Source organism: Pungitius pungitius, chromosome 14, assembly GCF_949316345.1.
Source record: "Pungitius pungitius chromosome 14, fPunPun2.1, whole genome shotgun sequence".
Classification (NCBI taxonomy): Eukaryota; Metazoa; Chordata; class Actinopteri; order Perciformes; family Gasterosteidae; genus Pungitius; species Pungitius pungitius.
In genome coordinates, this window is record NC_084913.1 from 14,902,624 (window position 1) to 14,973,852 (window position 71,229).

General features: G+C 44.0%; 4 protein-coding genes across 5 annotated transcripts; 2 read left to right on the forward strand and 2 right to left on the reverse strand.

Moving 5' to 3' along the window:
• Positions 1-24,489: 24,489 nt before the first annotated feature.
• On the reverse strand, positions 24,490-35,508 carry wdr43 (WD repeat domain 43). Its single transcript, XM_037486957.2, has 18 exons — positions 35,243-35,508; positions 34,379-34,513; positions 34,103-34,224; positions 32,357-32,477; positions 32,100-32,218; positions 31,890-31,992; positions 31,690-31,754; positions 31,212-31,371; positions 30,499-30,585; positions 30,288-30,413; positions 29,366-29,515; positions 29,158-29,244; positions 29,012-29,043; positions 28,816-28,879; positions 28,169-28,282; positions 26,987-27,050; positions 25,314-25,375; positions 24,490-25,227 (listed from the first exon to the last, which is right to left on the reverse strand). The coding sequence occupies exons 1-18, from the start codon at positions 35,447-35,449 to the stop codon at positions 25,099-25,101; spliced, it is 1,947 nt and encodes a 648-aa protein (XP_037342854.2). The 5' UTR covers positions 35,450-35,508; the 3' UTR covers positions 24,490-25,098.
• Positions 35,509-36,513: 1,005 nt separating this feature from the next.
• trmt61b (tRNA methyltransferase 61B) lies at positions 36,514-39,189 on the forward strand. Of its 2 annotated transcripts, XM_062557412.1 has the most exons (7): positions 36,514-37,477; positions 37,557-37,659; positions 37,746-37,936; positions 38,016-38,107; positions 38,604-38,788; positions 38,866-38,946; positions 39,026-39,189. In XM_062557412.1, the coding sequence occupies exons 1-7, from the start codon at positions 36,821-36,823 to the stop codon at positions 39,058-39,060; spliced, it is 1,344 nt and encodes a 447-aa protein (XP_062413396.1). In that variant the 5' UTR covers positions 36,514-36,820; the 3' UTR covers positions 39,061-39,189. The 2 variants fall into 2 exon arrangements, with proteins under 2 accessions (XP_062413396.1, XP_062413395.1); XM_062557411.1 differs by having other exon boundaries at positions 36,515-37,477; positions 37,746-38,107; positions 39,026-39,152.
• A 488-nt stretch (positions 39,190-39,677) lies between these two features.
• spdya (speedy/RINGO cell cycle regulator family member A) lies at positions 39,678-43,251 on the reverse strand. The gene is made up of 7 exons (XM_037487309.2): positions 42,930-43,251; positions 42,334-42,598; positions 42,180-42,238; positions 42,021-42,106; positions 41,753-41,924; positions 41,241-41,577; positions 39,678-39,804 (listed from the first exon to the last, which is right to left on the reverse strand). The coding sequence occupies exons 2-7, from the start codon at positions 42,560-42,562 to the stop codon at positions 39,743-39,745; spliced, it is 945 nt and encodes a 314-aa protein (XP_037343206.2). The 5' UTR covers positions 42,563-42,598; positions 42,930-43,251; the 3' UTR covers positions 39,678-39,742.
• A 2,629-nt stretch (positions 43,252-45,880) lies between these two features.
• Positions 45,881-50,698, forward strand: pcare1 (photoreceptor cilium actin regulator 1). The gene is made up of 2 exons (XM_037485677.2): positions 45,881-49,854; positions 50,207-50,698. The coding sequence occupies exons 1-2, from the start codon at positions 46,529-46,531 to the stop codon at positions 50,328-50,330; spliced, it is 3,450 nt and encodes a 1,149-aa protein (XP_037341574.2). The 5' UTR covers positions 45,881-46,528; the 3' UTR covers positions 50,331-50,698.
• The last annotated feature ends 20,531 nt before the right edge of the window (positions 50,699-71,229 follow it).

Consider the following 71,229-nt stretch of genomic DNA (forward strand, 5'->3'; position numbering starts at 1 on the left):
TACTTTGTTTCCCACAAGGCCCCGGAAATGACGCTGCAATCAAATAACAATAACTTTTTGGAACTTGCTAGAGGAGTCCCTTGCTAGACAGGAAATGTGCTTTCCATTGGAACTCAAGGCAAAGTGATAATTACGATGAGTCAAAGCTCGTTGGAAAAGTTGCAAATAAGGTTTAATTTCCTCTGTTGCATCTAACAGGCTGACGTTACCGCGTCTATCTAATTAGCTTCAGCACAATTAGGCCTCAACGCCAGCAAATGCTCCTCACTTCATCTTTCGGTTTCTGTAATTGCATCCTCTCTGTTGGCTCTGTTTGCCATTTATTTGCCGTATGCTCCCATCTCTGTGGCCATGGGAGACGTGTATATGAATGGAACGCGACCACGGAGTCATTGTCGGGTCGTGTTCATTAGTTCCTTAATGATTTTCCAATCATTGCCACTGTGTTGTTTTACAACACTCAAGGCCATCATGGCAGGATATTAGCATGGCTCAAATAAAGAACGAAAAAAGTTAAATCTTTCCTTTGGAGCTAAATTGCGTGGAGAGAGAGAGAGGAAGAAAAGGCCATTTGCATGTATGAAGCTCGGGGGTTTTCACCATCTTGCGTAGAGGAACGTTTGAAAAAATAAGAGCTTCTCGTACACGTACCGCCGACCTGTCGCCCCCTGGCTGGCTGTGACACGGCGTCAGGCCAAACGGCCTCATCCTTGAGACGAGTCCGTCATGCAGTACGTGAGGAGGGCGCCCAATTCCTCCGTCCTGTCGGCCTCTCCGCTTGTCCCCGTTGCCGATCCTTCAGCGAGCCTGTGCTTCCAGCTGTCGCTCTCTAAGAGCAGGAGCGGGGGAGCTAAGTTGGACCAATCAATGCAGATAATGTGCTTAAATAAGCCGGTTGGGTGTGAAAGCCGACCACTTGGGTTTCAGCTCCTCACTTCAAAGCCTCCAAATTTGCCTGACTCTCCTCATTAGCTCTGAAGTATATACTACAAACACTGCTTTCAGTGATTAATCGATCGCATAATGAAAGTCTTGATGCCGTCTCGTGCCTCGGGGCCGTCTGGAGCTGGTTTCTTGTAGGTGCAGGAAGAAAAAAAACTCTTTGTGCAAAACGCATTGATGCTTTTTCATATGATCTGGAATCAGATAGTGTTTAGCAGACTTGAAATGACTGAAAACATTTCTAGGTGTTGTAGACCACTGAGGTCTACACTATCAACCAATGAGCACCTCATGAGATTATGTATACAAGGCAAGGGACGGGAACAGACCAAAATGATCCCACAGCCAAGGTCACGTGAGAAATGTGAGGGGAAAAAGAACAAGTTTTACTTTTGAAATGCTAAGCTAAGCAGCTTCCGGCTCCAGGCGGGTATCTTCTTAGTGGAGCATAATAATATTTCCCAAATTGTTCAACTTGAACTTGAATTAACATTACGATCAATCAAATTACAACATGTACTTGTTCCTAGTGAGAGCAGTTCTTCAATGCGTCCATTTAGTTTCGCTCACAGCAGCACATGAGCATAAAATGCCATCTAATGCAGTCTGAAGGTGTCATTTCTGTCTCCTTCAAGATCCTTAACATTGTTCCTTTGACTGTGTTCTTGGCGCGAGAGAAAAATAATTACAATAAGAAGCAAAAAAGGGAAAAGTCCATTCAGCTACAAAGCTTCCTGGACACATCTGTGCATCAGCAGCTGGAGACGGGGCAGATGGCGGTTGTGGCGCACAGTTCATTTTTTGACATTTGTCAGGTTGCCACAAACACAGTTTGAGATAAATACCAATATGGTGTGCTCCAGTGCTCCAAAGACTGCAGGATATGTAAAGAGGCTGCTGCTTGCCATAAATGGGTGATAATACCTCAGTGTGTAACAGCTTGTTGTGCCAAAGAATCACTTGAGATTAGAAAACCGTTCCTTGCCCCCTAGTTGTTGCTTAAACGCCTCCCAAAACATTTGAATAACGTCGACAGAATCCTGCGTTGCCCTCTGGCTTTCTCAAGAATAACAAACAGGCTCATCATTTTTACTACTTTATTTGGTATTATTTTATCCCTATCTCAAAATAGAACCATGTACTATCTTCACAGTGCTATACAAAGAGGGAGTCTTGAGAAAAGGGCAGAATCATTCAGCTGGAACAGGAACTATGTGTAGTGGATCTAATAAAGTATGGATTAGATGAAGAGCTAATGGCCTCAGTGAGTGGTTGACGAGGACACTCAATAGCCACAAAGAGCGCCAACTGGATGTTAGACTGCGACAAATGTGGTTTGGAGGTGAAGTAGTGGCCTACTGTGTTTCGTGCTAAGGTTGATGAAAATCTCCCTTTAATAGTTGGTAAAGACATTCATCTCCGTGAGTTTGTTCCCTGAGGCCACAAAGCAACTTTGTGTGTCCATTCATGTTCTACTTTACAATGTTTTTGAAGGGACATAAGGTATTGAGTGACTTCAGTTTATTACCTCAGTGACTGTACATTTAACCTGCCGTCGCTACATTTAAACACTTTTATCATCTTACTGTGATTCACAGTTTAATGTCGCTGCCAAAGCCGAATACGGCGCCACACGTCGCACTTCCACATTCCAAATATGCTGGATGTTGTTCAAAAACACTCCCGTGTGTCTTTTTGTTGCTGTCATTTGTTGTGGATCAGTGTGACCTCGACTGAAAAATAAAGAGCAAAAAGGTGCAAACTGCTCCATTCCCTTAAGAAGATCTACAACTCTGTCTTTTTTATGTGCAGCACCAAAGGGGATTCCCTATCAGAATACTGTAACCTATTTAGTTAGCATTAAGGATGTCATTTAAAATGTAAATGGGATCACTGCTCGGATTATGCAGCTGCAGGGAATGAATTAAAGATGAGTTTTAGAGCTTGTAGAGAATGTAGTGCAGGAGGCCGTGAATTGTAATACAATAACAATTGGTTTCCTTTCCAACCCAAGTTCAGTGGAAGAGAATTTGACTGATTTGCAGTTCTGATATGTATATGAACAGCAAACAGTATGGAGCCCCTTTGCCGACCGATGTATCCTGTTTGATCGACACATGGCGGTGACTCCACGGCGACTCCACGGCCTCCACGGCCCTCCACGAGCGACCGGCGGGGGACCGAAACACTGTAGCGGAGGGAGGCGCGTCATCAGCTTTGATGTGAGCCGACCGCGGCAAACCGGTCTTTTTAAGCCGGGGCTGTCCCTTTTGAGAGGTGTGTGTGTATTGTGGGGGGGGGGGGGACACTTTGCTTTAGTTTTATTTTATGGGATAATATGGTACCCCTGTAGCTGACCGTGCGCTGTCTGAGATTCCCGCCGCCAGTTTCATTACTTAGTTTCGGCATAATGAGAAATGACCATAGAAACACACGGCCGGTCTAATGACGTCTTTCTTAACCGTCACTCTCCAAAAAACCCTTTCATAGAGACAGCACCAGGCAGCACCGAGAGGAGGACACTTGGTTTTTACCTCCGCCAGTGTCAGCATCGCCCCACGGCGCATTGGATCCTCGGCAGGGGATGGCGTTAAGTCGTCTGAAAAACGAAAAAAGGAAGAAATAACAGCAACACAGAGCGTGTTATTACATTTTTCGTTCGGGCCCGACACACAATGCTGACAGACACAGGACCGGTTTTCGCCCGGAGCCATCGGGCAGACTCATAAATAACACTCGAGTCAGGGAGCCGCTGCGTGTTCTCCGGCCCGACCAAGGCACGCGCGCGCACACACGCACACGCACACACACACACACACACACACACACACACACACACACACACACACACACACACACACACACACACACACACACACACACACACACACACACACACACACACACACACACACACACACACACACACACACACACACACACACACACACACACACCCACCCTCGGGAGAAAAAAAGAAAACTTCAAATCGTTGCAGTTAATCCTGTCAGAGCCATTTAGGATAAGCACATTATATTTCATTTCAATACGTGAAAAGCAATGTCACACTGCCGTCGCATCTCCGCATCTGCTTCAGCTCGTGTTGAATTTAAACTTTATTAATCCCTGTGGAGGAAATTGATTTAAAGGCAAGAAGACTGCCTTAGACAACACGATAAGGGACATAAAAACTGAGTCATGGTGGGAGAGGCGTAGCAAGCGCATTGTACAAAACTAACTTTGTGTGAAGACCAGGGTGAAGTCTTCATTGTGTGGGCTCCTTTTCCAAGGATGTTAAAAACCTTTTTTTGAACCTAGCAAGCAGCTTAGAGCAGTGGGTTGGAGTCACGCTGAGGCCAAAAATCCTGCTGTCAGACAAAGTAATGAGCTTCTTGATGATTTTGTATTTTCATCCCTACTCGGCACCATACCTGTTTGAAAAGATTGGATTAACACACGTGGAAATGAATCATGATGTGATTGGTCTGCTAACTACATCCTTTCCGGAGTCTCACATTTCCTGTTTCATAGCACCATACCGCCATTATTAAAACAAAGATTTTTTACGAGAGAGTGGATCAGATTGAAGAGCTTTTGTCGGAAGAAATACGTAAATATGACCACTTATACAACCCGTCGTTGGCGGACTATAAGGACGCACGGATGACCTCCAATTCATGGCGGCAGATCTCCGCAAATGTCGGTTTGCCGGTCAGCAGGAGCGATGCACGGGGCAAAAAAGTCTCTGATAAATAAACAAACAAACGACTTCCGCACACAAAGAGGTCACTCTGTAGGTCGTCTTTGACTAAAAAAACGTTACTCCACCTGGTGTTCTAGCGGTGAATTGCTTTGCAACACGTGCAAGCCTTTTAGAACCATGAATTGAAACGAGTCCGTCGACACAACTGCACCTAAAGACACAGAAGCATGCGCCAGCCTTAAGAGCTGCTTTGCTGTGAGTCTTTCCACCATTCACTAAAAAGCCAATCCACATGTCCCTCCACACATGTGGATTGGACCTAACAGAGGCAAGCGCTACATTTGCAGAGGTAAAGACAGGAGAGATAAACCAACCATAATGTAATGCATGGTTTACTAGTCCTTTATTGAACAGGTTCCAGCGTAATAGTCATTGGGGTCTTGAAGGCCAAAACAATACTAAACTTCCCCGCTATCTACTAGAAATAAACAGAACTGTATTGAACTCTCTTAACTAGCCACCAAACAGGAGAAGACAAGATGTTAAAGGAAATGGCTGAGAAGCCCTGCAGAAATAGCTCAAGTTGTATCTCAGTGTCACGCTCGGGCTGGGGCATGCTGCAGTGAGGACTCAGGCGCAGAGTTTCTAATCCAAGTGCTCTTTATTTCACAACCAAGACAAGACGTGCTCCAACGACGACTGACGTATAGACAATGACGCGACAGGGGACAACAGGCACACAGGGCTTAAATACACAAGGGAGGTGCAGGTGATTGGACACAGGTGGAGACAATCACGCAATCACAAGACAAGGCAGGAAGTGAAGTTAACCCAGGACCACAAGAGACATGAAACTTCAAACTAAAACAGGAAGCGAAGCCAAACCGTGACAGAACCCCCCCCTTAAGGACCGGATTCCAGACGGTCCTAAAGGAGGGTGGAACCTAGAAAAACAGACAAGGGAGGGAGGGCGGGGAACCCAACAACCCCCGGCCGCCCAGGGGACCCCAAGGGTCGGCGGCACGGGGTTGGGTCCCTCCGGCCGGGATGCCACGGCGCCCAGACTTCAGGGTCTCGGGGGGCCGGCCGCTACGGCGACCGGGCTTCAGGGTCTCGGGGGGCCGGCCGCTACGGCGACCGGGCTTCAGGGTCTCGGGGGGGCGGCCGCTACGGCGACCGGGCTTCAGGGTCTCGGGGGGCGCCGGGCGGTGTGGCTCCGGCGTCGTCGTGGCGGGGGGCGCCGGGCGGTGCGGCTCCGGCGTCGTCGTGGCGGGGGGCGCCGGGCGGTGCGGCTCCGGCGTCGTCGTGGCGGGGGGCGCCGGGCGGTGCGGCTCCGGCGTCGTCGTGGCGGGGGGCGCCGGGCGGTGCGGCTCCGGCGTCGTCGTGGCGGGGGGCGCCGAGCTGTGCGGCTCCGGCGTCGTCGTGGCGGGGGGCGCCGAGCTGTGCGGCTGCGGCGTCGTCGTGGCGAGGATCACCGGGCTGAGCCCTGACCCCAATCCCCCTCCAAGGACCGGATTCCAGACGGTCCCCAGAGGGTGGGAAGGGGGGGTCATGGTCAGGCGCCGCGGGGCCGGGACCGGGGGCATGGTTCTCGGGGCATGAACGGGCGCTGACGGGGTTCTCGGGGCAGGGACGGGCGCTGACGGGGTTCTCGGGGCAGGAACGGGCGCTGACGGGCGTCTCGGCGCAGGAACGGGCGCTGACGGGCGTCTCGGCGCAGGAACGGGCGCTGACGGGCGTCTCGGCGCAGGAACGGGCGCTGACGGGCGTCTCGGGGCCGGCACGGGCGCTGACGGGCGTCTGGGGGCCGGGACGGGCGGAGACGAGACTCTGGGGGCCGGGACAGGCGGAGGCGAGGCTCTGGGTTCCGGAACGGGTGGAGGCGAGACTCTGGGGGCCGGGACAGGAGCCGGGACTGGGGGGTTCGAGGTCTCCTCCCCCCCCGGGCTCCCTTTCCTCGGGTTGAGGAGGTCTCGAATCTCGAGGCACATCTCTCGGAAGCCTCTGGGCCCGAGAACAAGGTCTGTCTCGCGCCGCCAAAAAGGACTTCCCTCGTCCAAATAGTCGGGGCCCCGAACGCTCCAAAACTCTGCTGAGTCCTCCTGGGGTCGCGTCATTCTGTCACGCTCGGGCTGGGGCATGCTGCAGTGAGGACTCAGGCGCAGAGTTTCTAATCCAAGTGCTCTTTATTTCACAACCAAGACAAGACGTGCTCCAACGACGACTGACGTATAGACAATGACGCGACAGGGGACAACAGGCACACAGGGCTTAAATACACAAGGGAGGTGCAGGTGATTGGACACAGGTGGAGACAATCACGCAATCACAAGACAAGGCAGGAAGTGAAGTTAACCCAGGACCACAAGAGACATGAAACTTCAAACTAAAACAGGAAGCGAAGCCAAACCGTGACACTCAGCCACCTGAGGACACAGGGGAAAGAAGACACTTGTGAACCGCCATGGACGAGGAGGTAATATATCCTGATTGCCTGATGCACCGCAGCTTGGCTCATCAGTGACTGGAGGGGCGTGGCCTGCCTGAATTCAAATTATTATTGGGCCACGGTCTAAGTTCGTTAGAACGTTTAGAAGATAAGAATTTGCCACGACATTTTTTTGGTGGTGCACTCAGGTGATGAGAACTGAACTGAACTGAAGAAGAAGCTGTTCTCTCCTCAGCAACAGGAAATATTTCAGTCCATCTCCTCACTCCTTGGTGTAAAGACTGGAACATGCTTCGCGCGTCCTTATAGTCCACAAACTGCTGTGATTGACCCCCTGCTCAGCAACCAGAAATACATTAAACCAGAATGACATCACACTCTCAGATTATCAATCTTGTTACATCACAATTGTAAAACAGTTTATCAGGTTCTCAAACCATCCACCTGGTTACACATATCCTCTGCAATGACATTTCTTAATAATGATAGGATAGGTCAAATTGGCCAGTGATGTTTTTCTCTCGTTTCTTCAGTTCCTTATGCTGAAAGTCCCAGGTGAGTGGAAATGCCCCAGGCCAGACCTGTGAAAATAAGCTTAGTGGATGTTTGTCACCATGTCGCAGAGTCAACATTTGCATTGTACACTTTGTTTAAAACCACATTTTATCTCAAGCGGTCTAGTCCCCACGTTGCCATTGATATTCATGAGCATGCAGATGTGCTTCATTTAGGCCAAACTGGAAAATCCACATTCCACTACCGTTGAATACAATGTGATGAACAAAAGACAAAGTGAAAGATGGAAGACGTATTTTATAGAGCTTCCAAAATAATGTGTAGATTAAAGTCTTTCTAAACACGATTCAAGAAAATCAAATTGTAAACAGCTTTGGTTAAAGATGCCTGGCAAAAATCTATGTTTAATTGTGCATGTTTTCTTTCCTGACTGTAACACTGTATACTCCTCCGCACTTGATAGTTGTGACCGCCCACCAGTGTGCAGTTTTAACACACAAATTAGTTGCTTTTCTATATAGGTCACAGAGCTCCTGGGAGTCTTGCTCAACCAGCATCGTGACATTATCCTCACACACAAGAAAGCTGCAGTGATGAAAACATGTGCCAGGGATTGGACTACGAGGTAACATCAGAGTTTTCCAAAAAAGATGAATGATTCATCACAGTTTATTTCCACCATGCATCACTCATAACCACTGGGCTCCATTAGGTCCTTAGGAACATTTACATTGTGTCCATCCAAAGATTCTGATGAAACGAGTTATTTATTCCAGCCCTTGCACTTAAATTCAGTGTTTGTTAGAGGCTAATACGTTTACTGGTGGGTGGCAGTACCGCAATTCCCGTTTGCTTTCCAATTTTCATTCTTGATCCATTAAAGGAAACTAAATTTGGAGCCAGTATTGTCTGTTGTCGTTTTGTCTGTTCTTTTGTAAACGATCTGCACCATGCGGTTTTGTAACAGTGTCAAAATCTCCCCTAGAGCGATAACCACACCTAGTGGGACTTTGGGTGTAACTTAGCATTGAACGAGGGCCACAGACACCCCAGAATATTCCCTGACATGACAGAGATGACAAAAAAAAGACATTTACCCCTCCATTTTTATTTTCCGTCCCATTCGGCTTGGTGTGAGGGATAGGCAAAAGCAACGTTTTGGCATCCCACGTGATTCGGTTCGCATGAGAGGAAGTGCGTGCTAAAATGTTGCTTTAGACATTCCAGGATCTTCAACCAGAGGGGGTGTTGATTCTTCAGGGGAAGGAAAGGATAAAAATATTCCTTTCACTTCGGAAAAATTCTCCGCAACGGAGAATCAGTTGATCCCTGCGCAGCAGATGCCGAGTTTACACAGAAACCTCAACAAAGCGAGTGAGATTGGTAAATGAAATGTACAATGGCTTTCCAGTAGGCCTGTTATTGTATAATAATTATTTTGAGATAACAGTGACGTGATCATCCTCCCTGTATATACAGCGGGTGAAATAAGTATTGAACACATCACCATTTTTCTCAGTTAATATATTTGCAAAAGAGCTATTAACATGAATTTTCACCAGATGTTGGTACCAACCCAAGTAATACATACATACAAAAAAGTTCAGAAATAAAGTTGTGTAATATATGAAAGGACACAGGGAAAAAGTATTTAACACATGAAGAAAGGGGCAAAAAGGTCTGCAAAGCCAAGATAACAGCTAAAAACTATCAGTAATTAAAAAGCAATCCAGACCCTTGTCAGTGCAAATTAATATCAGCTGGTTCGGTCCCAGCTGAGAAAGATGTTGACGTATTCAATACTTATTTCACCCGCTGTATCTGAAGCACCCATTCTTGACCAACAAAAACAATAGTTCCTAGTTCCAGGTGATGATTGACATTAAGTAACACACAACTGTGGATTATACATTTCTGCTAAAACATCCTCCCTAAAACCTAGGCCTTTAAATGTATGTTCCTACAAATGGATCATTATTTTTCAACTGCAATCTGCTAATACAAAGGCTTCAAATAACACGATACTGAAGTTCATGGTGACTTTAATAACAAGTATATACAAATTGCAGACTAAGATTAGTTATGCATCTAATTCTGATACCCACTTTAATTACATTTCTATAATTAAGATAAGTGGAAATAGTTCCAAGAGGACTGTATGCTGTATATGGGAGTGGGTTTCCATGTGTAATGTTATGGCATTAAAGCAATATTAAAGTTGTATCGGACACTTGTTCCTGCTATCACTCTGTCTGATTTGTAGAAAACAAAAAGTCATCCCTGGAAAAGCAATTTTTAGCATTTCAGCACTTAGCTTTGGCTCCGGCCATTAGCTACACGGTGGGAACTATGCTCAGCACCTCTTTTATCACATTTAACTGACTAAATGGCAGCATTGCTGACCGTAGGAGTGTGTCACGGTCCTCTGTGGGACTCACTGCTCGCTCTGTGGTATTTAGCCACACTATTGTGGAGCTCTGTGACCGCTGTGCTTCCTCTGCACAGCTGCCGTCCCTCCCTTTACGTGACTTCATCAATCCTCGCAGTTACACTCCCCAAGCTGCGCGAGCCACTCTCGCGAGGGACTGGGGCAGCTGTCTCTCCGTCCGCCCAGACCTGCGATGGATGATTTGTTGATCATTACGCAGGGCAGTGGTTTAACTCAGACGGGCACTTCTGGATGTACTCAGCCAAGATGGACCGGTGGCATCGTGTTGGGGACTAAATGGGCCTTAAAACTTGAGCCTCCATGGCTCTGCTGCACTGTGACCCACTGTCCATTTCGAAGCAACAAAATTGGTCTGTTGGAGACAGTTAAACAGATGTGAAGCACACTTTCAGACTGTAAAAGCATCTTCATCCTGGGTGCTTTGGAAAATGTCAGGAACTCCTCATTAGATGCCTGAACATGCACTAAGCAGTTGGCCAACAGTTTTGAATGTTCAGAATGTTTCGTGTTTCGTTGTGGCTAATTTCCATTTTGGACAAAGTAGAAAATGAAAAAAAGTGAGCATTAGGAACACTTTCTTATTACAGGATTCTTATTTTGCAGATGTTACCACCAGTGATGCCCTACCACATCAAATGTATTTGTGATCATTTCATACTGAATTTCAGAGCCTCATGGTCAGTTAAAGCATCACCACATACAAATAACCTACCCAGTCTTCAATTTGTTATCGCAGAGTGCCGTAATTTGCTTTTGGGGCCGTGAATGCAGCTGTAACTAACTGACAGGTCACCCGGCAAGGAAGTGTTCTGCTGTTAGTTTTGGCGGATGGGACTGAATTTTACATATTCCAGCGCACCTGTTTGCATTGCAGCATTTTGCCTTGCTGAAAAAACTAAAATGCTGAGTGGAACCACCAATGTAAGTATTATGAATATATGTTTTTTTCACAAACGTATGTTTTGAACATATTCGCAGCAAAAACAATATGAATATTTATGTTCTGTTGCGTTGTGTGTGTAATGTCAAAATTAACTTTTCAAACAAAAGCCCAGAGGGAGTAAAGGTCTTTTAATCAGCTGTGAGTAATTCCTAAGCATGGTTTAGATGTGTTTCAATATATAAAGAGTTTTCCTCAGTTCGCCCAAATACGCCATTTCAACGTCTGTCAACATCCTTTTAGTAGCCCGTTTGATTGCTATAAGGAGTCCAAAAACCTACTCAGCATTTCCCCCCCTTCCAGAATATTTGTAATAGCTTCTGGTTAAGATGTCTATAATAATTTCCGATATAAACACAAACTAGAGGGATTTGTACCCCTTGATAGTGTGTTGTTCTGTGTTCAGGAATCCTCTGCAGAAGGCCTCACTTTGAAACAACAACAACTGCTCTTCAAGTTCTCCTTGTTTTAACAGGTCCTTCCCTGTCTGTCCTTGCATCCATACGCCATCAATACATTCAGCTCAGGGATTGGCTGAGACCACCACCGGAAACCACCCCCCAACTGATCTGCGATAGGGATTACCTGGTTTGGAGTTTTAGCTTCTTGTTTGCTCAACTACTGCGTGACACATATAAATAAGTGAAAGGGAGAACGATTGAATGGACACTGGAACCCTTTTACGGTCCCGTTTCTTCACAGTTGCTAATACTAGTCCGCCTTGAGCTTAGTGGTGGTGACGTTGAAAATATGAGGTGGAGTTCAGTCGAAGTGGGACGTTAGCGTTTTGCTTCCAGCTATTGCATATTTCTGTTTCAATGTTCATGGTGTAGAAGTTTATCTTTCTAGAAATGTAATTTACAAATGTTTGTTCGCCATAGCCAACACAACCCCCAGGTACGACAACAAAAAGGTGTTATTGCTGCAGAAATCGATTCACATCGTTTCTCAGGACTTTGGGGTTTCTATAACAAGTGTGTCCCTTGGACCAGATCACACTAATGGTTCAATTTAATGTGTTAAGTACCTGCATATGCTGTTTATCACACAGCACTAATTAAAGCTCCAGTCAATTTGCAGATTTAAAGCAGGCCTTCAAACGTCTGGTTTTGTGATAACAGATATACGAAGCTCACTGGAGTGTAAATCCTCAAATTATTTATTCTCCGAGCATACACAGTGTGGCTCCCCGTCACTGTCGGTTCAGCTTTAGTCTTCTGACAGAGCTGTCTGCAATGGCACAGTCCTGGGGTACACCTTCATGACGGACAAGAAAAATAAACTTTAGGGATAGTATACTGCATTTAGAATGTTTGGCTTCTATGAGGATTCTCCCCCTTCAATTAAACCTGTTTCATACCAAACTCAGCGGATGCAGCTACACTGGCGCTCAGAGCTGGTCTCCATTGCATCTCCTTCATGTTCTGCTTGCTATTGTTGTGATCCAGAAGGTTCGAGGGCAGAAAGAAGGAATGAGAGGTTTATTTCTCTGCTGATGGTGCTGCTCTACATGGGCACTTTTGAACTCAGTTTACGGTATGGCGTCTCAATTAAAGCCAATAAGATAAGATATTCCTTTATTTCCTTCACACACCGGGGGTGAATCATCCTCTGGCTGAAAGAGCTGTACAGAGCTTCCAGGGCGTCCACCATGAGGCTGGGAGGTGTTGCTCATGAAACCTCCTGTGACCCACCACCTCCACCGTGTCCAGTGGACACCCTAGCACACTGCTGGCCTTCTTGATGGGCTTTTTGAGTCTCTTCCCGTCGGACGCCGACATGTTGCTGCCCCAGCAGACCACTCCATAAAAAAATGGCAGATGCCACAACAGAGTCAATGACGGTCTTTAGGAGTGCTCCCCTGCACTCCGTATCAGGACCTCTGTCTCCTCAGCAGATAGAGTCTTCCCTGATGCTTCTTGTAGACCGCACGGATGTGATCTGTCCATTTCTTCAGGTACTTCACAATCTTAATGTCCGTTCGCTGGATGTTCACTGGTACCGGATGAGAGTGTTTACTCCGATGGAAGTCCACAACCAGATCCTTGGTTTTGCTGGAGTTTATCTGGAGGCGGTTCCGCTGTTGTTAGTTCTCTGTACTCCCCGTCATCACCGGAGGAAATGAGACAGATTTGCACGTGCTGTGGACAGCTGGTGAGATACTGCATGGATCCAGGACTGAGTTGGTGGTCCACTCCGGACTGCTCCAGCTTGTCATTCAAAAGTAGAGGCTGGATGGTGTTGGATTTGAGGAAATCCAACAGTAAACATCTTAGTAAGGTCATGGGTCACCATGAGCCTCAACTACAGCTGTAATGCCCCTTTGTTATAGACCATCCAATTGCATGGAACTTTACACACTGTCAAACACATGATTGGTTTGGGTTAAAACTATTTTCATTTGTTTCAAAGGTGTGATGCACTTTCCAAACTAGGACAAACTCTTTGTTTTCAGTATTCAAACCAAAGCATCCATCCTTCCCTTCACCACTCATCCTGGGCATTCAGTCAACATTCAATGATGTGAATGAACGAATGAATGTTTCCTTTGTGCTTTTGAGCCCATTGTGAAATAGATCATAATTATGTCAAAACCTACACAGACAGAATAGACAGAATACCCTCTTTATGCAATTCTTAAAGAAGGCATACAAGCAGAGCACGATAGCTGCGAGCGGCTCTGCTCAGAAGTAATTTAGTTTGAACTAATAAGCGCAGCGAGGGGAAGCTGGCCTCAGTCTTTGCTTTTTAACACGCCTTTGATGGACAACTCCCGCCCCAGGGGCTCGTGCTGCCATCAGCTTGATACCGGATGGAAGTGAAGCACAAAAAAGAAAGAAAAAAAGTAGTAAATTGATTTACCTCAATATTCATCTGGAGCAAATGCTTCATCCCGTAATCCCACGCGACGGTGCACAGGGCGATTAGAAAAAAGTTCATTCCCATCGGTGGCTGCACCACCATTAATGTGATATGAAAGACACGTTTCAAACACCACCTATTTGGAAAGCTAGTTTTGATCTAATTGCATTAGATTTCAGAATAATATGTACTGGGCCTGTGTGAAAGAAAGTGTTGGTGATTCATGTAATATGTTGATTGTCAGGCTCTGTTACTGTCAGCGGTGTTCCTGGGGCTGCTGTCTTCAAATGTTCATCTTGTATTAAAAATTATAATTATGCAACAGTGTAGGTTTGGTTTTTAACATTGGTGGGGACAATTTTGAGTTTGAAAATACTTATTTTCCCACATTAATTTGCATTTTTTTTGCCATCAATTGATGGAATTATTTGAATTCAATTAAAGGAAAACACAAAATGCACATACAGGATTTCCCTAATTACAACAAAGAAATCATACAAAAAGATTCCCCCTCAATCCTCATTATGACCAACTAGAAGTGTGCCAATGCACGCTGGAAGCCAAAAACACAACTGAGACACCAATGAAAGAGACTCAAAGATAAGAAAAGGAAGACAAAACAAAAGAACAAAAATCCAAACATGAAAGAAAGCGTTATGTTTCCCAAGAGACCAAAGTCAAGTGGTAATGCTTCACCTCATTCCTGCATCAATTTAGGATGTTAAATGATTTGTTTAAGGAAAGACACACATCTAAAACTCCAGAGAGAGAATTCAGAGTGTATCAATATAATGGGCCATAATGTATTAAGGCTTTACAATATTTACTCCGCCAATTTAACGTTGTCCTGAGTCACCATTGATGTGAGGTCTCTGGTTGGGGAAGAAGCGGTGCTGTCTCATCCCGTCGATGATCCATTCATTCATTCAAATTAACAGATTCCATAGCTAATGTATTCCAGCAATATTTCCCTGAATGTTGAAATAATTTCTCACAGAGATGGGTTCTCTCAGAAGTTGAGAATAAACTCAACATTTTTTGAGAAGACAAAAAGCAAAATACTAGCAAAATAAGGTTGTAATTTATTGAGTAAAATTTGCCCCTTAAGGTCTAAAATCATGGACTGTCTGTGTGGTCATAGGTGATGTCAGAGTTCATTTCATTAGCTCTGGGAGCCACAAAGTCTCACTTATTATAGATAACTTCTGCTCCAGACAAGAGTTACATATCGATTTTTATGCACAAACTTGTGCCCCCGGGGATGTACATGATGGAAAGTTCCGGGTTGTAAAGCATTTGACGTGGGCGTTTTTTCTAGTTTTGATCTGGGTCACATAAGGATATCATGGCAATGGCAAAAAGGTAAAAAAGAAAAAATGTGAGGCCAAACAAGCAGCAGATAGAAAATAGAAAAAATACAGCAAACGCTGTCATTGTTGTCTTCATTGCACGTTGCCAGCTGTTTCTTCCTCTCCGTTTTTGACTTCATGGATTCTGGATATGAAAACCTGAGGCAGGACGCCATTCGGATGCAGGCTGCTCATCGAGCCCAGTGGCAAATAAAAACGTGTGAACGTGAGCGGGAGGTGGGCGGGGCTAAGAATACGCCGCAGCAGCAGCGTTTAAACGTGTGAAGTCACACCTTGTCTTTTAAGAGCAACTGAGCCCGGTTGGAGCTTCTCACCTTCTACTTCTACCTACAGTCTAATTGCTTTCTCTGAAGCTCTTCTTCCTCCTCGCAGCTGATAAGCCTCACTTCTCTCACATGCACAAGGGATGCATAACTGAGCTGTACCTTATTTCCTTTAATATTCAGCCACTTCTTTTTACAGTATGTGAGAGGGCCGAGTTTCAAATGGAGTGATGTAAGGCCGTAAAGTTTCCATCATTCAAGTTTGGTTTGTAATGCCACCTTACTGTACAGAATATTGTTTTAGTGCAGCTTGGTGCACTAAACGCCCCTCAACCAGCTGTTATCTTGGCCTGGTTCCAGACATTGCAGCCCACATCTCAGAGATTTAACGGAAAGTAGGAAAACACAAGCTCTTAGAGAGCTCAAAAAAGCGGGGATGGATGCTGTATCCGGCAAGACTGTAAAGTGGTGGTAATATAAAAAAGTAAAAAAGGGATCTTTTTTTTAGGGGAAATTGTTGGTGGCCAAGCCAGCCAGAAGGCCCAAAGCGCCACACTGGTGCAACACAAGGGGGATACAGTCGCCTGAGGACTGCTCGTTGCTAGCGGCAACCCCCTCCCTGAGGGCCGTGAACTTTGACCGCTTGTCCAACGGGGAGGAAAGGCGCGACTGTCCACCCAGGACAGGCCAACCTCAGAGTGGTCTTTGGCAACGTCTGCAGCCCACCCAAGCTGCCATTTTTTAAAAGACAGAGCCCATTCACGTTTAACATACATATTTTACTTGTGTGTGTGTGTGTGGGTGACTTTCCTATCTACCCAACCACTTCTAATCCAAAGACCACAGCATCCTTCAGACATCTTGCATCTTTCCAGTTTAATGCGTTTCACTTTAAAATATACAATATATAGGTCCAAGGTTTCTTTTACATGCCGAGGAATGGGGAAGAACACTTAGACGCTTTCTCTGCCCAGCGAGGTTCAGCTGAACCAATTCCTGACAGCCGGCCGCGTTGCCTCATACAAATTCTTGTGCAAGTAAAAATCCAATTTTCTGTTTTCCTGAACGGCAACATCCTTTCCGTCCCCTCTGCCAAGGTGAGAACTGAAATGACATTTCTAAATGGGGTTTCTTAGCTCAAGTTCCACAAACAGAACTCCATGGTACCCCCACATATCTAAATGATCTACATCTAGATACCAGCCCGTGTGGTTTATTTACACGGCTGTCTCGTCCTCCTGTGGGAGAGCGACGGGAACGTGGAGCGGACCAGGCCGAGCTGGATGTGTGACTGTTGCTACGCCCATCAGGCCATCCCATTGTTGAATCTCACATATGCAGTTCGGCATAATTATGGTGTTGAATTTATTTGAAATTCTCAAAATAATGAGTCCTTAACTTCATTATTTCAATAAACTTAATTCATTTTAAGTAGCCGGCCTGCTTGTTATGCTAACTTTGACTCATGAGCAGAAGGAATGGAAATGAGGAAACAGCATTGTTTTGGATCGTTTGTTAAAGGAAAGTGTGTGTGGCAGCTTGACGAGACACTGAAGACTTCACCTGTTTCACATTAACATGGACACACCTGACGGGGCTTTGTCGGAGTTTCTGCCTTCTGAAAGTTTGGACTTTTGTTTTGAATTTTAGCAGCTGAAAAAAAGATTTCACTCCAACATAATCTTGTTTGTACGTCCACACAGTACAACAATACAGGAGAAAAAGATTGACAAAAACAAGGTTATAACTAGTTTGAAATAACACAAGGCTATTTCTAGTTTTATGTTGGAGCAATTCCCAACAAAGCAACGCTTTAGATTGCTACGCTATGATTGGACAACGTGTGTTCAGGGACAAATGTGTCGAATTGCACGAAACAAAAATATAACTTCTGGGACTATATATCCATTTTGGCTTAACTTCTGGCTTAACTTTGTTACCCTTCATCCATTTGTTGTCAGAATGGGATGCTGGTGCAGGCGGAAGGGAGGACTCAAACGCAGGAGTTCCAGACATGCTCTCCAAAACATAAGACTCACCAAACAGACGCTCACCAACGGCAACTGACGTAGACAATGACGCGACCAAGGACAACTGGCTTAAATACACAAGGGAGGTGCAGGTGATTGGACACAGGTGGAGACAATCAGGCAATCACAGGACAAGGCAGGAAGTGAAGTCACCCAGGAATAGAAGAGACATGAAAACTACAAAATAAGACATAGAGCAGACCCAAACCGTGACATTTGTACCTTAAATATTATTCAAATGCATTCATCCCGGAACATTTTAAAAGACACACAGTCATGGGACCAACAAGTAGAACATGTGACCTTTGTTTCACGCCATCAGGACGAGCTTCAGCTGATATCATCTTCTGCTGAGCATGATGTGGTAGATGATGGTAGCATCTAAATAAGGCGATGATGTTGCTTGTAAATTTCCAGAATCCTTCAGCAGTTTTTGCATAAACAAATGAGGTAATGGAGGGTTGCTAAAAGTCACTTCAATCAGCATTACTATAAGGCCCTGATGCTCAGAATCCAATCATTACAGCAATTTAACATAGACCTCGTCTCTGTGTTCAGTCAACACGACTGACAGAAAGCCACAGCAAGAGGTCCCAAGGTCATGGAAGCCCCCCTCTGCCCAATGTGTGAGCAAAATGTGTCTTTTCAATCAGAACACTGTTACTTGACCTGCTGCGCTGTGGCAGCTGGATCTATTCGGAGGAAAGGGCCTTGGATATTGTGGCGAATCCATCACATAATGTTGCACATAAATCAAGTGAACTGCAGTACGTTAAATATTCAAACGCTGCTTTGTTCCAATTGAGTCCAATTTCCCTCAATTTAATGAAATGTATTACAAATGTAGGTTTCCAGTTAGTATTGAATTTGCATATAGGTTTGTGTGTCATTACAAAACAAAATGATTACAGAAGCACTTTCTATTAAAACACTTTTTACTGGTGAACAGTAGGAAGTGTATAATGTAATGAACTGTATATGTCACATTTCTATAGTAGAACTTAATAGTAATTTAACTTAGTAACCTAGTAATACAAGTTATATTGATCAATATATAGTTACTCTTGATACTAGTTGCACTTAGAAACATCAGAATCAAACGTATACAACACCAACAGTAAAGCTGGTGGCTCTGAGAGGCGTTATTAAGGCACATCAATGCCCTCACTGATCAAATGCATTCTTATCATTCGTTGCAATTATAAAAAATCAACCGCACTTCATATTGGTATCCCAGAGAAATATAGAAATGGATTAGTTTGTTCTTGCACAGTGGTGTCCTCTTAAAGAAACAAAATAAAGATCATGACGACATCTTACATAAAGACAAACATCAGGAGTTGTCCATTGGTTGAACTGGCTTGTGATGGCCAACTCAACAGTGATAAGCATGAGTACACTTTGTTTTCAAGGTAGAATGTAGGGAATCATCTATTTCTAAGGGCACATTACATTATTAGTGTCAGATATAAGATGTAGTAGGTATAGCTGTTGTGGAAAGTACAATAAGCGTCACTTTCAATAAGGAATATTATCACCAGCAGCGGAAGCGTAGGAGCTGAATTCATTTGAGATAAACGCAACGCAGAGGAATCACAAGCAACCATTATGAACACCATAAAGGTACCGCTGCTGTATTAAAGGCCATTTATCAAAGAAAAAAGAAACACAGATAAACATATTAAATATTTAAAAAAAAATAAAAGTCACATGAAGCTCATCATTCACTCATATGACAACAACATGGGCCCCCCACATTTACAATGTACTTTATCCTCTACAGCACGTCTCTAGTGTACGATGAAGTCAAGTTTTGAATGGTATATGATACATTGCGTATATATATATATAAATTAACATAGTCCATATTTTAGTGTATTACCTTTTGGATCCGGCTTCCACCCAGGTGTGAAAAGCCCTCAACACCTCATACAAAAGTGAACGACTGAGGTAGTGGTCACATTAAGATTCCACACTGTACAGCACTGAGGAGCGGATCTCTGCCAACATTTATATTTCTATGTTTATTAAAGACACTTCCAAGTTCCTCCGTGATGACAAACCCTCAGTATATATACTGTGTGGGCCACAGTATCAAATCAATGTCTGCTTTCTGTCATCAACATTGTACATTTTGAATGTCAAATGCCTCAATAGTTCCCATGAAAGTGCAGTGTGTGTGTGTGTGTGTGTGTGTGGACTTATGAAAGCATTTACAGCAGGTGTAGAAAACTGGATTTGAGCGAGGTAATGGACGGTTTTGAGTGAAAGAGGGTTTATGAATTTGAAGGGACCAACGTGTTGAATTGGAGAAGAAAAAAAGCAGCTCTCTGCCGCGGCATGAAAAAAGAGCCGATGTTCAGCTCTCAGACGGATGGTAAATAACGTCAGACCTGTCCCATTTATGACTTGATGTTGGTGCTGCTCCGCATTTAAGATACTCTTGTTGAAATGTCTTCAAGCGCCCGATGAGATCCATTTTCCCAGGTAGCATCCGGCTGATCTTCCTCATGCATTATTCTGGGCAGACGGCGGAGGAAGTGAGTGTGCTGCCTCCAGCCGCTTGTCAAGAGGCTCGAGGGGCTATTTGTTATTCCTCTGTCTGTGAGAGGGACTGACATTTCCCATTGGCAGTAGCAGCACACCCGGCGCTGCCCTCTGACACCCCCCCCCCCCCCCCCCTCGTCTCCTGTGGTTTGCTCAGCTGAAGTAGGACAAAGCTCAAAGGGCTTATAGATATTCAAGAGGGAATTCCTGTGAGAGCACATCCACAGGGTTTCCTCTCTGACTGATGTTGCACCGTACGTGAACGCCTCTGGAGACGGATCATCTCATTACATACATTTACACAGGAATTGAAAGCATGATGGTAATGGCGTTTGAAGCCAGCGGGCTAGTTAAAACTTTTCAATGCTTCCTTTCAGTGGTGGAAGCCTCAGTAGCACAGGAAGGGCTTTACTAGGAGCTTTATTATGGAACAGCACCAATGCTTTCCAATCAAGTTATTTTGTTCCCATTATTAGTGCTGATATTACCCATGTTTTAAATTCAATTGATTAGTCGACATATAAAAACACACTAGTTCACTTACTGAAGACATTTTTTACCGCCCTTAATGTTGCAGTTTCACTTTGGAGAGGGAGAAGGTGATCACTTCTGGCAGGGGCGGCAAGAGGAAAATGGTCGAAGTGGGACAATCGAATCAATTTCAGCAAACATCCCACGTTGGTTTAATGCAACACAATTAAGCTACCAAAAACACATTTCATATTCATTCCAACATGAAATGAAGCAGTAGATAACTTTGACAGTCTTATTTTTGTCACCCTCATTATATCGAAGAAAGGACTGGATGTTACGTCATCTGTATACGGCCGAATGTTGATTAATCGACTTGCTGACACCAAATGGTCCCCAGCATGTACTCTATGACCCGACCAAACATTTAAACCAGCAACAAACACAATGGTCGCTTGGCAAAGGGCTATGAGCAGATCCATAACTGTGGATAGAAAATGGAAATAAATTCTTTAAATAACAGAAATGATGTAAATGTTCTCTTCAATGCTGCCAGACTCCAGTCCAAACACACCAGTCATTCTACATGGCACTTTATTTAAGCATCAATTCTTTCCACCTTCTCAATCAATCAAACCTAAATTGCTAACCCTTTAAAGCCAGGAGCTGCATGGGCTAAGTGACTGATACGCGTCTTCTTCAAATCTACCCGACTCCAGTACTTTTCCCTCGCTGATGGTTTGCAAAACACACATTTCATAGAACCAAAATGACGCTGCGTGCCCTGTGACAGCGTGAGCCCAAACAGAGCGTCAGAGAACATCTGTACAGTTAAGACTATTGTGGCTGTACCTTTGAATTATGCATGCAATTCATTATTCATGCACGCTCATGAATACAATATTCAACGAGCAAAAGACTGAAGAGTTTTTCTTTTGCACAATTATAGCTTTTTCAGGAGGACACTGACACGGTGTGAAACCTCAGTGGGTCCGGTCCTCAGTAATCATTTGTTTTTTCCCTTTCAGTTCCCTCGGATGAACTCGCCTGACCTCGAGCTCCGCTGATGATCCAACATCTCACCTCTCCATCATCTGCAGTCTCATGGGTGTGAGAGCGGGTCAACAGCGCGACAGAGAGAAGCCTCTCTTGGGGGCTTTAATCAATACGCCGGGCAGCTCGGCCTCGTCTGGGAGACCCCGAGGGGCCAATCCGAGGTCAGGGGAAGTGTTGACACCTTCCTCTAACCCATGACGACGAACAAGTCCCGCAGTAAGACGAACCCAGCGCCATCTTACACAAAGGAGGCCGACAGAGGGGTTCAAACGGACACATCGGGGCGGGAGGGGAACAAGGGACAGGTGGAGCTAGTCAGTGGGCGGGAACGTAATCACACAGGTGGGAAAACACACATGTGCGGGAAGTGAGACCAACAACGGGCAAAATTAAACAGGAAGTAAGACCTGAATGCAGTAAACAAGAAAAAATGTACAGCTAAGAATGAATGGAAATTAATGGATTTAAACCCGCAAGCTAAATCTAGCCCCCCCCCCACCTCACACGGCACCAAGTAGCAGTGTAAAGAAGTTATAAACTTTGTACTAATATGGTCACTCTAGTAATGTAATACTTACTCCAATGAAGGCTGGGAAGGTTTGGCTCAGATGTGGGTATCAGAGGGGTGCTGTGCTGCAGATGACCCAGGAAACTATAAAGTAGGGCCGGGACTCGATTAAAAATATTAATCTAATTAATTAGAGGCTTTGTAATTAATTAGTCGAAATTAATCGCATTTTAATTGCATGAATATTTGACCTGAGAACAGTGAGAAGTCATTTTTTTCACATGGATTTTTATTTTTGTTCAACCAATTCCAGCAGACAAGTGTAGAGATAGCATATTTAGAAATATAGTACTTTCAGAAGTTCAGGTAGCCTATAGGTAAGTAGACCTTCTGTAAACTAGGTTTTTTTAAGTAGACCAATACTTTCAAGTACATTCAGAACATTGGTTATTTTTTCAGACGTGGACTTAGTTACCCTGGTCCTTAAACCAGTCATCTGGTGCAGTGTGGGTTGGGTGTGGGTCCTTGTACGTCCACGCTAGCTGCTAATTGTGTTGCGTTGAGGTGATACTTGAGGCTCGATGTAGATTCCTTGTTGCACAGCTTGCACACAACCACGCTCTTATCGACGCTTCCATCCGTGTGTTTATTATTATAACATTTCCCATTCACGGGGCCACCCGACACGGTCTCGTCAGCTTCTTCGTTCATGTTCACTGTGGTTTGTTGTTGTCTGAAGTCATGAACGCTAGTTGGTGCTCCAGTATAATCGGTCCGCCGAAACTCATCCAGTGAGAAACGTTCCGCGGTGCAAAAAACAAGTGTAAAAATGGGTAAAAAAATGTTTAATGTGTTATTTGTGTAATTAATTAATCTTAATTAACGCGCTAAAGTCCCGGCCCTACTATAAAGACATAGTTTGGTGCACAAGTGAAACTATTGTTCTACATTGTGAATAATTACTTCACCCCCCCCCCCCCCCAATCGTATGATTGATGGCAGATGGGTACCCTTAAATAATGAGGCAAGTTTCCAGCTCTGAGGTCCCACAGCACTCCTCTATTTACAGCACAATTCTATTCTATTTATCTAATAATAAATAACATGATCACTTCCACCGATGACTATAATTAATATTAAATATTTTATAATCATATAGAATATAGGATTTGAGAAGTTAAACACTCAGGAGGAAACGGTCACGTAGACCAGGCTTCAGTCAGTGAGGAGAACCTTGATGGGCTGAATAGGAATGGGACAGCGTCACCGCTTTGTGACATGGTGCATTTTCCGGCTGGAGGAAGCCATTAGAAGCTGGAACACTGTGATCATGAAGGGATGGACATGGTCAGCAACAACACGCAGGTAGGCTGCAGCATTTACACCATGCTCAAAGGGGACTGAGGAGCCCACAGTGTGCCATGAAAATATCCCCCACACCAGCAGCAGCCTCAACAGGTGACACAAGGCGGGATGGATCCATACTTTCACGTTGACCCCAAATTCTTTCTACAATCTTCTATTGTCCCACTTTGGTGATCCTGTGTGAATTGTAGTCGGTTTCCTGTTCTTCGCTGCTGGAGCCCATGGTGTTTTTCTGCATTCCTTGGTTACTGTTCTAGTCTCCCAGTCCGTGTAACACCTCAACAGGGCCTTTCCGTCCACACAACTGCTGCTCACTGGAGCTTTTCTGGCCCATTCTCTGTAAATCCCAGATGATCAGCAGTTTGTGACATGCTTAGAGCAGCCCGCCTGGCGCCAACAACCAGCCACGTTTATTCTGATGCCCAGTTTGAACTTCAGCGAGTCGTCTTCACCACGCCTGAATCACTAAATGCATCGAGTTGTTGCCATGTGATTGGCTGATTTGCAATTTGAACAAGTGAGCCTAATAAATTGGCGGGTGGAGGTACACGTACCTAGTGAACCAAATACAAGTCCCAGACTTCAGCTGTTACTTACATTAGGCTCCTTAAGGCAAACTACCAGAACAATTGGTTATTTCCCATTTTGACTTTAGAAAAGAACCGAACCAACAAACTTAATATCAGATCACCTGCTGCATGTTAACCAATACATTTACGACCCCAACTTCCCTTTGGCCATAGATCTGCCTACAGGCGCAAAATGAAAAGCCCTCATGCGTGGCCCTGGCGTATCAGCTCCTTGCAAACAAAGTCGGATTGACCCCTAACCCCCAGACACAGTAAGCCATTTTGAGAACTCATTTATTCCCCTATTTGAGTAAAGTTAAATTTTATTTTCTTCCTTCAGTCATCCTTGTAGCAGGTTCACTGTAGTGTGCATATTCGGAAGCTTGATAAAAGGGAACCTGAGGCTGCAACAGAACTAGAAACTTATATAAAAAGAACAGCATTCATGAGACTTTACAGGAGTTCATTTAATCCCAAGCGTTTGAGGGAGGAGCTCATACACACACTGTACTTACAGATGTACATTGTTTGGGAACGTGTGGTTCCAGAAAGGCTTGGAGGCGGGGCTGGTGGCTGCATCACAACTCCACACGGAGCCGTTCCAGATGACCGACAGAGTCCACGGAGAACCAATCGCAGACAGATCCACCGCCTCTACCACGGTTAAGCTTAAACAATATAATCTAATACTATTTATTATAACATAAAAAATGTGGAACGCACACCGCAGCGGAGGCTAACTGGAACGCCACCAAATGATTTAGTTTTCAATGCAGACTGGTCAGGAGGGTTGGGCCGGGACGCCGTCTGAACCGACAGGGGGTTTGCTGCATCGCTGCCTCTGATTGGGGGGCGCGACGCAGCAGGAGAATGACATCACTTTGCTTGTGGTAGCCAGCCAGTTTGCCACCACGAGGCCCTTGATTTCTTTATTTTTTTTTTAGTAAAACCATAACTTTGTTCTGATGATAAAATCAAGTGGTTGAAAATAAAATGAAAGTATATATAACTCTTTCAGGTCCGTTTTACGCGCGATTGGCATCGCTCCGCACTCGACCTCACTCCTCTTCACTCTCGCTCCCGCGCTCCATGTCTTCCTCTCCATTCGCTTTGGAATCCGCTTTGCCGTCTGGATCTTCTTCCTCCTCGTCGTCATCTTCCACCATAGCCTCCTCTTCCTCCCAGTTCTGAAGGAGCAAAACCCAACAAACAGGTCAGTGTTACTGGAGTTTGAATAGACACATACTGAGTTCTGACGCGTTTCATGGCTTACATCAGAGTCGTCATGGTTGTCGGGGAGACCTTCGTCACCGGAGGCCTCGTCTTCAGATGATTCTGTAAAGGGAACAAGGAAAAAAACAAAATCACAATGCGCCATACAAAACTGTTTCCACTCCCATCAGTGGTACCAGGATGGTGAAGAATCCATGAGGGAGGAGAGAAAAGAACCCCGTTCAGGCTCACTTCACTATTACAACGCCAAGAACCTGCGTCTGAGCCGATTGAAAACGTGACACTACTCTGATGCATAACATCGCTTGTGTAGCTAGCCAGACATCTACCTTCCTTTTGTGAAGTCTGTTTCCCCTCTGTTATTCAAGTCTGCAAGTGTTTTTGCAGCACATGGCACCGTCTCCCTGATGGATGCAGGGACACAAGGTGCATCCGCAAAGAGCCCTCCTCCAGTCGGACGGCCCCCCACTAAAGTATTAAACTGAGGCGTAGCGGTGTTCCTTCGGTGTGGTTCGTCATTAAGGTGCATTGAGCTGCAGACACGTGAATCCATTTCCTTACGCAAATAACGGCAGATCGGTCGATTCTTTGTCTTACTTTACGCAGCAAAGCGTTAACTATATAGAAATAAATTCTGTCATACAGTTGAAATATGCTCTCGTCCTTAATGCAGCTCTTCTGTTGCACCTGCTGCAATCATGACGTCAATAAAGTGAGACAAACAAGGAGTCAATCTAACGTAAATGCTTTAATATCTTTAGTTCCTGCACAATGAGCATCAAAATTAAATGATTAATATTCCCCTAATACACTTCAAGCTCTTAGAGGGGAATCTAACACTGAGTATACTTTAAAAAGTTAAAAGCCATAGTTTGAGGCCAAGTGTTTCTATTTACAGTTTTGTTTACCGTTAAGAAAAGCGAGCGGTCAATGAATTAAATTAACAAAATACCGCAATATTGTCAGAATCTTAGGAAATACGGTGATGTGCAGGAAAACTATGGGGGTCACCAATTTAGAACTAGTTTTATCCAAATGACTGAATGACAAACAAAGACAGACATTTAGACGTCCTTGTGTTGAAAAAAACTAGAAAAGCGTTGGGAGTGATTCATCGGGGCCTCGTACCAACTGCTTTGACACAACTAGAACATCAGTCGATGTAGCTCATTCAAAATCCAAGGCAAAAAAAATGAATGAAAGGTTTCATCTCTTATAAATCATGTTTTCTTGCAGCTTATTTCATGAAATTCAATTTTCAATAAAGTGCCATATACAGTACGGATAATGAGAAATGAGTGAATAGAGCGGGCATTGTTGTTCCACTCAAAAAAGAAAAAGGGGTATAGAAAGGAGGGGGGCTGAACGCTGCCGGTCAGGTTGCCAGGCAACAGGAATCTGTTTGCGTGCGGTGCATCGCCAAGAGTGGCTGCACGATGGGCAGTCTGCTTCATAGACCATGGCTGATGCCGTGCCGTCTTAGCAGGGAGACCGTAGACTCGGGGCAAACGGGACGAGGCAACGAGTGCCCATCAAAAAGAATCAGAAAGCGCCGCGAAGCGAAGAAGGGGATCTGCAAGGCCGCCGCAGTGACCCGTTGTGTGCATCAGGACTGATGTATTGCAATTCTACACAAGGTCGAAGCGCCAAAGGAACAAATGCCAACAAGGGAAGGTTTTACAGAGAAACGGCATCAAACAAATGGACACTCACCTTCTTCATACACCAGCTTTGCTGTGTGATCAACATCTGTGCTGCTGCTGTCATTTGTCGCCACCTAGTGGTGAAAAAGGAGTTGGCTATTTTGAGAGATTGTCTTGTATGTAATCACAAGTCACATTCATGTTAAAAAAGTCTTCACATTAACAAGCTGCATTAAATGGCTATTTAGAGGCGGGGCAAACATTTTCTGCCCTGATGCTAAACATCTGATACAATTAGACATTCTACGTTTTCCACGAAACTGTCACTGGATCAGCGTCCGAGTTAAGGCTGGAACACACCAAGCCGACGAACTAGTGGCGACGTGAGCAGACTGCAGAATCGGCTCACGTCGGCAGCGCCTGGTTCCAAAGTTGCCCCGTCACACCAAGCCGATTCTCAACACCCGACGGCCAAGTAGCACGTCCGTTCTGCGCCTGCCGTTTTTTTTCTCCTAGTGCACTGGTTTGCTGGCTGAGCAGCCAATCAGAATGATCAGAAGGCCCGACAAGCCCCGAATCGGCCGTTACAAAGCCGCCGAGGACTGACTTCGGCCGACGGTGCGCAACACACTGAGGAGATTTAGTCTGCCGACGCAGGAAAAACTGCCCGACCGTCGGCTTGGTGTGTTCCAGGCTTTAGAATGCAGAGACCCGTTAAAAGCCAGACTCTGCCTGAGAGACGCCTGCTGTGAGAACTTTCCAGGGCAAATGGCATGCTCCTCGTCCTCACATCCCTGAGGACCCGCCTCCACAAGGTGGGAACTATCAACTTTGCATTTGCACAACTAGTAGTGGGCCGTGTCCTATCTGCAGACGTGTCTTCGATCTGAATTATTGTGTCGGGGATGGAGCCAAAACTTGCTTGGACAATTTTCTCCTTTTACATGAATAGATTGGTGTCAGAGACGACTGGGGAATGAACTTTTGACACCAGGTAACAAGTTGCTCATTTTCTGGAACGGGCAAGTGTCTAAACTCAACTCAAGGTTGGGGAAGAAAGCTCAGTAAGGAAATTCATTTACTAAATTTTGAATTTAATAATCCATGTGCAGCTAGTTGCAGAGGTTGTGTTAGTCATACATATAATGGGACTAATAACAGTCCTGCTCAATCTTTGAACTCCTCACATCTTTTCAACATTCAAGACTTCTAACCGTGTGCATTGTGCATTTCTGGACATGACGACCCATACCTGTGTCGTTAGCAGATACAGTTTCCCATTCAGCTTTGTTAGCTTGTGGAACATCTTCACTCTGCTCTCGATCATGTGATAAAGCACTCCCAGCTGGGTAACCAGGTCTGGCAGCTGTTGAGAGACACAGAGGGACCGGTTGGAGGTAAATGGAAAAACAGACTATAAGCAAGATGGCTGTGGATGATGAGCCAAAGGCTGCCATGGATTTTCTTTGTGGCCCTTGTTGACATCACATCCCACGGAGATGACATGAATTCAGTTTATTTCTAACCGTAACATTTTTGAAACAGTTGTGTATTTTATTCCCTTCTTTTATAAATATATTAAAATATTTGTCATTCAAAGTTGACAAAATAGTATGCTAATTAAAATTGATTAAAATGTATTTTACTTCAATATAGACAGAACTAAATCTTAGTGCAACTTAGAATTGATTGTGATGTTGCGATTGCAGACTGGATCTGGTTGAATTTGACTAGCCCTGAGGGCACTGTGCTCAAAGCATTTCCAGCAGCAACGGGCACGTTAAATGAATACCATTATGTAATGATCAACAATCCTAAAAAAAGGCCAACAGAGAAGGCGATAATGTAATCGTTGTGTGTGTCTTCTATATCGGCGTGAAGTTGGTAATGCCGACTCACCGATGCCAGGTATGATGTGTGGTGCATGAGCACGGCCCTGAGCCACCGCACCATTAAAGTGGCCCTGTAGGAAGGAACAAATACACATGACTGAATGCATAGAGCCCACGATGATGTTCTAATTGTAAGTTTAACAAAAGACACACAGCCGAAGCCAGTTGAAAGCTTACGGTTGTCCCGTCAAGCTTAGACTTACGATATGGGGTGCCCTTGGAGCCTCTTTGTGATCTATGGAGGAAATAAAGTACTGATTAGACAAATCAAAACCTTCCTTTAACACACGGCTGAGAAATTCACATATGGGTAGACAGCAGTTTTAGGTTCCAGAGGAAATTGACTCACCACTTCCACCAAAGGTAAAATAGCAGGGAGGGGTAAACGAGCAACAGTCTTCTTTATCACCATCTCTTTACGAGTCTGGAAAACTTTCTGTGGGAGAAACGAGTGAAAAAGTTATTAAACTAACCATTGTGAAAACTGAACAGCAAGTGAGCAGAAGTCTTTCATAGGAAAGCCACTATTTTGTGAACGACTCAGGTGGGATACTTGCATTGAGGATGTTGGCGTCGTTGCTCTCCAGGCCCTGCAGCAGCAGCACTGCAAAGTTGTCCGTCTGCAAAGTGGCCGTCCCTTTAGGTGCCCCCTTCTCGTTGGATACTGTAGACAGATCAATTTCCCCAAGCCGCTCTGCTATCGACATCTACACCAGAGCAAAGATATGTCAAGTCAAAAGGGATTGGCCCAGATGTGTTCTGCCACAATACATGGATATATTTAGGCCCCATAAGAAAACCAACAAAGCAATATGAAACTGTCCAAAAAGGTCTTCATGCGTACAATTTAAGTAATTTCCCCAAATTATTTTGGTGATAAAAAGTGCAAAGGGAAACCTCTGAACTCAGTAACAGTGTGCCGATTATCTACTGGTCAGAAAAGAAAACACTCACTCCCTGAATAGATCGCCAAATAATACACTACAATTTAGGATAGCATTGTTTACCATTACATAGAGGGGGTGGCTGCCCCCTTTTTACATTTAAAATTCTCTACTGCTACCCACACACACACACAGAGCGCGTCTGAAAATTCAATCGTTTGTCAGTCTGCACCGTTGCAACCTACAGCACATCATTTGTGACAAACACAAGCCATCCAATCATACCTTGAAATTGCGATATTTTATCAAAAACTATTCATCCTATTCCTATCACTGCCCAAAACCAGGGGAAAAAAACATTAAAGGAATGGAAATGAGGTCATAGAAAGTAAATTGTGACAATCAGCGAAAGAGCCCGGAGGCTGTTTTCAGACTTCCTGTTCCGTTTATTATTTATGTCAGTCATTATTATTGCCAATTCACATTATGAATTCATACAGAAGAAAATTATCATCTAGTGGCCCATTATGAAAGGAGTGTGTGACTAATCCAAGCATCAACTGCATTTGTGTGTATTCAGAGATGCTGGACCCACCTCTCTGGCTTCTGTGTCTTTTTTCCTCTTCTCTGATCCCTGTGCAGTTGCCTTCACGGGGGCTTGGTGGCCTGGAAGCCCCGGGACCAACAATCTGCTCTTGTCGCTGACAATAGGGGTTTTCACCTTGATAGGAAAAATAAATACAAAATGTAGGTTTTCGATCAAGTGCGGGCTAAGGTGGTCTTGACTCAAGGAAGAGAAATGTTACCTTGGAGACAGCGGTTTCCAAGGAAATTGACATGCTGGTCTGAACATCCCGGGTCAAACACACATGTCTCTCTGCTGTGTTGATCTCCTGCACATATAGAAGGGAGCATTGTAGGTAAATCAACAGTTTGATAGTCTTTGATGTCTGATTGTAACGCTATTGTTGTGAAGCGCCAATCCTGATGAAAACTTAGCAAGAGAGTCTGTTGATTTCAGGCCAAGTCTTAAAAAGTTTTATTCCGGTTGCTTGTAAAGTTCAAGAACACCCACCAGGACAGACTTGTATAAAGGAGACATGCGATGGTCTTTAACAGTTTAATGCCACCAAGTCCCTGTTTTGGTGGGCCAAAAGTAAATGAATTTAAAGAAAAGGGAAACTCAATTCACGCTACCTTACAATTAAAACATTTGAATGTGTAAATTGAAAATTTGTTCCATATTCTCCCAAAGCATAAAAGATGCAGCTTTCTCACAATTTCTTTCCTCCAGTGAAGACAAATTGTGAGTGGTTTTACTAATGAACTATAAGCTGGTGGGGAAATGGTTCAGAATTTTCCCTCCGAAATTTCATTTTCTATTGTGCAGCACCAGGATTTTTTTTTGATATTCTATTTGGGAATACTTAGACACTGGGATCTTTTTGTACCCACAGCCAGAATAAAGCTTGAAATGTTTATCCCTCGAAATCTTCACATTAGTCTCCTGTAAACTCACCAGTTTCTCCATCACAGGCTGCAGGTGGGTGCCGTAGCCAAGCAGCACTGTCCGCGTACCGGCTGCAAGGGCAGCAGCCAACATTGGAATTGGCACGGGGGAGTCCTTTGTGTCGGACATCTGCACCGTACACATGGGTGACAGCGGCTTCTTACAGGGACTGTGGAAGCAGATGGGATCAACGTTAAGAAATACTGCAGAAGAGTGAAGTGATCAGTGGCATCTGGTGGAAGTGCAATGTCCCCCGACAGCCGTTCGAGGTCAAACAGATCAAATATGAAAAGGACTGTCACCCTCCAGGCATTCTGCCTCTAAATAGAGTGGCTGGAAGACAAAAAAGCTTTGAGCAAATCTTTGGTTTTAGAATTATTATGATACCCTGAGTGGAATAAAAAAATGTAAAAAACATTCCACGAATAAGAAAATGATCGCTTTTTCCAAATGTTTCATAAAGGTACCTTACATTGCACATGCTTACCCATTTAAAAAGTGCTCGAAGAGATGCAGCTGGCCATCCTTACACACCACTGCCAGCCTCACTGCCTGTGTGGAACAAACATTTGCATATGGTAAAAAAGGTTTCAAGAAAACACAGCAACGCTCAAATCCTCATTGCTACAATGTTCACATTAAGACGTCTGTCAAATATATATGTGAGGACTGAATGACGACTCCGACCTCTTCCTTATTGTTTGACGCAACAAGGTCGATGTGCTGTGGCTCGTCCGTCAGTGTGAAGGACACCACCGAATTCTTGTCCTTTCCGTCTTCTCGTACTTGCCTGCGGGGGAGATGCCTTTGTGTCAGTTCCAGGAGAAAGAAGCAGGGCTACATTTGCATAGCAACACGGCGTCCTGGACGGCCTTCAGGTGTTAAATGAACACTCACCAGACACTGAGCAGCCGATCATGTGCTGCGCCAGACAGGAAGTAAAGGCCGTTGCTGTCGGGCGGTCGCGTAGTGGCAAAGCGCAGGGTTGTCACGGCCGTGGAGTGGCCTGTGAACTTCTGCGGGAGGGGACGAGGACAAAAGAGGAATCAGTTCAATTGGCTCTTTTACTAGCAGCGATCTGAGCTTATATGAAGCCCCAGAATAGTGCTCCCCAGTCTGATTGATGCACAAATAACAAATGAGACAGCACTCACCCTGTAAACCTCCTTGGTGTCCAAGTCCCACATCTTGATTATCTGACCAGCTGAGAGCAGCAATTTGCCGTCTGGGCTCACACACAGACTGGTCACCGCTGCACGGTCCGCCTTCCACTTACTGCAGAAACAAATACTCTTAACTGCATTGTCACAGGCCCATTTTTGGGTTAATTGACGGTGTCAAATGGCACTTCTGTTTAATTTAGTTGTGCAAAAGTTTTGTGGACAACAAAACAGGCTTTATGTGCAATTAAAAAAAAGAAAGTATAATCCTTGACGAAAGGGCAGTTCTACACTGACACAAACATGAATATGTTGCAGCGGGGCAGAGAGCACCAGAGTGATCACTACCCCCCCACACACCCAGTTAGCTTTGGCCGACTTACCACCCTCAAAGTTTTAAATCTAGGGGAAACATTGCAGCGTGTGATTGTGATCAGACCGTGCTTCCGCCAAATCACTTGTCTTTGCTAAAAAAGTGACGCTAAATGAATTACAGAAGAGCAGTTGTAGCGGCTTGTTGGCAAGTAACAGGGACATTTTTAGGTGAGCAGAAGCTTAAACAATAAGGAACTGATCTGCCATTTAAAACACTTTAGTTGTTGAGGTGCTCTTGGAGCTTACGCCACCGGGAGGGATTTAGAGGGCACCCCATGATAGTTTGACAAACGTTAACTTCAGCTCTCAGCATGTCAAAGAATGTTTGCTTTGATTAGTTTAATCCTTAAAAATTAAAAGGCATTCTGTATTTGAATAGTTTGTACTTTTTGGCATTTTTTTATCGAGACAATTAGAACATTTGTCTTCGAAGCTGTTTAAATGATTTTTGGGGCAGTGGCTTGAAAAATTAAGTCCTTTGTCTTTACCAGCTGTTAAAATTCACAAAGAGGTTGTAAGATTGTAAAGCATCCGGAGTAAGCCTTTGAGAATAGAATTACTTCAAGGCAGCTCTCGTTCTTATTTGGCTTTACCAAATGAGATTTATGATGATTCGAACACTTCTACTTTTTTTAGTTAGACCATAATTTCACAGCCTGTGTTTTTAAGTTCTTATTGATTATTCTTGTGTGCATCAGTGCATTTGATTTTATATTATAAGTCACTGGATGCAGAAATTTCCCCGGGGATCAATGAAGACACTTTGCTTTATTATGACTTTAAAAGCTGATACGCCATAAAACACTGGAACAAGACAGCGGAGGAGAGGGAAGAATGAATAAAACGTAGTCTTTTCCATTAATGTTGACACTGATTAGAAGTGATGTCAGCAGTGACGTTTTAGATTTAAAGACAGTATTGTCCAGATGCAAACAGTGTGTATACGACTGGTTTAAAAGTCCAGGGACTCTTGCATAATAGTAGCAGCACACCAGTTAGGGTTAGATGACATGATGCGGTAGGAGTTTACAGCAGTGTAGCGAAGAGACAGTGGACCTCTGCCGCACCGTTTGCCTGACTCCTACCCTCATAAGGAGAAACCCATATAAAATAAGCATATAGTGTAAGCTAAATAGTATAAAAAAGTATAAGAGAAAAATCAGGTTGTTTGGGGCATACAAGGGTTACAATGACAAATGTCATCAGTCACTGGTTGATGTTAATTCAATCTAACAGCCAAAAGGAATGTTCTGTTCATCCCGGTCTGTACTTAATTTGAAATAATGTAAAAAGTAAATTTTGAACAGGCAAATATGAGATTTGGTCCATGTTGGCCGTAATGTGAACACAAAACTAGATACTGACCTTCTCGCCTTGCCCGTCTGCAGGTCCCACTCTATGATGCATGTATCATCAGAACCGCTGTATAATAAACTGTCTTTAGGGTGCCACTGGACGCAATTAACCCCTCCGCTGTGGCCTCCATCCTGGAAGAGACAGGAAACGACTGTTGGCGGCGATCAATTACACCGGCATTCGAAATGGAACAGGAATGCAGTACCTTGGCAGAAGAAGGTGGCTTTCACATTCGCATTTGTAAGCTATAGCACGGTTAAGTCAGGATGTGAGTGCAGGACTCACCAGTGTGCAGTGCAGTACTCCCTTCACTGTACTGTAAATTAGGACACTGCCTGCGGCTGTGCCCATCGCCAACAGGTCTGCCTTCTCCTCCACCAGCACTGCCTCCGATTTCCTCTTCTTCCTCTGAGGCCCCTCCTGAAAACACAGCACATTAGAGACGACCAAAGATTTAAAAAAAAAATCTCAACACACATTGATCCACACATGCTTCCTTTAAATCGCTGCTGCTGAAAATGAGCTCTCGAGCTACTTACGAGTAGTAGACAATAAATCACCCACGACACAAGTTTACAATCAACACGGAAATTAAGAGTAGGATAAGATGTTTAGGTTTCTGTCGTAAACAGAACATACTCCAGTTGTGTGGAACGGTTTTCCAATCGACTTCAGATGGTATAACTTTTTCAACCTCTTCATTCAGAGGTGTCATGGTGGCACACGCTTATGAAGCCTTGTTGGCTATTGCTAACTTAAATAACTCTTTTTTTTAACCGTGCTAGCGTGCTAAATAAAGTCAAAGATCATCGGACGGACTCACGTACGCGCAATACGCATTCCTGATAGTTATTTGACGCCGAACTACTGCATTTAGACACTGTCCAGGTTTTCTTCACTACCATGCGGGACAAACATGTGCGTCTTGCGTAGCTGTTAGCTAGCTGCTAGCGTGGCTGCTCCAACGTTACCAGGGCAGGGTCGGACATTTGGAAACGTCTCGTAGTAACGCGCCGCTGAGGCTTCAAGCTTCCCATCGTGGGATTTCCTTTAAGAATATTGACACTTTTCTAGTGTTATTGCGCAAACTCCTGTAGGAAAAAAGTCTCAGGCAGCATTGCCCGGGCCTCGCGAACTAGCCTCACGTACCTTGACTGTCCGGCATGGTCCCCAAGCTATGCAGATACAAGTGGCACTCAAATGGGCGGAAGGCACGTATTCTTGGTGAAGTGTTTTACTATCTGTGTTCCAAATACGAAGCCTGCCGTCCTGGGCACACAATGCCAGGTACTGTCGCGATTTTGGTGAAAAAACGCAAGGTAGCTGCAGCGAGGAGCTGCTAGTATCGGCCGCCATTTCTGAGCCGCTGCTTGCGTCTGCCTGCGTGGTTTACACAGTACCAACCACGTGTGGACTTCCCCGCACATGCGCACTAGAGCGCGAGAGAAAGGACCGCCCCCTATTAGGCCAAGGAGCAGTTAGGATGCAAGTTCTCTTCATGTGTCCCCGTCACAGGTTAACGAACAGAAATAAATATTTGTTTTCCAAAACACTTTATAAATGTCTGTTTTAGAATAATTATCGCCCCCTTCCTTCTCATACTTACACATACATACACATACTAAATAACAGCAACAACTTCTTCAGCTCCCTGCTTACTTAAAATGTTCAAGAATGATATGACAGATTTCTTGTTCTCTTCTGACAAAGTATCGGACTTGTGTTCTAGTATTTACCATCAACTAAATCCTTTTTCCTTTTCCTTTTTTAACCATTTTTAAGTTCTTCCATTGCCTGCATTTTTTTTAATGTGCAATCCGCAGGCATGGTTTCAACGTGCTGATATTTTCCATAGCATTGTAGAGAAATGTTCCTAACAGCAGGGGCAAGCTGAAGTTGCCGAAAAAGTAGCAGTACATATCACGCTTTACAACCAATCAATGCATTTAGGTTGTTTTAAATAAAAAATAACTTATTATTAAAACTAACACAATGACCAAAGCCAAAGTCTAATTTGTTTAAATAGACCCTTCAAATCATACACTTAACAATAATGCATATCAGTATTTTCCTCCTTTGTCATGTTGGCATTACGAGTTCTTGAACGCATCAACTAATAAACCTCACTAAATCTATATATTCCAAATTCATCTTGTGAATTGGCATCTAAGTAAACCAAGCCACTATCGTAATCTGAGGAATTTGCATATTGCATGAAATTAAAAATCTTTTTTTTTTATTTTCTGCCTAGTTTGCTGTGGGCCTTCATCGTGAAACTGCAAATTACGGCTATCCTCTGAAAGATTCGCATTTTTGCAAATGTACGACAAATTGCTTCATGACATAAATGATGAGAGTACTTCGTCTTCAGGGACTTCACAGAGATGGGATGAATTTCACGAAGCAATACTTTAAATGTCCTAATGTTGCCATCTGCTGGTAGACATATGTTACTACTCCCGTCGCCTAGTGATGACGTGCTCCATGTGTTTTCTTTTTCCAGCATGGTGACCTCCTAGGCCGGTAAATACTGTCTGTAAGAGGTAAAAGAAGACGAGCGAATTGTAAATGCAGTGAGTGAACTTTCTGTCACATTCAGTCGATTATTACAAGTTGTTGGTACTATATACAAAAACATATATCATTTTCATCCGCATATTTAGATTCATATTTTCGCTGGATGAGTTTTTTCTTTGAGCTCCCTTTCTGTGACAATGATCTGAAATAATGGCTGCGCAGATGCCCTTAGCGCGACTGGCGCTCGTGCATAGACTGCTGAAGGTCGGCGCGTCCTGTCAAAGACGTCTCCGCTGCAAGGACACACTCGCTTTTTCAACCTGTCCCGTTAAATGTAACGAGAGCACGGGAGACAGCTCGGACTCCAAGCCCCCAAGTGCTGGGCTCGCATCCGGGCTGCTGTCCAGAGGGAGACGACCCCTGTCCCCCCTGGACAGGATCAGCAGCCTTCTGCCCCAGGACACCCTGAGCCCCGAGGTGCTCCAGCTGAGAGAGAGCGGCCAACTGGACCCGGAAGAAGACGTGAACGTCCGGCTATCGAGCACGCGAGAAGATGACCCGGAGACCCCGCGCCCCTCAGATGCGGCCGCGGTGACGAGCGTGTCGCCGCGGCCGCTCGCCCCCGGCGAGCTGCTCGTCGCCGAGCATCGCAGGAAGGAGCGCGTGGAGTTCAGCAAGATGTTTGAGCTTCAGACGGGGGCGCGCCTGGGGAGCAGCTGGGGGGTGATCTCGCACGACGACGTGGCCGGGCGGCCCGCGGGCAGCTTCGTGAGGACGAGCAGGGGCGTAAGCATCCTCGTGCGCCGGGCCAGTCTGGAGGACTACGTGCTGTACATGAGGAGGGGCCCGGCCATCGCCTACCCGAAGGTGCAGTGGGATCCCGCCTGTTGGATGGTGGAGTTCCCGTTTGCTCAAACTAACCGTTTGCCGTCCCTCCCGTTCCCAGGATGCCAGTGCCATGCTCATGATGATGGACGTCACGGAGGGGGACTGCGTGCTGGAGTCGGGATCGGGGTCCGGGGCCATGTCTCTGTTCCTGTCCAGAGCAGGTGGGCACCTGTTGGATTCTTTGTCTCACTGATCCTCATTCATCGTCACTAATGGTCCTCATTGACAACCCGTCCCCCCCTCCCAGTCGGCTGTAAAGGCAGCGTCCTGAGCGTGGAGGTCAGGGAGGACCACCACAAGAGGTCGGTGCTGAACTACAAGCGCTGGAGGGCGTCGTGGAGCGTGCGGCGAGGCGAGGAGTGGCCTGACAACGTCCGGTTCCACACTGGTGACCTCTGCAAGGCATCGCCGCTCCTCGCCGCTCATGGATTCCACGCGGTCAGTGACAATAACCTCATGTGTATGCATTTATTTCTCTACTTTTCGTTGCTACTCCTGCTCTGCTCCTTCGTCGCAGGTGGCTCTCGACCTGACGTCCCCTCAGCTGGTTCTACCCACCGTGGTCCCGCATCTGCACCCCGGGGCCGTGTGTGCCGTCTACCTCGCCAAGTGTGTACATCTCCACCTTTCCACGTCTGGACACATTGAGCCCTGGAGAGAATGCATGGCTTTGCACTGTGAAGCAGTAGTTCAGACACAGAAGAGGAAATCTGTCAGGCTGCTTTCTTGCAGAGAAGAATGAGACTACTCACACAATCTGTCCGCTCAATCTGAGACCACAGCCGGTTAGCTTAGCTTAGCATAAAGGCTGTGGAGACACAGCTAGCCAGATATGGTGAGATCTGCCCACGTGTACCTCTAAAATTGCTCACTAACCATGAAACATCTGTATTTTATTCATTAATAAGTGACCGGGGGCCCCGCCTTAAGGTTACTGCTCCTCAGTCAAGAAATAGTCTGGTATGCTCACCCTTATTGGAACATTGTTAAACAAGATACTTATTGATTTGCTGTGATAAGAAGGATGTGTCTTCAATGTGCAAAATAAACCTTTCTATTGCCACAAAGAATGATTCTAACCGCCCCCTTGACCTCTGTATCGCAGCATAACACAGGTCATCGACCTGCTGGAGGGGCTTCGGTGTTCGTCGTTGCCGCTGCTGTGCGAACGCATCGTGGAGGTTCCAATCAGGGACTGGCTGGTGGCTCCGGCCCTCCAAAAGGACGGGAAGCACTGCGTCAGGAGAGATCCCACCCTGGACCAAGACCAGAGGCAGGAGACCAACAGAGGTAATTTAAAAGCCAGCTACCAGCGCCTCGTAGCTCAAATGTTGTGGTTTTAATGAGGTTTCACCGTCACATTTCAGAGACCAGCACAGAGGAACAGCCAGCCTTCGGGAGTATTCCCTACTTAGCCAGACCTCACCCCGCACAGATGAGCCACACAGGTCAGATATTACATCTCAAAGCCTGGTCCAAAGCGGTGCCCATGTATATAAACTCATCTTCTGCCTTTCCAATTTTCAGCGTTCCTGGTGAAACTGAGGAAGTGTGTGCGGTAACCAGTCTGCCCGGAAGGAACCCCAGGACGACACAATTACTTTAAATTATTTTAAGAATAAAAAAAGAGGGAAAACGTCCATTGTGGAGCATTTTGATTCGATTGTATAAAATCCTGAGCAGGGCATTTAGTGAAGGTGGCTCTTTAAATAGGGTACGATGCACTATCCACATGTGTATATGCAGTGATTAGGTTCAGAACAAAAATGTACTTCATTACAAGTTTCATCACAGAAAAGACTCAAACAGATTTTAGCTTAAGCCTTTATTTAAAACTCAAGAGGCAGTGTTGGATCATGAAACAGGCACATGGGCAACACTAAAAACACAATCCCAGCATGTGACAGACAACGTTAACGAGAAGATTCCGTGGCTGAACTTTGATTTGTCCCGTTTGTAATTTCATTTTACATAAGTGGTGAAAAAATAAATATCCCAGAAGTGCTTCAGTACATAAATATATAAATAAATACCAATAACTATCAGTGCAGGTTAAACAATCTTGGACATGAGACGTAATGAGATGAGCTCATTCTAAACATGCTAACTTTATTCACACTAGTTCTGTTGAGTCTGACCCACGTCCTCATTTAAAAAGCGGCCAATAACAAGAAAAAAAAAAAGTAGTCAGACCTTTACTTTAGAGTAAAAGTGGCATGAAAGGAGACACAGCGGCTCGATGCTCTACTCCTCACAGATCCAGTCCATGGAGGGGTCGTACGTGGACCCGTCCGATGACTCTTCCCCTGAGGAGACCAACTGGACTTTAGAACAATTTGAAACAGGAAATTTCTTCGAGATATTTCATTCAATTAGCTGAAATCTAAAGTCTACACAGGATAATCCTGTTCTTTATTAAACGTTGACATAATGTGGACTACTATTTTTGAGTGTTGATACTGCAAAAATATTTGTTTTATTTAGTGTTAGATTAGTTGTATAAATTACCCAGTAAATGTGTTAGGACTTTAATACATGTCATATTTTCAGCTATTAGAATACTATAAATAATTGTGTGGCCCCCCCTTAATTAAAATATTAAGAACATGACTATTGTTGCTCGTTCCTGCAGGTTATTCACATTTGAAGTGGGTTGAAACTAGGGCTGCAACAAGGAAGCAATAAAAAAACAAATTATTGAACATATTGGCAACGAATTTCATTATCAATTTGTTGTGTTGCGCGATTATTATGACAATGAGTTGCGGAGATGCGCGCGGAGCAAAAATAAAAGATGAGCAGACGTAGAGGAGTTAACGCAACATGGCACGGAGCACCACGTGGTCCCGTTTTGACGTGAGGGACGCAAGGAGCCCCCAGCAGCTCTTCTGCTGCTGCTGCTGCTGTTGTTTTGTACGTGTTATCCAGCTGATCAAGGTTAGCTTGCTAATAACAACAGTAAAGCAGTTAGCAAGACTAAACGCACGTTTTTATTTCCTCGCCTTTTTTGACCATTAACTTTTCAATCTGTTGTCTTTTGTCTGTTGTTTTTGTGTGATTTGTCCAGTCTCGGTTATTGTTTACAAATATATTTGTATGTGTTGTACTTTTTAATGCAGCCATATAAGGTAGTTGATGTTATGCCTGTAAAGGGAGTCGATTGGAATGGGGACTAGCTTTGCGATTTACCCGGTATTGTTTAAGTTTAAAATTCGATTACTAGTTTCGATTCTCAGTCCGCCGGCACCGACCGGAAATAGAAACCGCTGAACACCAACGAAGAAGCGTCCACCGGAAGTGTTGGCATAACAGAGCGATCGAACATGTACAGCGTGCTTCGGCGGTCCAAAGTGTGGTTACACTTTTCGAAACAAACTTGGCAAAATGCAACATTTGCAGAAACATTGTTTCATGCATAAGAGGGTGCACGTCAAATATGATTAAGCACCTCCGAGGTCATGGAGTGGAAGTAAATGTGTGCCTAGGGTTGCCAACCGTCCGGTATTACCCGGGACATCCCGAATTATGGGCAATTTTCCCTCCAGTCCCGATTTCCAATCACAGTTTCCTAAGTCAATGACGCCCGAAAAACTTTAATCTATTAATCGCTTATCAAAATAACCGTTGGTTGCAGCCCTAGTTGAAACTACTGGTTAATTTGAAAATCTTTTGGTTCATAGTTGCTGAGATGTATTTTACAATCATCCTGGCCTTTGGGAAACCTACTGGGAAACCTTCTTACCACAACAGATGGAAGACTGCGTCTGGATTTTAGCCTCTGCTGCGCTCCTGAGACAGGCTGTAGCCCTGGGTGGAGTGAACTCCAAGCTCATTGCGAAGTTCAACGATTGGTAAAAGGCAGGGTTTGTGTTCGAAGAGCCTTCGGAGGGAGAAGCTGAAGAGCCCGGTCCCCGATCCAACGCGTCGCCACGTTTGCAGAGTGAACAAGGGACCGGGGAGGCCAAGGGCCCACGGGGTATACGGGTGTGATCCCGCTCCCCGTACTGCCGCTGGGCGCCGCTGTGGAGCTCCGACCGCTCACGCTGCCACGCTAGGTGAGACGGCACAATGGCCATCACCTGGAAGGAAAAAGATAGGGAGACCAAGAAAGTACAGCCCAATTAGGAAAAAAACAACAGAGATGCCACTCTCTTAATCTGAACCCATAAAAACTGCACTGTGCATCAAAAACAAGACCCTTGAAAAGAGTAACAACATTTGTCATTTCCCTCGGGCGATGACACTGGCGGGTACCTCTTCACAGCAGCGCCTGCTGACAGAAGCTCTGTACTCGACGCGAGCCCAAAGCAAGTCTCGCTGTTTGAGGAAGCGGGGAAACTGCTTCCTCCAGTGCTTCCCAAGCGCCCATGGAAAAATCTCATACTTGCCCTCCTCCTCGTCCTCCTCCATTGTGTTTGCAAGATACCTGGCGATGGAGCACAAATGTTATGGCTTGCCCAGCGGTGGCACATAGGGGGTCATCAGGATACTATACAGAGATGTTATTTCCTTGAAAACTTACAGTGCAATGAAAAAATGCTTCCTGGTGTATTGGGCGATAGTGAAGCGGGCCCGTTTGAAGTACACAAAGGTCATGGCCAGAAGGTACTGTTAATTTGGAAGAAAAGTTGTTTAAAAGCAGCTTTTAAGCTCCAAACGTGCCATTTATTTGACATTTTACCTTGTCAGACAATTTACAACAACAGTCCATCCACAGAAAGTCATGGATGACGTCATCATCTGGAACCAAACATAATAATAAGAACTTTTCAACTTTAAGAAAAGTAAGAGTGATCACTTGAATGCCAAGGAACATTTTACTGGCGCATTCATACCGAGAAGTCTGAAGAATGAAGTCATTTCCTGCCGCTGGATGACAATGGTTGGGGGCATGGTCTTTTGGGCCCGGTACATCTCCTCCCGACGCGGGCACCGGACGTCTTGGCCGTTGGCTCTTCTGGGCCGGAGAGCTCTCCTGGTCTGGAGGGAGTGCGAGCTGCCGGGTTTCACGCCAACAGTTACCGGGGGAGAAGCCTGGTACCGGCCGCTTGTGTGCTTCATCATGCTGAAGGTTGGCGTAGCGGGGAGTGACGGTGAGTTCTGAGAGAAAATGGATGACAATTATGAAGTGGCAGAAAATAGCGTTAAATTCCAAGCTACAACCCACCAATAAGATTCATTTATAAAATCCCTTTCTATTACGGCTTCATCATACACAAAATGCCATAAGCTAGTTTACGCTAGTTGCTGATATTAACCGAATTTATCTCAATGTCAAAGTAATTAACTGAACTAAGCTAGCACTGAGCTAGCAGAATAGCCGAGGGATTGAAGCTCGCATGGAGTTAGCGTTACGTTTTTAACAGTTCGTTGTGTGACTTAATTTTACAAACTAACGCTTTGTCTGACAAAAAGTATTTAAGTAGTCAACCTTAACGCCAACAACGTCCGTCGACCGAGTCCTTCGGTGAATGGAGACAAAATGAGCTGTGAACAAAGTTGAAAACTGATCAAAGGTCGACCGTTTTTTGCGTTACTAACCCCTGTACTAGTGACAGCAACCAATAGCTGATTGCGAGCAATGCCCTGGTGACGGATAAAATATTTTACTTTTCAAATGAAACCGTGAATAGAGCGGTCCCCGCTTAATGCGCGAGGTGACGGTGCTTTAGAGCACGCGCACCGGCAGAGCGCCAATCCCTCAACAGCTCGCCTGCACGCGGGGGACCGACAACCAATCGGGACGCTCCCTCTCAAGCAATGACGCAGCCCCTATCTGCACGCCCCCCTCTGGATCCAAGATATAGATATAGATCAAATAATACATTAATATTCTAAACATTATAAAAATGACAAAATGATAATGATCCGTTGGAGTCATTTGAGATTGACATTTTAAGTTGGACTAAACATTGTTGTGGCCCTGTACGTACATCAATTTGTATGGGCAGGGCTGGACTGGTAATCGGGCATACCGGGCAAATGCCCGGTGGGCCGACGCACTTGGGGGCCGGTCGATAGGCCTATAAAAAAATTATTAAAAAAAAAAAATGGTTTTGCTTTCGACCGGCCCATAAAGCAGGGACAGCGGCCCATTGGTTCATTTTCCATACTGACACTGGGCTGGCCCAATCATCTCTTAGCAGGCTCCACCCCTCCCTCTCCGTGTGTCAGTCAGATGCATTCAGTGACTCAGCGCTAGAAAGAAATGTGTGGATTAAGGCAGTAGGGCTGCCAACTCTCCCAACCCCAAATCAGGGACACTTTCGCGGGCTGACGGGGGGGCCGCTAGCGGTCAGCGGCCGGGCTTGCACAACCTCACATGCTCCGCTCTGGCCACCCGGCACCCGCGCGCACACACTGGTCTGATGCGCCACAACTTCACAACAACCGGGAGTTCTTTGCGCGTCATTGATTTAGCAGGCTGTGATTGGCAAATCCAAATTGCCCATAATTCGGGATGTCCCGGGTAATACGGGACGGTTGGCAAACCTAGCTCGCAGGCAGCAGAGGAGAAGGTGCAGCAGGTGTCAGTGTGACAGTGAAGTCCAGGAGGGGCAGAGTGAGCAGGAGAGTGTCATTGAAACGGTAAGCAAGCAGGTACATGAACAGGGAGGGGGTGTTAATCAGGGCGGTGCATGAGGACAGTGTGTGTGGCGGCTGGGCCACAACCAAGATGATGACGATTTAACAGTTACCTAAATTAATGAATATTATAATAAGGCAACAAACATTATCGTTGTCGGTTGTTGCTATTATAAAGTCTGAGTGTCAGGTTGTCATTTGTCAAATTGTCACTTAAAAGTTACTGTAATGGCCACTCAGCTAAAGTAAAATAACACAGCATGAGCTATTTAGCACTGTTTTTGTAGCGAGCAGAGTTGAGAGTTCACTTATTCAATTGCAACTTGGGATATTCTAATGTAACCATTTAAAAATCATAACGGTTGTCGACGGCCCTTCTTCTCTAGAAAAAAACGTAAAGGATGCCATTTGATTATTTTAATTATTACTCGCCTACAACGAGTTACACGTTAGAAGAGGTAGCTAACGTATGTTATATGGGGGTTAAAAACCATTTTGAAAGCTGTATATTCAACTAACTAGATATTTTCTAATGTTTCATCTGAATTTCCGATATCATCAATATGCAATATTACGACAAGTGAATACTCTAAATTGTATATATATATATTATCAGGACGTTTTGTGTGAGTAATTTGTTTGAGAGAAAGGTTTTTTATGGGAAGTGTCTCAACAATTAGAGGTAAATGTTGTTTGGTGTCATATTAAAGAGGGGTTTGTGCTCTTTAAAGGGATAGTTCACCCAAAAATGAAGATTGTGTCATCATTTACTCACCCCCAAGTTGTTTCAAACCTGTATGAATTTCTTTATTCTGATAAACAAAAATATATATTTTGAAGAATGTCGGTAATCAGACAGTTGATGCACCCCATTGACTTCCATAGTATTTTTTTTTTTTACTATGGAAGTCAATGGGGTCCATCAACTGTCTGATTACCAACATTACCGTCCATGGCACTTACAGTAGTCCTCAGCTTTGTATGGGTTTTTGGGAACGGAGCAATAGATATGCATATCTACAGGGTAAGCTAGGATAGTGTACTGGTTGGTGGTTGTGTCCGACCGATTGTGGGGGGCCGGTCTGAGCAAAAATGCCAGGGCCCTTTTTTTGTCCCAGTCCAGCCCTGTGTATGGGTAACACCTAGTTTGATTTAGAAGTCATTGTTTCATATTTCAGTAATTTGCAGCCTGAGGCGAGTATCGCATAGAGGAACAAGTGACGAGTCATGGAACAGTGAAACTCCTACTTTGACAGCAGAAAGCAGCTGTAATTTGGCGTGCTGGCTATTTGTATAGTTCTACAGTAAATAAATAACGTATTAGATGGTGACTTGACAGAGTTTACTGGGAAGAAAAAAAGAATAACCACATTACTTTAAATGAGTGTAAGAAGAACAGGTTAAGGGAAAAGGGTTACATGGAGTGGGGCAAAACATTACATTTGGTTTTCCTGTTGACATTCAACTCCATGTGGCAAAAAGGCAAGGGCACATCTAATAATAATAATTGTTTGTGAATGTTTTAACAATCTAATTAATTTGGATTATGTGCTTCAAACAGTGGAAAATGACAAATTATTTCTTCATTACAGCCGCTTAAGTGTTGTATTTATTCTAATCAAAACCACATGCTTAGCTTTGTAAATATATGTATATGATTGATTGTATTTGTGTTGTTTTCTTGACCGGCTTATAAATGAATGCCATGAGGAAAGCTTACTGCAGTTCTTTCAAACTTCTTTTACTTCACTCTCCTCTTATGGAATAACTTTCTGTATGAAAAGGGTATTTGTTTTGCTGTAGATATTATGTAAAATGGAAACATTAAAGCAACAGTTTTATTATTTCTATCGCTTCTTAAATCATATAGAACTATTATTATTATCTGCATAAAACTGCAACTGCATACGATGCATTTGAATAAAACAGAACACAACCACCTTCCTTCTAAATTGTGAAAATGTGTTCTGTTTTTGCAGGGAGATATTGTTTTGTTGGCTTTAAAAAGCTACCTGAGGCCAGCTCTCACAAATGAGCTTATAGTCTTAGACGTAGGTGAGTTGTATATGCCTGACACATGCGTGACATATGCTCATGCTGAGGAGTTCACTGAAAGCCTCACTAATCCTTTCAGCTGCCAGTTTTGTGTATGGTAGAGAGGGATGTGTTTCAATGCACGCTACAATGGCTTTTTTTCTAAACATGGGCATCGGTCGGTGGATTTATTTTGCCCATCTATAACAGGTGAGAGGGAATTTAAAATGGATGTATCAAGTTTTTTTTTTGGCAGCATTTGGTGGCATCCTTGTGGGGAAGGATGTCATCGGACAACCTCAGCCATCCAAAAATGACGTTGGCTAAGGACATTGGCTATTACTTGCATCATTCACACCTCTGGGTCTCAGAGTAGACAAGACATTCAGCCTTTATTTAAAAACCTCCAAAATGGGTTGCTCACCATCCAAAGGTAACCATTTTGGGACTCTGGGTACCACGGGTAAGGAGAGAATGCTTCCCCCTGCACCTCAAGGAAGCCTCAGGGATTCTCATTTTGAAGTTGTAGAGGATCATAATTTGATCAGATCAACGGAATGGGATACAAGGGAGAAAAAGGCTGCTGGACAAAGAGATGTACTTCAGAAAGAGGCTCATTCGACGCCACAGAAAAATGTAGCAGAGCTAGACCCCGAAGCAGGACTTGGGAGTCAAGGAATGGACAGCAACGCAGTTTCAAAAAGAAAAGACAAAAATTCTGACATCCAGGCAGCGACAGAAAGGAAGCCTGGCAGAAAAGCCAAACGAATTACTAGAGGTAATAAGGGGCTTAAAAAGAAAGACAAGGACAAACAGAAACCGGCAGAAGAGAAAGTGGACTTCCCTGAACCGTTGGTTAAAGCTCACCAAGCTGCTTATGTCTTTTTGAATCCTAGCATAAACAAATATGACTTTTTACTGGGACTTTTGGAACAAGCAACCGAAACACAGGTGTCTGTGCAGACCATGGTTGCTTTCATGGCTCTACGCTACGAGGAAATGATTCAGGCACTGGAGGAGATGGCAGATGAGGGAGAAAAACTTTTAAAAGAAAATGGAGAACATCTTGCTTGGCCAAGTCAATTGGAAAACCTCTCATCTTCTCCACATTTGAAGTCTGCCTCTGCTAATAGTGAGCCCCCACCAGATTTGTTGCAGCAACTGCTTCAGTACACCACACAGAGAATGCGAAATGTGAGCCAGACTGTTGCTCGAATTGGGGAGTGTGCATTGGAGGAGGCAGTGGGATACTTTTTGTCTGTCTCAGAGCTTTTAGAGGAGAAAATGAAAGTCAAACGTGCGGTGGAGACTAGGCTAATGCGACTCTTGTCTCGTATTGAAATGGCTTCTCTGCGCAAGCCCGGACCAGAGGATTCGGCTCTCTTTAGTGAGGACAGTGGAATTGGAGCTGAGAGTGAATCCCTTGCTGGGTCTGAAAGACGCCATAGACGAGAGAGTTGTGCGTCCACTGGGACAAACAGAACTACACCGGTCAGTTCCAGTAGATACACTTCCACGAACATTAGGCAAGAAGTATCAAAGCAAAAGTATACAAATCAAATAAGTTTTTCCTCCACCTCACTCAATTCATTAGGTTCCACATGTACCATATTAGACAATTACCAAAGAGACTCAGTGCTAGGATCAGTTTCCTTAGATTATGGGGAGGAAGAAGACTATGATGATGATGAGGAGGAACTGGACAGGGACATGGAAGATGTAAGGATTAGAAAGCAATCCAATTCTTCAGCTGCGGACTGTAAACAACAAAGTCCGCGCCGCTTGCCTCCAAAGCGCATGGAGAATCCTCAAAATGTAGAAATGACTCTCAAAATGAAAAATGCTATTAGTGGAAGGATACAATTTGTCCCATCACAGAATGCTGGTGCTAAAACAAAGGTAGGGGGCAGCCCAAAAGCCAGTAGACGCCAGTGGATGGAGGAGGAGGAACGCTCCCCAAGGAGACCTCAAACAACAGCACCTATTCGTAAGGCGGTGGTAAAAAAGACGGCAGTGCCTAGAGAGCGACGTTCCCAGTCAGCTGAATCCTTGCGTAGCAAAGGTGAAGATCATACTCTGCTTGAACTAGAGAGGACCCAAAAGGATTTAAACGTGAGGTTACAAAGGATGAGTAAAAGCAAGGCAGGTGGGAATATGAAGACAGCTCCATTGAAACCGAACCAAGGAACCTCACCAGCACAATCTCCAGCAATACATCGCAAGCATCCCGCACTACAGAAGAACAGCAATCCCCAACCACTCAATGACCAAGTAGGCCTTACAAGTCGCAAAAGTAAAAAACAGGAGTTAGCTAGTGATGTGGACGATGATAAACCTAAGGTAAAGAAAGCAGCCAAGGGCCCAATAAAAGCGACCCCACCTCCCAGTCCTCCTGCATCACCACGACCATCTTCAGGGCTTTGCAGAGGAAGGAACTCAGTCAAAAGACTGATCGATACATTTAGCCAAGGAATAGAGGATCTAGAAGATGTTAATATTGCGGGGCCACTAAAAGGAGTACGAAAGTGTGGCGTTCCTGTGTTACCTGGTTTAGGGAATGTGGAAGCCATCCTCAGTAGTGGTATAACCAGCTGTAGACCTGACTCTACTGTATCTGAGAAAACCAACGATTTAGATGTGGAGAGTCTTCCTCCACCTCCATTGGAAGTATTAATGGACACTTCATTCGAAAGTGCCCAAAGTCTTTTAACTTTCATAGCAGATGAAGGGGCGACAAAACCTGTAAAATCACCTTTATTCAAAAGGGCTGCAGTATCGCAACGACTGAGGGCTTCAGTTAGGTCAGTGACGGTGCTGCCAAGTAAAGGAGGCCTGCAACCAACTTCTAAAGTTATTTCCCCTTGTAGAGCAGATCAACCACATGTATCTGCTCTGTCAAAGGTCAATCAACCAGAAGTCCAGTTGGAGGCAGACCCAAGGAAGGAAAATGGTTCAGACAAAAAGATCTTATACCTAAGACAATCTTCAGTCTTACAGAGATTGTTAAAAGCTGATGTATCAACAAATCCGTCGGCCAGTCAAGAAGAATCAGCAGACATACAAAATTGTGGCGACTTTTCAGTGCCTGGATGTAACACTGTAGTGTCAACAGTGCCTCCTCATTCTGTGGTCAGGGGCCAACCATTTGCCACATCACCTGTGAATAGAGGGCGAATGTTACCCTCTACACCTGCTACGCCAAGCAATCTACATGGAAGACTTCCCAGTCCCAATAGCTTAAAAAAGCAACCTACTCCACCTCCTTCAGCTAGCCCCCCTGTTAACAGGAAACTCCCCACACCGCCAGCGGTTCAAGGGAGACTCCCCAGCCCCCCTGTCACGAAGCAGAATATTTCAAACTTGACCTCCTCCTACCCTTTCAAAGCTCCGTCTCCCCCAGCCTCGCCAAAAGTACAAAGATGGTCAAGGGAGAACAGCACTGAAGATGTATCTAGTGTTCGGAAGATCAATAACGCACGTTCAGTCTTCGGCCCTGCATCGCCATCCCTGTTTGAGGCCCATCCTCGACCCCCTCAAGCGTGGACCTCTTCTGGGGTCTCCTTTCTCTTGCGTTCTTGGGGGAGTCGTGGGAGGTTTCCTGTATCTGTTCAAGGACCTCGACCCTTCATCCGACGAAGCCATTCGGATCAGAGGCCAAGTCCGAGTCTTCCACCAAGATCGCAAACCGTCTCAGTGGCTGAGACTTGTGGGAGTGAGCCATCAATATGCTTACATGGGTGAGCATTTTATTAGTCATTTTGCATTTCATATGTACCAAAAATGTTGGAGGCATTGTTGTAGTAATTAAGCATTTGATATAAGTATTACTATGTAGATGCATGATACATATTCCCCCTTTTGGGTTACGTGTCACAAAAGTCCGCAGTGACACCCTAAATAAATTCAATGTGAAAACAGAAAATTATATTTTCATGTTAGAGCCCTTACATAATTTCTTCAAGAGTGACTGAGGCAACACACACACAGTTAACTTGCTAATTTCTGCGTCATACGCGCTCAAGGTTTCTAACAGGCACAAACCCAAATGACCTAATTGCTGTTGACAACATTCTCCGTCCATTCTCATAGGCTGGATGATGAACCAACCAGAGCCGAAGGGTTATGGGGAAGCCAATCAAACCTGAGAGGACCTCTACGCTCGGCATCCCAGCCGGACCTATGCGTTATCGGACAGGCCTTGCACAGAGACTAAAGGGGACCAATGGTGAGCCAGTGGGATTATGGATTAGTCGGCGTTAACAAGGATTAAAGAAGACAGTGTTTAACCCAACGTATGAGAGAAAGAGCAGATTGTGTCCAGCCTGCTGTGGTAATGCATCTTCACAATGTTAAGGATACAAGGGTGTGCATACTTAAGCATGTACACAATTACATTTTTACAACATAGGTCATTCATTGCACGGCTTTGTAATAAATCTGCAGATTGAGGTGTTTAATCATCACGTTTTCTTCAGTTCACTCAGTCTGGAGTATTTCTTGGGTTATTAATCCAATCGATAATGTTATTGTCAATAATGAAATATCATTGTCATTGACTATAGTTTTATTATTACAGGAAGATTCCACCTGTCTGTTTCAAACAGTTTTTTTCTTTTTTTAACCAGTTATACATTTTCTGTTTCATGATTCGTTTTTACAATGTATTAATAATAAAAAAAACATGTACTTTTGCATCTTGCAAAAATTTCATTCACATGAACTACCTTCTATATTCAGCGATTGACTAATTCAGCAATTATTTAACTGTTTGCTTTAGCAAAACCCCTTAATGGTTTAATGCAGCACCTTATTACAATTCTATTGATGATTCTTGAAAAATAACTTTCTAAATTGAGGCTGCTGAGGTGGGATTAAGTTCCTCTTAAGGATTCATGCAGGTTGAGCCAAGCTCAATACACCATGGACCCTAAAATACACACAATACAAATCCGCATTGTCTATCATTAGAGCCTAAATATCATCATCATGCATTGCAGGTATGACATTATATATACCCATTTATAATAGGACTGATCTTTATGTGTAGAAAATAAAGAAGCCAACACTTCAAGATAAAGTGCACACAAAGCCAGAACTTAGGAAATGATAATGTTATACATTGTGTGGTTGAAGCATGTTAAGTCTACGAGAAGTATTGTAGGATTTTTCAGCTCTTTCGTGGTTTAGTATATCTGACATTTCCATCCAGCAGATGCACAGCCTGAGACCATTTTTTGATTTCCTCTGGTGCTGCAACAACAATGTCATCAACCCCTTCAAACCAGCAGCAACAGAGCCATGCAAAGTGGATCTTACCACATAATTGAAAGTGGATTAATAACTTGGGGGCCTTGTTTCGCGCCAATAAAAAGGCTGAAGGGGGATTTATTTCCTGTTCAGCAGCTGTGACCCAGTGCTGAGCATATTTCCTGTTTTTGGCCTTTTGATAGAATCATGCATTGTAATGAGGGTTCTGTTTTCCTTCTAACAATTCAATTCAATAAGGAAATAACACGGTAGGACACCATTGGTAACTACAAACTCAACATGATTGGGTAAGCTTGTGGTTTGAGGATTAAAGGAAGAAGTTTATGCTTCGAGTCATCTCGTGTAGCTTGAGCATATAGCCCACCAAACAGCTTACAACCCTTCCTTTTCAATTGGATGTTTAAGTTCATTGATTTGTTACTTTTAAAAACGTATTTTCATGGGTCAATAGTATAGAATACAATCCTACTGATTAAGTTCTCATCGGGAACTAAAGCCACCAGCTGAAGAATACGGGAGGAATACACAGCTTGTGTTACCCAACAACGCCTGGTGCTCGTGCACTAATGCTCTCTCTGCCAAATGCAGTGTGGTCCATGCACAAAATGGTTAAATATTAAATTCAAATTGGCCTTTTCAGCATGAGAGTATATATTTATCTAAATCAGTATACCCGTAAACATTGTGTGTGTTTGTGTGTCTCGGTTGTCAATTGGATTTAAATGATGGCGTTTTGGTTTTGCTACTGATAGTTAGCTGTGGCTCAAAATGACTGTATATAGGCCTAGAAATACAAAACCAACCTAACTCATACAAAAAATGAAGGCGAAACAGGGTTCTAAATATTCTGATGATATTTATTAAGGGACTTTTCTGACCATTTTATGGAAATCTTTCTTAGAACTCACACACACACAAAACATTTCCCTGGTTATAGATGAGAGGCCTGATGTGTGACATATATAAGGATATATCTGCAGAAATGGAAATGGAATTTAAACTTTAACTTAATACCACGAAAGAAAAGATTTGTGACCTAGCCATTTTTTTCAGAACGAGAGAGCGAACACATTGTTACAATAACTAAACTAAACAGCCATGTCAATGTCTTTTATTTCCTTTCTACTATAAATAACTCATTCACTAAATAAATTATGACTTGCGGGGAAATGTATTTTCCTCCCTGCCTAGTAGCCTCCCCCAAAGGAGCTGGAGTGGTCAGATCGGTGGATCAGTGAACATCAGTTAACTCATTTCCAACGACAGGTTGCTTGAAGCTGCATTGCCTGCAGTGAGACCTGAACTCCAGCAGAGGAGTATCTCGCCCCAGCATCCGTCTCCCATCACCCCTCTGCAGTCGAGTGAATCCGTGTTTTGAATGCACTGCGACAGATGCAAACGGGATGCGGCGTCACCTCACTTTGTCTTGTCATCCTTTAGATGACAACACGCATTAATCGGCACTAACGTGTCAGACACTGGATGTGTAACCATGTAAGGGCGACATGGTGGCACACATCTGCTGTATCTGAATCCTCTACCGAGGGACACCAACACAAAACACGTGGATTATACCAAAGGAATTACCATGTTGATGAAAGTTGACATACAGATTTATTAATGACGCTGTTCAGCATTTCCTCAGAGACTCGGGTATAGTACTTTCAGATACACGCTGCGTTGCATTTTGATGGACATGCACTATGCTTTTATTGAATGTGACGGCTGAGGTAGTTTAGATTCAATTTCCCTCAATCAAATGTCACAAGAACCATTCCTCTTTAGGCATTAAATTCAGGTTTATATTCATAGAAATAATTCAATTGGTCAGGTTTGAATTTTTTATTGTTTTTTTAAAATACAACGGCCCATCCACAAGCCTTGTAAATAAGTAATGAATGTGCACACAAAGAACAGAATGTTCCTACAAAACATTCTCAAAAAGTGGCATTATCATTAGTATGCTTTTATTATGACTGAATAGGATGAATATGCTGGTCTTTACATATGTGGTTCCTTAACTTGAAATTGTATTTGATATAAGGCTCCTTAATCGCCTGCTTTAACAACCACACCCACTTTAAGGGCTAAGTCATTTTAGGATTTTTCTCTTGAAAAAACTGAAAACTTGTTATTTCTATGTAACCAAAAACTTCAGTGGGCAAAGGGAACATTTAAACTGGCTTTAAATTAATTAAGTTGAAATTCTGTTTTGGGAATGTGTTGTCATCATAATACAAGCCAACATTGACTTGGTAAGGACCTTTTAAAATGAGTTTGTTTGCTTCTTAGCAACCAAATGAATCCCTTGTACAAGGAAGACGGCCAGTTCAGGTACATCTGCCATTATTTTAACTCTTTAATTAAACAAACTGGAAAGAGTGAATATTGATCTCCTTTAAAATGCTGCAGGCCAGAGTCAAATTTAATTTCTATTAAAGAACCAAACCTGCTGTGAGAGCCCACTTAGTGTGGGAACTACAAACATTTGTAGCCTCCTGGGGGACGGAATATTGTCCACGCCGTCTGCATTTGAACATTCATTGGAAACCGTTCTCATCCTAATCATAGCCATCAAAGGACATTTTCTGGCTCAGCACCACTATTCCCCAGCTTTGACATTATAAGAACAAGAACCCTGTACTTTTGTACGGTTCAATAGAAAACATGGGCTTGAATGTGATGCATTGTGGACGGTAAATGACGGGTTAAAGGAGGATGTTCCTTATTTTGGTTTATTTCTCTGTTAATGAGATGACACTAAAAGGATATTGACTGAATGAGCGGCTCTCATAATTGCCTTCTCCGCGTTGCTTTTGCGTGTTTGCGCAGCCTGTCAGGAGGTGAAAACAACATTTGCCTCGCTCTCCAGCTCTTTAATGGATGTCACGGTTCCAAACATTTGCATTTTTTTTGCCCGGATCTGACTGGCACCAAAACAAACACAGTAGATGCTCAGACACGAGACACACATTAATAAACACAATATCACTTATAATCCTTGTAGAAATGAAGACGTACTTCCATCAGAGGCATTTCTCCCAGTGCCTTCCAAATACAATCCACATCTCAGTAAACAGAGAATGCCGACATTGGTGTCTGGTGTTGCCAGATCTGACGGACAGAAAATAGCCGAATAACAGCCTGATCGTCCAACTATTTTTAAAGAAAAAGTAGGGGGAAAGCGCTCAGTCTTCCAAACCTCCTTCGACAGATGTTTTGCAGGAGCAGATGGATAGGAACAGGACCTTTGCAATAGCGATTTGACTAGTTAAAAAGAAAATGCCAAGTGTTATTCTCTTCTACTTTTCCTATGTGGTGTTAATCCAGCATTTGTTAGTGGAAAGACAATCTGTGCTCACTAATCCTCAGTGCTGGAGATCTCCGACACAATACCCAAAGTATCACTATCTAAAACCTCCTCGCATCGGGCTGAACCTGCATCCCCAGGTTCCATTTATCGCGCAACCATCCGCGACCGAAGCAAACATTTAAGTCCACCGTGACTCTCTTTATCTCATTTACACAGGCCGATCCTTCCGGCTGGCCGACAGATACACTGAGCTTTATGGTCCAGCGGGGCCGCGGACACAACATGAGCCGCCAGCCGCCATGAATGCCTCTTATCGGGCCCTGTGTGTGTGTGTGTGTGTGTGTGTGCTGGTCTGAACATGGCAGCTGCTGGATAATATGATCTGATAACCGTCTGTGTCAAAGCGGCCATGACCTGAGGTTCAGCTCCAGCTGGGTCGCACTGATGCAGATTCAGAAAAACACTGTGCGGTCGGAGGGGTGAGCATAGCAGGCATTCAAATATTTTTTGAGGGGAAAAGTGAAGCCTCGCGCCAAACTGCCGGCCTCACTGATTCTCACCAGATTGAAGTATTCTGGTCCTACTCTCTGTGATGAATGCAACATTTTTCACGATTTTAAACAAATTGATTCCATTACGCATGCTGCTCCAAAAGGCTGTCAGCCCTTGAGTGCAGAAGGCCGTTTGTGCCAATTTAAAGAAATCCGCTCCATGCGTTACTGAATTATCACGGGCATTCGACAGATGCAAGGTCACAGTGACCTTTGACCTCTGTTTGTCTTTGAGTCCAGCAAGTTCTGGATTCTAACAAGCAAGGTTTTTATTTTTCTTGTTTCTTTGTGAGTAGTTTTTAAACGTGACAAGGGTCCATTCATAAATACGAGTGGAATAAATAGAAACAGAATATTGATTGTAGGGCTGCAACAACGAATCGATGAAATGAATGAAAATCGATTATTAAAAGTGTTGGCAACAAATTTCATTATCGATTTGTTGTGTCGCGCGATTATTACGTCACTCAATGAGGTGCGGAGATATGCGCAGAGCAAAAATAAAAAATGAAAGCGCCAAGCCGACGTTGAGGAAAGAGCAGCGGCGGCAGCTGTTGTGCGCCTGTGAGTGTAGAATAGAGAACAAGTTCTGACGTTAAAACAAATGCCGTTACTTTTTTTGTATTTTTCTTTATTTCTTATCAATTATTATTACGTTCAAGGAGCAACCTGTACTTTCTGAAGTAGTTTTGCGATGAGAATTTGGTGTTCTGTTTTAAAATAAAGGGTTGGAAATTAAAACTCTTTAATGCTATTTTTTAATCCGATTCATCGATTAATTGATAACCAAAATAATCGTTAGTTGCTGCCTTAATTGTTTCTATTATGTATGCTGTATGAAGAAAAAAACAGAAGCACAGGCTAAATAGGGGAAATACACATGAATTCATAATTCATACATGTCCTTCCTATTTTCTGACACAGGGCAAATTTAAACTTAAGTTCTAAAAATCAAAAAATGTGTGTTTTGTTGTATTGATATGCCTTATGTGGAAGTATTCAGAGGAGGAATCTGCATGTTACTAGTAAATACCGCTGCCTTGTATCTACTGTAAATCAGCTGCCTCTTGTGTTGCTATCTGCCTGCCCTCAGGCCCTGACTCGCTTTCATCTCTTAACAATGTAGCTCAAGCTGTGATGCTAATCTTTGCTTAATGCTCACTTTTAAACATTCAGACTGATTTGCCATGCGCGTCAGTATGCATCAAAATGACTTGCTTATTAAAATATATTAATGCAAGCAAGAAGTATGAGAGAGAAAGAGTTGTCAGGAACAATATAGAGGAACAATATACTAATGATTTATGTTGGAGTGGGAATTGAAAAGTAAATGCTATTCATTTTTTATCAACCAAGGTTTGTCATTATCAATATGTCAGTTGAGAGAAACAGAGTACACGGCGACGTTTATCAATAATAATGTTTAAATGGCATTTTTAAATCTCTGCGCATGTGTAATACATACACATACCTTAAATGTATATTGGCAGTTAAAGGTTGGCTTGAGGCCCTTTTGGTCAACGGTGATTTGCTCTTCGGGTTACAATCAGAATACATGTAAGTGACTGTTGGTGAGGCTAAATCATGAGCACGTCTTGTGAAGAGCGCCAGAGAGCCAACATATTTTAACCAAGCATACAGTGCGGGTGAGCCGTACCCAGCAGGCCGATGGGCACCGTGCCAGCTGATATTGAAGCGAGCGAAGGAGGGCTCGCTTTACCCAGCATGCTGCTCTGCAGTCTAACAGTCAATGTTGTAGCAAGCAACAAAAGGTGAGGCAGGCCGTTTAAAACGTGATGTTGCCGTTACCAACGGGGAACACGCAGTACCCAGCATGCCATTTAGTGGTGTAATGGCTAATATGGTATTTAGCGACTGATGGTGAGGTGTAACCTGCATGATGTTCAACAGTTATTAATATCCCTGAGACACCGCCTCACCCACAGTCATTTCTCTACAGGCCCCAAATCATGCGAAAAAAATGTTAATGTCAATGTAAAAAGGTATTTCTTTAAACTAGAAGAGGGGTGGTAGAACATTAAAAGCTGATTTTAATGCCAAGACCATTGAGTGTATGTCTAAAACACATTTTCACTCATCAGCGAGGCCGCACATACATTACGCATTCAAAGCTGAAATATGAAGTTGAAATTTTAGTTGGATTTCTTTGTAAATGTTAGTCATCTACTTGTGGTGGGAGAGCCAAGAATCTGGTGGGGGATTTGCATGGTGAACTGTATATGCACGTGGATTGTATTGGGAAACATAAAGCTAGAGAACAAAAGGCTAGGCTAAGAAACCTGTAAACACACACACACACACACACACACAGTGAATGGATTGTGGCTGAATATTTTCATTACAGTTTGCTGCAAATTATAAATATGATCCCCAGGATCTGCTTAATAACTTTTTTATTTACAATTAATTCTTAGTTATGAAATTGAGTTAAACAGGCTTGTTGGTACAGACCTCCCAAACAAAAATCTTCTTTATATATATATATGCTGTGTCACTGTCAAATTGTACAGGTAATTTGCATATAGATGGAATAATCAAAGATTTGCAACGACATGTGAGTTGAAGATTTTTTTTTTTTAGATTGCTTAAGTGTCAAAACGATGATTGGATGAAAACTCAGTGATTAACGGGAACAGGTTCAATCAGTCGCCTGGGTGATAACAAGCAATAATAAGAATAAATAGCAGGGGAGGGAGACAGAGAGAAGGGCAAAGTGTTATTGGTATTCCGAGCAGCATGAATAAGCATATCAAGGGGTAGGTCTCAAAGCTTTAAGATGCCCTTAGCATCCTCAAAGACAAATTGTGAGTGTACGTTGGTTAAGCTATTAGTTTGGAGCGTGTGCATACATCTTTGGGCTTTGTACTTGCTCGCTGGGTGAAGGCCCGGGGGACCCGGCACGCTGCTGGCATGCTCTGCATCTCAACAGTGTCATTAGCATTCAAGGTCTGTGAGAAATGCAGGCAAACTGAGAGCAGGGCTTGATTGGATGAATGCAGTTCACTTGCATGATTTCTGTCTTTGGATAATGTCTGAATTTGCTCCTGCAAACAGGGAGGTCATAAAGTGACTCTCTCTTGGTGCTGAGGGGGGGCTGCACTGCCTTCATATTGTACCACTGGGTTACTGAGTAGCGCTGCCACCTCACGGGACAACGAGTGCAGCAGTTCTTCTGTGCACCGGGAGGCAGTGTTGGCAAAGAGATTTTTGGTCATGGAGTCACACATCTCTTGGATGTCACTGATTAGTTTCCCGGAAAGTCAAACATGCAAGTAGAGTCGCATGTTAACCTCATACGAAGATGATGAGATGTAATAAAATCACTAGTTGTTATGATGGAAAACTCTCACACCTTCACTCTATGCAGCGGCTGAGAGAAACTCACCTGGGCAACATCCTTCCGCTCCAACTCGGGAGCACAAAGCAAAGTTCGTGCTGGAGATTGTGTGGTGTGCAAACACGGCGGAGCGAGCCATGCGCTTTCTCCTCGTATGCTGCTGCTGCAAGAGCCTCTGTGAAAGGTCATGCTGACATTGTCCAACCGGCCAAATGTCACAATGTCCCAGCGATCGACGTGACTGACAGGGGGCTCCTTATCTGGTGGGATGACGCCACTGCTGGTGGAGTGGCGTGCTAAGGGGGCCGTTGCAGTGCTGGAGTGGTTAAGGGGGGACTGTGGCTCACTGGTTTAATGGAGCACTCTCAATCAACCAGCATTTTAGTTTGCTAGTGTGACGAGTCGATGTCCACCATCTTGGTTTAAGACACCAACAAGTGAATAGAGGAAAACAAGAAGGAAACTATTAGATATTATAAGGAAACCTTCCCAATGGATTACTAAAATGAAGACAATTATTTTTGTTAGTTTTCTGAAATGTTCTGTTTAAATATGCAAATCTGAAACTTGTGCAGTAAATATGAGCTAGTTTGCATACATACAGATTACAAACCTGGACACTGTGTCCCAAATGATGGGTAGGGTTCGAGGCCATATCATAATAATAATAATAATTTTCAAAAATCTCTTTTCATTGTCCCATAAATAATAAAAAATAAAATGTTGTTAGGCTCATATAGTATAGTAAAATATAGTCCACAGAGCTTTGAAGGAGTGTCACCGCAAGGACTTATTATTATTATTTTGGGTGTGAATGTTGTTTTTTTTGGACCGTGGAACAAGCATTTTCCGCTCCGTCTAAAGTTCTGGCGGGACTCTGCTTCCTTAAAAGTGTGAAACAAAAAAACATAAGAACTACTGACAGCTTAAATACATGATGAACACTAAAAGGTGATTATGTTTAAAGTACTTGACCGAAGATGAGTCTTCATGAAGAATTAAGGAGTGATTCATGCAGTGCCCCCCCCCCCCCCCCCCCACACAGACAACCTCCTTCAGCTTGTCTCCTCAACCCTGTGGTATCTGTTGACCCTTTGTGCTTCCTCTGTTTCCTCTCACCTGTAGTGTCTCTACAACAATGTTCCGGTGCTTCTCTGTGCTCTCAACACACTTTGAATCATGTTTGAAATCACAATCGGATCCCTGACAAGTAGGTTAAAGACAAATATACACAAAACATAAAAACAAGAGAGGCAACAGGGAATTTGACATATTTCTCTAGTGGTGTGAAAGTAACAATCTTAGTTCCAAAAACAAAAAGGATCTTGTGGTGATTGTTTGAGGAGAAAAAGAAGATGTGGATGAGACAGCTGGAATGCACTATTTTTGGAAAGCAGCAACAGCAGCCCCTCCCCTTCCTTATTTCAGCTCTGTCCTGATCCGAAAGGTTTTGTCAGAGCCCCAACCAGTGATTGCCACTGTATTCAGATCATTGATGGTATCTGCCCCCACCAACCTGAAATGCATCCAGTGGCTTTGCACAAACATGTGACTTACTCTACCTTGTAGCACCAGTCACCATTCTCATCAGTGGAAAACTACACCAATTGCACCCCCCTTCATTTTTCAACAATGATTGTGTTGCCATCCCTGCAGAGTGCGATACCTGCTTGAAAAGTGGCCATTTACCGGTGCTTCCTGTGCCATTTGAAGCTAACAGCCGTTCTCTGCGGTAGGTCCCAACCCAAAGAAAAGATGGCACTGTAACACCTATTTGCTAATAAGCAGAGATGAACGGGAGTGTTTTATAGGATACACTAGTCTTTTGTTTGCACAAAATCTAACAAAAGAAAATTAATCACATAAAGGATAAAAGACAATGATGTGAATGCTGGCAGATTAAAAAACCCATTGAGTTAAATGACTAATTCAGCGCTGCATTACATATGCAGAAACATAATCTTGATAAAAAGGTTTCTTTTTAGGTAATAATCATATGAATGCAAAATGGGCAAATGGGGGGTCAGGGGATGGGAAATGTGGGAATACATTTCTTTCATGACATTTTGAGCCCTTCCCCCTGGCAACAGAATTAATACAATTTGCAACATGATCAGAGTTCTGGTTAATTTTCACAATGATCGTATGTGATCCAGTTTGAGACAAAATCCCAACTCAGTAAATTAATACTTGCCAGTAAACCTAAATGCAGTCTCAAGGGCCAGCTCATTATCGGCCCTCCATCTGTTTACTCTCATTAACACTTTCTTCTCTGCTATTAACTGAGGATCTGACCAACAAAAAAGGTATTATGCACACATGGTTGAGTGTGCATTTTTTGAGTAGAGAGTGTTGCGCTGTGGTTTAATTGGTAAAATTTGGCAGGAAAATGTTTCCTGAAAAATACAAATTCATGTTTGAAACTGATTGGGAACAAGATTTCCCTATTGGTCGATTAGTGATGAATAACTTGCTATCCAAAAGAAAGATAATGCTGGTACTCAACTTGAAATCAGCCATTACACTGCTCCTCATGTACCTTGCATTATAGAAATAAAAACTCAACTGGAAGCAAACCGGTTTGGTCCTGTTCAGAAGATGGGGTGGTAATGAACTGGAGCCTCTTGTGGGCAAAACGGGTATTGTATACAAATGAAGCTTGTGGCTGAGTATAAGCTATATGAATATTATTTTCACATCTACATCTATATGAATATTATTTTCTCTCTGCCAATAAACCACGACCACTAGACGGCTCCTTTGAGTCATTAATGACAGAAATTATTACTACAAAACAATTTTACCACACTGGTGCTGTGGGTTCAAACTTTAGATAAAGTTTTCCTCCTCATTCCTTAGAAGATCATAAAACATGCCCTTGGGGAAGTTGAAGATGCTCTAGACTACATTTCTCCAGCATGTCCTCGACCCCCTGGTACAGCTGAAAAATAAACAGGAATAACAGAGGACGGAGTAGCCTTCCCCCAGGAAACACAGCTCCGTCCAAACCACACATAAACAAACTGGAAATGAGGACGCTCCATTTGACTCCAAGCTTATAAGTGAAGCTGTGTTTTGTAAAGACATTGACGCCCCCTTGTCTACAAATTTGTCAACTGTATGCCTGGAAGACATGACTTCTTGCTGTTTGTTTCCAGTCCATGGAGGTTTCGCACTTGTAGGTGTGTGCATGTTAAATATTTGCAGCAGTTTTCCTTCCAGCAAAGTCCTTTCTGGCGGGGGGGTTCACGGCGGGTATCTACATATCTGTACACTTGGATTTACCATCCAATAACATGCACAAACTCACCGAGGGAGCCAGCGGTAGGCCAGCAGCTCCTGTGCTTCGGTGAGGTGAAGTTACTATTGATAGATATCGGCAGTTATCCAATCAAAGAAGAATGTCTGACGACAAATAGGGACAATGCTTTGCTCCCGCACTCGTCTAACTTTCACCAAACTAGAGGCGTTCCAACAGCCAACTGCCACAGGTAATACCCTCCTACGAGTAGAGCAGCTTTTAATTTTGGTCCTTTGTGATTGAGTTTGAAGCCACTGCTCTATCGTACTCAACACTACCACTCGCTTGCAGATGAAGCCGTTTTGGAGCGCGAGTCGGCAGCAATATGTACATAAAAGCTTACAGAGAAAAAAAAGAGATGTGTGCAGGAAGGTGCATTAAAATATTTAAACATCTCTGACTTGGACAAGGAACGGGAGCAAACTATGGCCGTCCTATAGGCTATCAAATAACTTTTCTTCCTTTTTGGGGACAGTTGAGGCTATTTGTGCACCTGACGTTATGCTAAATATGTCTAACTGGCAGACGAACCAAGGCAAACACAGATCCTGGCGAGATTACATTTCCCATCTGGCTTTGGACTACTTTTGGTTCCCTCAGGAGGAGCAATTCAGACGTGGGTGGTTAGAAGGACATCTGGCTGTCGCAGCATCCTCAGCCCTTTGGCTGACAGAACAACTATTGACATCAGATAAGTTTGTACTTTTGGAAACACATCCATTTTTGCTTGGAGAGTTGGCCCGGGAGTGTGTTACTTCACTTTGCGCTGTTGCACTCAGCAGGTTTGAGGCTTGAGCCAATGACCAGCCAGAGGCCTTGGCACCATCTCCACTGACCTGAAAAGCATGTCCTCCCCTATTCTGCTCAATTGGAGTGATGAAATATACGATGAAAAGGCCATTATATAAATGTAATGTATATAAATGTAAACGGTAGTTTTCTCCAAAACTGAACCAAAACGCTGGCTAAGTCTTTGTTTGCTCACAAAGACAACTTCACTGCACTGTATGTGTACGGCGTTCTATTTCAGAATGCTTTTAAGGCAGATTTGCTAGAATGCCAATTATTCTGTGCTCATCCCTGCCTCACAGTAAATCAATTAACGCACTCCTATTGTATGTAAAATGGACTAGATAAATGCACACGTCAAATGAAGCAGGATGGTGTGTTTATCAGTGTACAACAAGAAAATTATCCCTATTAGACTCTATTTAGTGGCCCTCAATTAAGCTGTACCGAGAAATTGTGAGCTTCTGAATGAATCACTATGGGAACATTTGCCCCGATATAATGACCACAGTGTAATGAAAATGTATTAGGAAATGATTTGATTTTGTAGGGAAAATGCATATATGCTCTTTATTTGGTTGAAGCTAAAGGGCACATATGTCAAACTCGCGGCCCGTGGCCCACATACGGCCCGCCGGGGCGTCCAGTGCGGCCCGCCGCTGGAGTGCGTACTCCGGGTGACAGCTGTCACCGTCAGTCAGCGAACCCTTGGACGTGCCCCGTCAGCCATTTGCCCGGTCGGACCGTCAGCCCGCACTCCACCCCACCTCAGCCATTTGCCCCGTCGGACCGTCAGCCCGCACTCCCCCCCCGTCAGCCATTTGCCTGGTCGGACCGTCAGCGCGCACTCCCCCCCCCCGTTAGCCATTTGCCCGGTCGGACCGTCAGGGCGCACCCCCCCCCCTCCGTCAGCCGTACCGATCGTCAGTGGCCCGCATTCGGTCGAAGTGGGCAGTACCTGGCCCGAACTAGAAATGAGTTTGACACCCATGTTCTAGGGGGTAAAGTTGTAAGTGAGACGAGATGAAGGAACATTTGATACTGATTCAATGATAAATGTGAAGAAGGAGCAGATGAAAAGCTTATGACTAATACCTAAAATATAACATTTTTACTAAAAGTTATTTTAGTTTTACCTCTCTGAGTACGTGGATTATAGGTGAGTATAGGCCCAGTTAGTCTTCCACACGTCTCATGTGCGCTCGTTTCATTCTGAGGTGCCAGCCTCCGGAAGTTTGATTCAGTAGTTATGTGACAAGTAACCGTGACATTCTGTACGGAGCATGTGTGGGAGCGAGAGGGGTTGGGGTGAATGTGAAGGCGATTATGACAATGAGGCGTGTATTGGCTGGGTTTTAAGTGTCAGAAAGCCTTTGAGCGATTAATCAAGATACACAAGTAAGCGTTCAATACCATTGAGGCCTCCCTCCTTCACAGTTACACTAACGCAGCCAATCGTGCGACTTTAAAAAAAAAACTTAATTGCTGACTGGATTTTAGTGGCATGCAACTTGTTGTGGGCCCTCAAGTCATCTGGAATCCTCTAAATCAGTGTTAGACAAGTAGGTTAAGCCCCTGCGCACGCTCACAGGTTGAGCCACAGGGGTCGTACGATGAGTCATGGAAAGGGGAAAAAACTCACCATATTTATGCTATACAAAAATATCTGATGTCAGCTTTTTTCTGGTAAAAGTAATGAGTCACCTCAGGCCTCTGGCTCTCTGATAATTAATCAAATGAAACATGCTTAAAATCGTCTGGGAATCATTGCTCACCTCTCGCGGGCCGATTAAAGCCTGTCACGCAAGGTTGTGGGTGCAGAATGCTTCGTTTTAAAAAGGAGCCGAAGGACGTTGACCAGGACTGTAAAATAACACGCACAGCCGGCCAAACTCTCATTTTGCAGCAGGAAGCCATTTCTCTATTCTGTATGCAGCATGTGACCTCATGTCTTCTTCTTCCATTTCCTTTCATAAACACTGCTGTCTGTCACTGTAAACACAGTACCAACATAACTGCTTTGATAGCTCAGTATATGTGACGAAAACAGTCACAGAGAGCAAATAAACACAAATAATACCCCTGAAATAAAAAACATATATAATGAGAAATGAATCAATTCACAAACAACAAGGAATGCTTTAATATTGTAAACTATTGGCCGTAAATGCCAAATTGATTAAACATGTTGAAGAACTTTTTTATGTTTTGGGTTAGGGTATGTTTTTTATTTAATTTGAAAAAATAATGTTGGTGTGTATATATTTGAGTTGAATACATTCATTCTTTCTAATAAAATTAGGCCATTTTATCAGAAAGGCTGGCCGGAACGGCGGCCGGGCTTCAGGGTCTCCGGGGGCTTATGGCACCGGCTGCGGTGGCTTCTGCTGCGGCATGTGGGCCGCAACCCCCGACCCCACCCCCCTCCAAGGGCTGGATTCCAGATGGACCCCAAAAACCCCAAGGGCGAGGGGGGGGGGGGCACGATCAGGCCTTGTGAAAGCGGAACTGGAGACGGGACCGGAGCCGGGACTGGAGACGGGACGGGCAGAGACAGGCGTTGTGGAGACGGGACGGGCAGAGACAGGCATCGTGGAGACGGGACGGGCAGAGACGGGACTGGCAGAGACAGGCGTCGTCGAGACGGGACGGGCAGAGACAGGCGTCGTGGAGACGGGACGGGCAGAGACGGGTGTCGTGGAGACGGGACGGGCAGAGATCTAGTCTAGTTTGGTTATAATAGCACTACACCGCACAACTGCTGTTGTTGCCTCAGTGAACATTTCATGTGAAATATAATAAACTGTTCAAATGTTTGCCAAGTGTCCAAACTGCCCATCCGCCCTTCAAAATAGAATTACTGCAGAGATGTTGTTTGCTTCGCCCAACCTTTGCAGCCACCAAATTTTTTTTTTCCTTTTACACATTTGGGTTTTGTGATTAATGTGTAGTATAGTAATTTGCTCATAACTATTTTACCAGCAACGTTTAAACCAGTTCATCCTTGCAGGTGAATGTTTGTTCAGATAACTCAGCAGAATGCTCCTGCCCCCCCCACGTGTACTACCTGACCCCCTCGTAATCAAGGTCTCTTGTTCAAGCCATGTTAGTTATTAAATGCACATTGTCCTCCGCTGTATCTGTTGAATAGCTGATGTTATCGTTGTTTGTTGTGTTTTTTGGCTTCACTTTAAACCAAGAATCTTCACAGCTCTTCCTTTTTTTGATAGACTCGTATGCTTCCATCGTAGCTTTCTAGAATTGGAGCTGACGGGAAACAAATGTTTTGGCTGGAGGCGAATTACTTTAAAATCCAACGTGAAATATGCCCAGAAACTTTTGAAAGCGTCTGACTCTGTAACAACTTCCAAAGGCAGGTAAGGAGAACGGGGGGAGCCGTGCCCACAGCTTCCTCATTATTTTGGAATATTTTTAGTAACAAAGCTCGTATCCTCATCCTGCTTTCATTTAAGTAGCTCAGCCCCCCTCTTGAAGACTATAAGCAAGGTCTGCTTGCATGATATTTTTTTTCTTGTTGTCTGTAAAAGGCATTTGACATTTTTCTCCTGTATTTCAGGAAAGTTTGATGTCTTTTATTCTGGTGCCATCCAAAGGCAGTGTGCTTTTTGACTGCTATGCTGCACAAAATGGTTCTGCAGGAGAAGAAAAAAAAAAAAAGAATCAGATGTTGGTCCAAAAAGGGGAACAAAAACATGTATTACATCGAACAGCTCAGAATGCTGTGAAGCATTCGACTCGTCATCCTCTCTGTTTCTGGGTACTTCTGTGTGGGAGGGGCACTCTCCCACTTGATAGATTTCAGAACACAGTTTGTTGGTTTTCCTCACATAATGTCAGATACACAGCACCTGTCTGCAAGTAAATAACGTCTGGCTGACTAAGTGGAGGATAAAACCCACGTTGCGCTCTTGATGGCTTTTAATATACGATAATGGATTTCTGTGGCATGGTGAATGCATAATGAAAGCACCTTTTGTGGCATATTGTGAAAGCGTGCTGCCCCTGTTATTGATGCGTCACTCTACCAATCAAAGATAAAGGACTTCTTTCTGTGGTGCCCTTTGGAGACAAAAGCAAAACCTTTTCAGGTAAATCTCCACCATTTTTCATGACATTGGTCACAACCAAAGTGATGGCAACCATGTAGACAGAACCAGATTTCTGCTTGTTTTAAAATTAAGATTAGATCAGAAGACTAGGAAGCAAAACAACTTTTTGAGTCCCGTCATGATACCTCTACTCAGAGGTGGAAAGAGTAACAACATTTTGTTACTGACACTAAATGTGGCAACTGTGGATTCAGTAAAGCAGGGGGGTCAAACTCATTTCAGGTTTGGGCCAGATACTGCCGACTTCGAACCGGACGCGGGCCCATCCTTGCCAACCTTGAGACCTCAGAATTAGGGAGATATTCAAAAGGACCGGGGGGGGTGCTAGCAGTTTTCTTTGCAGCGCCAGTCTCATCTTTTTCCGTTCTAATTGCCGCGCTTGACCTTAACCTTTAATATTGTTCGGTCTGAAATGGCGCGCCCAGTGACGGATGGTGCAGCAATATTGTTGTCCGGGTGGAAATCGGGAGAAATTCGGGAGAAAGGTCGGTCCGGGAGATTTTCGGGAGGGGCTTTGAAATTCGGGAGTCTCCCGGAAAAATCGGGAGGGTTGGCATGTCTGCGCGGGCAAATGACGATCGGCTGACGGGGGGGGGTGGCGTCGCTGACGGGGGGGTGGCGCTGGCGGTCCGACCGACGGTTGGCTGACGTGGGGACGTATGCACTCCAGTGACGGACTTTTCTCCTCTTCCTTTCTCCTCAATCAGTGCAGTGACGTTAGTTTCCTGGGCGCGATTTTTTTGTCCTTTGCATTTTTTTTCTTTGCATTTTTTTTTACTTAGTAACGGATATGATTTAAAATGTAGCGAAGTACAGTACTTCAAACAAAAAATACTTAAGTAAAAGTTAAATTACAGATTTAAAAAACACCAAAAAAACTACTCAATTACAGTAACGCGAGTAAATCTAATTCGTTACTTTCCACCTCTGCCTCTACTGTAGGTGTCCGATCCAGAAGCAGTGATTTATTTCTTAGCAATTTACTTCACTGTGGGAGTAACGGAATCCTTCTCTATGTGTAAGTGGACGTTAAGCCATTACTTTCTTAACAGATCTTAGATCTTAGATTCTGTACTGAATGTTTTTTTATTAATGTAAATGCCCATTGTTAATCTAAGATTTATTAAACTGTTTATCGCCAACCATAGTGTGAAATACAGTTCAGCTGACAATGGTTATGCGCCAGTATTTATTCAAATATAAAATCATGACTTATATCAGATTTCTTGGTGGTTTAACCTTCAAAGTGCTTTGATTTACGGGACAGTGGCCAAAAACACAAAGAATAGTTTTGTGATTTATAAACTGTATGCTGAAAAGCCACCAATGAAGCAAGTTTTGTGATACGCTGCACCATTCCTTTTATTTATTGAAATGCCAATACTGATATTGGTGAATCTTGTGTGACTAGGATCAGTTTGTAAATAGAACAAGTTGCATGGAATCAAATTATTATATATATTTGTGCTAACGTGGACCTACATTTTGTTTGTTTTTAGTGGTGTCTTAGTTAAAAATAGAATTATTTATTTGCCATTCGAGGATATTATCAGAGTCGAACAAAAAGATAATGGCAGTCAACATCGAGATGGTGGAGCTCACTGAATATTTTCATTTTATTTTCAATTCTTTGCATATGAACCGAATTTGTCAGGCCATTGCCATTGATGATATTTTTCTGCCTCGATGTGTCACACAAAGCAGCGCTTGATCTGGTTCGGGTGTTTGAAACAGAACCCCCAATAATCCACGGTATAAAATGCATCCTGTTTCTGTCAGGTAGCATCTGGCTTTGATGCGCTTCTGCCTGGCCAAACCAGCCACTGCATCTGTCTCTTTGTTGCTTGTTTCCCCACCAAAATAAAAACGCTCTCTGAATCCGAAAACATGTCGTAAAATGTGAAATATTCATCGTCTCCGAGGACACACATACGCTTTATAGTCACTTTAGTTGCCCAAATTGCCCCTCTAAACCCTCACGATTGAGTAGGTAATAACAAAGCCTTCTTCTCTCATCTGTCGACATCAGAATACATAAGTGCATGATAGAAGCAGACTTGATTTCACATTATGAATACAATATGTCTCTGTGGCTCTCCCATAGTCTCTAATCCTTATCTAAATTTTGCCTTTACACTTTTCTGACCCCAGTGTAATGCACAGCATCAGCCTGTCAGTGTGGTGTTTAAAACAGACGACTCTAAAAGTACCGAACGCTGGGATCTCCGGCAACTCCCAGCTGGGATTTTTGACTCGTTGGGAAGGCTGCGTAGTCGCTGCACGGGCAAGCAAATATGCCTTCTATTTGGGAGGTCTGCTGGTTGCTTTTGGTCAGCCAGGCCAAAATATTGATGATTTGGATCACTTTCTAAACTGTTAACAGGTTAGGTAACATTAAACTATTTAGATCATGTTCGTAGGCGCCTTAAAAAATAAAAGTGTGTTCCGAAATATGGATGGAGCTTATGCCACCCACGGGTCCTCCATGCTAGAGGTTCCCAACCATTGGACCAGAAGTGGTCCATGGGCCATTTGGTACCGGGCCTGCTACGACCTTAAGGGTCATGTCATGTGTTTGGTTTGGGGCGTGTTTCTTTTTCTCTCAGGTAGTGGCCCCTCCCCCCCATGTCTCGGCTGGATGAGTGAGTGGCCGCAGGTGTGCCTGATTCACACTTCTTGGTCTTGGAGGAGAAGAAGGCTTGGTATTTTCTTCACAGGGGGGGTTGTTTTGGCCCTTGCTACCACCCTGCAGACCAACCTCCTTCAACCAGTGGATTGCCCACCGACTTGCATTTTTTCATGAGTTCAGAACAGTGTCCGGATTAGTTTTGTTCTTGTTTTGCATTTGTTAACCTCCTCGGGGGAGGGAGGACTGTTCAGTTGTCGTTTACTGTTGAGCCTTGTTACCTGATTACTTTGTCTCACTTTTTTTACATTTTTTCTCCTTCAGAGAGACTATTTTGGTATTGGTTCTCAAGATGATAATAAACGCCCAAACCTGACATCCTGTTCTCTTTTTGCCCTGGGTGTATTTTAAATATTGTTGCTCCTCCTCTCCCTGGACTTACCATCTGGAGGAACGTCATAGGCCCACCACAGAAAGAATATATCTATATATAATTTTTGCCATTTTACTTTTACTCGGTCGTTGCCACAGGACGCATGGTAAGAAGGTGAAAAAAGGGTGTACGTTTTGACCAAGAAAAATCGGCAGTGAAACATCGGAACAAGCAAACCCAGGGAAGAACCCGAAAATAAAATTAAAAAAAGGCCGCCATGCTAAGTCCAAACCCTATAGAGAAAGGTACACTAGGATTGTTGGAAAACACTGAACTCCCGTTGTAGAACGAAGGCAACCTGGGAACAGGAAAAAGAGGCAGTCTATAAATGGGGCAGACTGATTGAGGGGCACATTAGGGGCAGGTGAGTAATTGAGGGCATGGGTGCATAGTCGCAGAGGTGGAAATAAAAATGAAGTGACAGATGAGAGTATATCAATGATAAAACAGGAAACAAATGAAAAAACGCCACCTAATGAAAAACATAACCTAAGGGCAGACCTGGGACCTGGTGTTAGGTACAAAGCCAAGAGTTCACTAGCTGCATTTGTGGAGATACATCTTACAATCTACAGTCAATGTTTATGGGAGAAGTAACACCACCTGTCTCAGAGTTTAATCACCTCCCTTCTTATTTTCAAAATGTTTAGCTGACACTACTCATGGGGTAATATATTTTTTTTTCTTCTTACAATATATAATAATGAATCTCAGGCCGTTTAAATTACGTTCTAAATTACCTTTAGGTGTGTTAAACTAAAACGTAAGGCTATGAATAACTAGCTCACAAACTGAAAGACCAATTCCACCTCATTTCCATGATTTATGTTGGATGTCGTAGAGCAGGGTGGCCATCCAGTTTTCACTTAGTTACCGCAAAGAGCCACATCATACACATGGGCCCACATGAACATCACCCCGTCCACACACACACACACACACACACACCTCTCTGCTCAGCCAAATTTAATTATTTATTGATTTATTCACAAATTGACTCCTACAGTAGGCTACTAAAGAGCACAGGCCAGTCATTTTCAACAATGAACATTGTGTGCATTGTCTCTCACACACACAAACTCTCAGTTCAACCAAGTCCACAAACAAATATATAATCATTTATAATAGCGTTTTCACTTTTACTGTGCATGGCGCTTAGCGGATCGATGCTTTGATCTCACGTGTTTCAGGGTAGAAATCACAGACTTATGTTGACCCAAACAGTGACAGTATCTTAAGCGTGGTATTTTTCTATTGGCCTACTTTTACAGAACTCAATGGTCCCTTCCCTGAAAGCAGGTTTCTGTTGGTTCTCCTCACAAAGATGGATCATCTCCAACTCA

Coding starts and splice junctions, on each gene's coding strand:
- trmt61b (XM_062557411.1), top strand. CDS start 36,821: ATGGCTGCGCAGATGCCCTTAGCGCGACTGGCGCTCGTGCATAGACTG. Junction 37,660..37,745: donor TCTGTTCCTGTCCAGAGCAG/GTGGGCACCTGT, acceptor CCCCCCTCCCAG/TCGGCTGTAAAGGCAGCGTC. Junction 38,947..39,025: donor CGCACAGATGAGCCACACAG/GTCAGATATTAC, acceptor TCCAATTTTCAG/CGTTCCTGGTGAAACTGAGG.
- pcare1 (XM_037485677.2), top strand. CDS start 46,529: ATGGGTTGCTCACCATCCAAAGGTAACCATTTTGGGACTCTGGGTACC. Junction 49,855..50,206: donor CCATCAATATGCTTACATGG/GTGAGCATTTTA, acceptor CCATTCTCATAG/GCTGGATGATGAACCAACCA.
- spdya (XM_037487309.2), bottom strand. CDS start 42,562: ATGATGAAGCACACAAGCGGCCGGTACCAGGCTTCTCCCCCGGTAACT. Junction 41,578..41,752: donor GCAGGCGCTGCTGTGAAGAG/GTACCCGCCAGT, acceptor TTTTCCTTCCAG/GTGATGGCCATTGTGCCGTC. Junction 39,805..41,240: donor GCAGTCTTCCATCTGTTGTG/GTAAGAAGGTTT, acceptor TGGTCTCCTCAG/GGGAAGAGTCATCGGACGGG.
- wdr43 (XM_037486957.2), bottom strand. CDS start 35,449: ATGGCGGCCGATACTAGCAGCTCCTCGCTGCAGCTACCTTGCGTTTTT. Junction 32,478..34,102: donor CAGACGGGCAAGGCGAGAAG/GTCAGTATCTAG, acceptor TTGTTTCTGCAG/TAAGTGGAAGGCGGACCGTG. Junction 29,516..30,287: donor AAGACACAGAAGCCAGAGAG/GTGGGTCCAGCA, acceptor GCTCTGGTGTAG/ATGTCGATAGCAGAGCGGCT.